This window comes from Microtus oregoni, unplaced genomic scaffold (genome assembly GCF_018167655.1).
Source record: "Microtus oregoni isolate MIOR12 unplaced genomic scaffold, Mior012 000091F_ref0000469, whole genome shotgun sequence".
Taxonomy (NCBI): Eukaryota; Metazoa; Chordata; class Mammalia; order Rodentia; family Cricetidae; genus Microtus; species Microtus oregoni.
This window is the reverse complement of record NW_024544600.1, coordinates 1590121-1661722: the sequence shown is the minus strand read 5'-3', so window position 1 is coordinate 1661722 and position 71602 is coordinate 1590121. Positions and strand designations below refer to the sequence as shown.

The 71602-nt window shown below is 49.5% G+C and overlaps 1 protein-coding gene across 1 annotated transcript; it reads left to right on the top strand.

Annotated features, from left to right (window-relative positions):
• The first annotated feature begins 38728 nt into the window (after positions 1-38728).
• Positions 38729-49332, top strand: Ccr7 (C-C motif chemokine receptor 7). The gene is made up of 3 exons (XM_041644053.1): positions 38729-38775; positions 44662-44711; positions 47356-49332. Exons 1-3 carry the CDS (start codon positions 38766-38768, stop codon positions 48430-48432), a joined length of 1137 nt encoding a protein of 378 aa, XP_041499987.1. The 5' UTR covers positions 38729-38765; the 3' UTR covers positions 48433-49332.
• Positions 49333-71602: the final 22270 nt, after the last annotated feature.

Below are 71602 nucleotides of genomic sequence, written 5' to 3'. Positions count from 1 at the left end.
GCCATAATCATGGCATATTCTTTCTATTGGCAGCTATAGAACCCCTAAGATAGAGTGTTAACAGTCAACAAGCCCAGCTGGGATGATGCTTTTGCAAGGGAGGCCCAGCTGAATCCCTAAGATGGAGGCTGTTTGGCTGGGCGGGCTCTCATGACAGGGAGCGAAAGGCTTTCACAAATGACTTCTCCTTACCGAACAGAAAGAGACACTCTTGTCCCATAGCCACTTCCCAGAGCTTAGCAAAGGAAGAAACAAAAACACAGATGACATTTCCAGTAGTAAACAGCAGCTGTGTGTGTGTTTGAAATTATTTTGTGGGCGTTTCTAGCCTGGTCCTCCTTACAGAGCGACTCTCGCAGCTTACCCTGCTGCTATTGTTACACAGAATGGAGGCTTTAACTGGGAAGGCTGTATGGAAGAGCCACGAAAGACCAGCCATGAGGTCATCTATCACAGCACCCACAATCCACTTGAGGACCTAAGCCACACAAAATATGCAGTAAAGCTGGGTGTGGATGATGTGTTTATCTAATTATTCTTTATTAATAAAAACTCACGAACTGGATATGGGGTGAGAACCTGAATGATCAGAGACGCAGCGGAAAAGCCACCAGTGACCACCTATCTCTGTAGTCCTCCATCCAAAAGGGCTGAGACCCTCTCTACGCCCCGCCCTACTACTTCCTGACTGTCTGTCCTCGGTCCTCCAAAACCTCTATGGTTAATTTTGGTCAGGTAGTAGCTAGCTCCACCATCTGATTCAAAGATAGCTTTATTGTCAGAATGCAATCAAAACATCACACAACAGATGGACACATGGGAAGCCCCAAGAAATCTTCACTTAGCAGAAGTCATACTCACCTGCTGTGAACTTAAACCCAAGTCAGTGCCTACAGAAGGATTTGTGTCTCCTTGCCTGCTGGAATATTTATAAAGTTTTTTTTTTCACTCTTTCTATGCACTGTGAAAATAAATTTTGTCTTTCCCCACTCAGTTTCCCACTCAGCTTCCCGAGTGAGGTAGTTAAACCTAGGAAGAAGCGGTGGAGAGACACATTTGAAAAAAAGTTAATGGGGTTTGGGAAACATCAGCCCAAAACATGGTGTGGGTTCACTGAGATAAGATAGCAGCGGACTGGAGAGATGGCGCAGTGGCTAAGAGCACTGGCAGCTCTTCCAGAGGTCCTGAGTTCAATTCCCAGCAACCACATGGTGGTTCACAACCATCTGTAATGAGATCTGGCACCCTCCTCTGGTGTGCGGGCGTACATGGAGGTAGAATATTGCATTCATAATAATAAATAAATCTTTTTTAAAAAAAGACAGCAGCAAAGGTGCTTATTGTCAAGCCTAATGGTTTGAACCAAATTCCCAGCACCCATACCCAGGATGGAGAGAACGGGCTTCCAAAAGGTTTTAAGGAGAAAGATCACTGACCCAAATTATCATGGCCAAATTAATTAAAGCAAGATTTCTGTATTCGTGTATCCAGCTACCTCCCTCTAAGGTAGGTTCAAGAGCCTTGGATATGAGGAAGACAAGGTTTTTATAGCTCAGGGGTTTCCAAATGGGCAAAATAAGCAGGGTTAAGCAGACGAATGTAGGTATAACAAGTTAATCATAACAACCTCCTGAAACAAAGACATGGTTGCAATGAGGTAGTCATAACAGCCTTTTGAAACAGAGGTAAGGTTGTAAGATAGTTTGGGGTTTTTTTGCTTTGGGTTCTTTTGTTTTGTTTTGGTTTGATTTGGTTTGGTTTGGTTTTGGTTTTGGTTTTTAGAGACAGGGTTTCTCTGTGTAACAGCCCTGGCTGTCCTGGAACTCACTTTATAGACCAGGCTGGTCTTGAACTCACTGCGATCCATCTTCCTCTGCCTCCCAAGTGCTGGGATTAAAGGCACGCACAACCACTGCCTGGCACAAGATAGTTTTGAAGCAAAGATATGATGGCCTTTCCTATAACAGGCAGTACAGAACCATTTGTAGTTAAGGTTACAGGTGAGGCATAGCCCAATTCCTGAGAAACAAAGGTTCAACCACAAACAAGAATGAGCCTAGTTTGCCTTTACTATAAGATGGCCTTTAAGCCTAAGAGGCAGGCTAGTTCCTCATTCCTCCCTTGTCTTCTGTGTCCCAATCAAATCTTTGATAGGGTTCTAGCATTCTTTATCTTTGTTAAGGACAAAGGATGACAAATTCTCCTCCGTAACTACTTCCCGCTGAAATTAGGACACCATTGTCAGGGCCCAGGAAGGCTAGAATATTAGCCAAAGCCTGGGAGGGAATTAGGACATGTCTTATCAGAAGCATCCAGTTAGCTGGCCCAGCTGAAGACACAGGGAGCAATCACATCAACTGGACTGGTTTATATCAGCTTTCGGCCAAGTCCAGGGCTTTCTGGTTTTGTAGGACTACCTCGGGCAGGTGGGATTGGGATCACCTTTGGAATAGTTTGTAGTCCACAGTTGACTTATGGATTGTGTCTACCAGCTGAGTAGAACCCTGCCAAGACAGATACAGAGTAGAACCCCGCCAAGACAGATACAGACTAAAGACAAAAGTTAAAGAACATAAAGGAAGCCTTTATATTTGGAGCTTCCTCCTCAAGAACAGGCAAAAGGAAGGGAAGCTTAGGCTGTTGACTGACAGGAGTACTTATCCGGAGGGTCCACCTTTCACAGGTCAAATGGACGCCTGTCAATCAACATCCTAAGCTTCCCTGCGTTGAAATCCACACTGTAGAAAAAGCAACCAACATGAGTCTGTAAAACAGCTAGACTCACGCCTTTAAGTCATAGCAAAAGCAATGACTTTGGGTTAAAAGGGACATTTTTTCTGTCCAGGGGGCTAGGTATGTAAATTGGAGAGAGGTGTTTCCGGCACGATGAAAAGCATCTCTAAGTCTACCTTTAGAAATAACCAGAGGAAACCCAGAACCTTGAGCTTGTGACCGTAAGAGTAGTCAGAACTTTACCAGCTTATTAGAACTCCATGGGGCGATGTTAAAACTTTGAATTTTTGAAACCTTATTGTAACAGTAACACAGAGGCTGGGTGATGGTGACGCACGCCTTTAATCCCAGCATTCTGAAGGCAGAGACAGTGGATCTTTGTGAGTTCGAGGCCAGTCTGGTTCACAGCGCTAGTTCTAGGACTGGCTCCTTAGCTACTGAGAAACCCTGTCTCGAGAAGAGTAACAAAAAACAAATAGCATAGAGTAACTTGTATTTGTAGATGTTTATCATTTAAATTATTTTTTACTTTCATAATTTATATAAACCTTAAACCTTCCTATCCAATTATTTATCATTAGACATATATATAACTGGTTGATTCCGGAGAGCAATCTTTGCAAAACAAGTTCCTTTAAATAGTAAAAGTTACATCTGAAACTTATTTGTCCTTTAATATGAAGCCTGTTGGTGAGGCAAACCTGTCTGTGAGTTTGCCTTTTTTTACCAGGTGACCTAATATAGCTCTAGAAAAGTAAGGCCTGGTTTTTATATATGAAATGCATTGACCAGGCAGCTCCTGCTAAGTTGATAAAGCCAGAGTTAGCTGTCAACACCATCAGAGACCTGAGAAGGATGAATGATGGAAACGAAATGACTTATGTATCCACTCAAAGGGCAGAGACGTGCCCTCTACTTAGACCGTTGCCCCAGGCTCACATGGTCTCGATGATTTCCCTGGGGATGGTGGTCGGTCTTCGGCTGTCACACAAGACAGAATTTTTTTTAAGATTTATTTATTTTTTTACATATACAACATTCTGCCTCCATGTACGCCCACACGCCAGAAGAGGGCGCCAGATCTCATTACAGATGGTCGTGAGCCACCATGTGGTTGCTGGGAATTGAACTCAGGACGTCTGGAAGAGCAGCCAGCGCTCTTAACCACTGAGCCATCTCTCCAGCCCCACAAGACAGAATTTAATCTTTCGCTCCATACAGAGCAGCATCAGCCTTTGGCTGCCAGACCCACATTAGAGAGATGTTCCTGTAGATGAGGAGCTTGGGATACCTGACCCTACTTTGGCTTATGCAGAGTAGGACACTCAACCCAACAGTGTCCACAGTTTGAGCACAGCCCTGGCGTGGGGCTGCTTTGCCCACTGATTAATGTTATCATAACCCAAGTGGAGTCATTGGTGCTCCATATGAGCTTTTAAAACATGGTGTCCCCAAAGGACCATTGCATTAGGCTGCTTGTTCATCCCGGCCACCCAGAACCAAAATAATCACACAGAAACTATATTATTTAAAACACTCCTTGGCCCATTAGCTCCAGTTGCTTATTAGCTAACTCTTACATCTTAATTTAACCCATTTCTATTAATCTTGCGCATCATCATGAGGCTGTGGTTTACTGGTTAAAGTTCTGTTCGGCTTTGGCGGGGCTCCATGGCTTCTCCCTGACTCCGCCTCCTTTCTCCCAGCATGCCATTTAGTTTTCCCGGCCTACTTCTATTCCCTGCGCAGGCCCAACACAGTTTCTTTGCTAACCAATGGTATCCACAGCATACAGAGGGGAATCCCACATCAAAGTACTGACTGTTTTTTAAGTGGAAGGAATCTGAGAAAAGGCCTTCCTGAATTCCTCTTGAACCAAATCTTGAGACTGTCTTCCCTATGGCTCAGGGAACATCTTTGTCCCAGGAGGGACACGGGGAGAGGAGGTTAAACAGGCCTGCCATCCCCCTGACCACACCAGTTTTCCTACTCTTCCCCTCAGTTCCCTCTGTCCTGTAGGATGGGGAAGACCTGCGTTCTCCATCCACCTGTTCCACGCATGCTCAGATTTAACTGTTTCTTGGGGTCTTTGATAGGTCTCAGACCGTCCAGATGTGTAAAAATAAGCCCAAACTAGACTAAAGAAGAATTCCTTGTGGTTACATAAAAGCCAGCTTTCCTCGTGAACTTGCGAAACAGGTTTTCCATCCCCAAAAAGAGTCATTTCCGTGCCTCTGGCAGAAGGAACACGACTCGCTGCTTGACAGGGTTCCAACATTTTGGCATTGCCTAGCAAACACTGATATATACCTGTGATCGCCTCTCAAAGCCGGTGCGGGCCTCCAGCTCTCTCAGTCCCTTCTCACAAGTACTTGGTGCACATCGCAAAGCCTCCACAATTGCATGCTCTCTCCCCTCTCCTCTCAGGCCCCCCCTTCCCCCCCCCCACAAACACCTCTTGCTTCTCTGGTTACTCTTTATTCTCTGCCCTCTAGCCCTGTCCCTGTCCAATCTGTTTCTCTTTCCCTCTGCTCTGGACTCTTCCTAATGCCTATGAATATTTTCTCTCTCCTATTCACTGTAAAAATCTTTCTCTTGAAGGAGTGGTCATGTCAACTGTTTCTGTCCTGAGCCCCCCCCCCCCCACACACACACACACACACTCAGTCTTCATCCCTTACAAGGTTCTATTGTTCTATAAAACATTTTGAAGTTTGCATGTTTTTTTTTTCTCGTTAATCTGTCTTTTATAACAAAACTCCAGACAGGAACCCAAAAAGGTTAAAGGGGGTGGGGTCGGGGAGATTCCCTTGCTTACAAAATCAGCTTTTTTTCTGCCTTCTCTGATCTATGTTGTTCTTTGTCAATGTAGCTGGATGGGCGCCGCCATTGGGATAGTTGGAGCAAGAACACACTTGGAAGCCTGGTAGCCTGTAACAACTCAGTTTGTTTACAAGCAGTTTGATTCATTAAGATCAAGAAAGGAAAGTAAGCCTGCCCTTTCTGGCTCATATCTGTGCTCCTGGCACTTGGAAGCTGAGGCTGGAAGGTTGCTGTAAGTCCGAAGCCAGCTTGTCTCAAAAAAAAAAAAAAAAAAAAAAAAAAAAAAAGAGGAGGAGGAGGAGGAAAGGAAGGACAAAAGGAGAGAGAGGACGAGAGAGGGTTGCTAACATCAGGTTTTCTGCGTCTTTTCCAGCAAGCATCGTCTCTGCCAGCAGTTCTTGGTGGGAAGGTTACGAGAGAAGCGAAAACAGAAGCCTATAGCTGCTGGTGCCTGTGATGCGCTCCTGCAGCCCACCTGGAAGTATCAGTCTGAGCAGGTTGGCACCACCTCCTGGGCTTGGCCTCCAGCGCCCCCTACAGGAGCTCCGACAAGAACTGGCATCAGGGAGCTAGGAACAAATCGGACTCCATTTAGCCTGAGACTGAGGGAGGGCTTTTACACAACCCTGGGAAAGCCCCAGGGTTAACTGAAACAAATTGGTCACCACACTATGTAAAGATGAGCCTAAAGCTGTATGCGGGGAGTCTGAGAGGGACCCGTATCATCCCCACGCTTCATCAATCTATGGCTGAAATGAGGAGAGCGAGAAAGGGCAAGTTCTGAGTCAGAGTCTCTCGGGGACAGAATGCTGTGTCAGCCTCTGCAGTGGAGCCTGGACCAAGCGAGCCATTAATCGTTTGTCTTCCATTCGCTCAACAAATGGCTACTATTTATCTTTTTATCAGCCAAGAGCCTTAGTTGGGACCAATGATAGGAGATTTATTATGACATGGTCTCTGTACTTTGTCTACTTAAAGAGCTATTTATACATATGACTTCCATCCCATGGGCAAACGCGCCCACAGATGTGCCCTAGAAATGTCCTTAAAAGACAGGGGCAGCTGGGCAGTGACGGTGCAAGCTTTTAATCCCAGTACTCGGGAGGCAGAGGCAGGTAGATCTCCAAGTTCAAGGCCAGCCTGTACTACAAGAGTGAGTTCCAGGACAGCCAGAGCTAGACAATAGCCCTTGGCCACAGCAGGACACATTCAATAAGGGTCAGTCCAGAGTCAAACTGAAGGCAAAAGGGAGTGATTTGAACCCAGCTCTAAAGATGAAGGCCATCTCTGCCCGGCCCCAGGCACAATAACCCATAAAACAGAATAAATCGCTTGCTTTAAAGCATGATCAAATTCCAAACACAGGAAGATAGATAAGTAAAATATGATACTAAACATACTTGGTGGGTTTTTTTGGTTTTTTTGTTTTGTTTTGTTTTGTTTTTGGTGTTTTGTGGTTGTTGTTGTTTTTCAAAACAGGGTTTTTCTGTAGCGTTGAGGCCTGTCCTGGAACTTACTCTTGCAGACCAGGCTGGCCTTGAACTCACAGAGATCCCCCTGCCTCTGCCTCCTGAGTGCTGGGGTTAAAGGCATGTGCCACCATCGCCTGGCCATACTTTGTGTATTAATGTCTTCCTCTGACTGCCACATTCATGCACACAGGAGAGAGAGAGAGAGATAAAGAGAGAAAGAAAGAAAGAAAGAAAGAAAGAAAGAAAGAAAGAGAAAAAACCATTGCATGTGTGTAATTATTGAACACCAATTTTAAACAGTTCTCTCTGCGTATGTGTTTCTTTTTTGGTTTTTCGAGACAGGGTTTCTCTGTATAACAGCCTTGGCTGTCCTGGAACTCACTCTGTAGAGCAGGCTGGCCTCAGACTCACAGAGATCCTCCTGCCTCTGCCTCCCGAGTGCAGGGATTAAAGGTGTGTGCCACCACGCCCATTTAAAATATATGCTTTAACTACTACCATAAATTAGACCTTTTCCAAAAGGAAAGATAGCAGGTCCTTTGAAGAATCCAGGGTGGGGATGGGGAGACAAGTGGTGGGGAATTCATGCAAACTAATCCTGCTTGACTCATGGAGCTCCATTATTTTGTTTCTTTCCTGATCCAGTTGGTGCTAGTGAAGGCATCAGAACACCGAGGCCTGGAGCCAGCTTCCAGACCAGGCTTCGTGTGTCTGGACTGGCTGAGCCCATAAGAAGAGGCCATGTCCGTCCAAGGGGAGATCATCACAGGACCACAAACCCAGGCTGCCCTCTACATAAAGAGGTAGCAACCTCACAGTATGTTAGAGGGAGAGAGGCTGTTTGTTGGTTCCCGGACACTTAGCCCCGAAATAATCACACAGAAACAGTATTAATTTAAATCACTGTTTGGCCCATTAGCTCTGGCTTCTTATTGGCTAACTCTTACATCTTAATTTAACCCATTTCTATTAATCTGTGTATTGCCACGTGGCTGTGATTTACCGGGTAAAATTCTGGCATCTATCTCCGGCAGGGATACACAGCTTATCTCTGACTCTGCCTCCTTTCTCCCAGCATGCCATTTAGTTTTCCCCGCCTACCTAAATTCTGCCCTATCAACAGGCTAAGGCAGTTCTTTATTCATTAATGGTAATCACAGCATACAAAGGGAAATCTCACATCAACAGTATTCAGATGGGACCCAGATAACTGAGGAAGAGGGGCCACCAGGGCAGGGACCCAAGATAGACCCAATGCCAACCAGAGCCAGTCCTACACCACAGCCCCACTAACCTTTTCATGGCACTTCACAGAAGACGAGAGCATTTGTGTAAGGCCAAAACAACCAGATGCCTCCATAATCCTGACCCTTTGAGGCTTTGGCTGTCCAGACCCTTGGGAGGAGTTTGCCATGACAGCCCCCTCCCACCACTTCCTTCCCCGCTCTCCCTCTTCTCCAGCACAGAAAAACAGATCCGCTGTCATCTCAGATCCAGGGATGGCACATTTGCCTCTCCTTGTATCCATTTCGGATCTGTTGACATCTTCACAGAGCCGGGGGAAGGGGCAAACCCTGAGCAGCAGGAGCCATGGGCCCGACCCTCGGGAAGAAGAATCTTGAAGACTGAAGAAATAAGTGGAGACCCTTGGATGGAGATTCCATGTGTGGGTCTGTGAGCCAGGGTGGGGGTTAGGAGGAAGAGCACTCTTAAGCAAGGAGGCTGGGGAGACTTTTGTTGTACTGGGATCTGAGAGGAGAGAAGGAGCTGGGCCTAGCCTAAACTGAAAAGGAAAGGGAGGAGTGATGTGGGGGGAGGGGGAGTTCTGATTCTCAGCCCAGACTGAATCCCCGACCTCTGAGCAGTCAGCCTACCTGGCAGGCCCAGGGGCCCATCTTGAAGTCTGGGTGGGAGAGGGACCCTGAGTGAGTACCGTGCCCCTGTAGCTTCCCTTAGCCTGGATGAGCACCCAATGGCGCTGCACTCCATTTCCATCCAGCAGAGCGTCTGGCACCCTGACCTCCAGCTTCTCCTCTGGTCCCTAGTCTCCAAACTCCAAGCAAGGCCAAGCCCAGCGGGAGCAAGGGAAAGCCATCCCGCTGTCTCCTTCCCAGCCAGTCCCATCTACAATCCATGCCACAGACTCTTATTCTCAATGCGGCTCGGCTACATCACCGCCCTTCCCAAACAGTGACACTGGAATGTATGAAAACCCACTGTTGACTTGCCCCTTCCCTCCCAGGGCATCCTGAGCGGTCTGATCCTGCCTCACTCTTGTAAGGTAAAGTGTTGTTTTTCACTCTTTTACTCTTCCCCACCCCCACCCCGCCATCCAGCGCCTGAATAAACATATGGAGGCTTATTCTTTCTTATGAATGCGGCCTTAGCTTCTTTATTTCCAGTCAGCTTTTCTTAACTTATCCCATCTACGGTTTGCCTCTGGGCTTTCACCTTTCTCCATCCACCCAGAAGAGAACTGACTGAGGTCCCTGCCCTAACGAGCCTTCCTGCCCCAGATACAGACAGAAACTCAGAAATTCCAGAGTCTCCTCAGGATGACTACAACATTTCCTCCTTCCCAAACAGTCTGTCCTGGACCCTTTGCTGCAGCCCTAGGAATGTTCCTGCCTCCAAAAAAAACCAAACACAAACATAAAACAAAACAAAAAAACACCAAGTAAAATCTGGCCAGATCAGAAGTCTGCCTCCCACCTGGGGGAGCTCTAAGGACCAAGAACCAAGAAAGGCCATGAATGGGGAGCAGGCTACAGAAAAGCCCGCAGCCCTGCTCAAACCCAAAGGGGGGTTTTGGTTGTTGTCTGCAAGGCAAGAAGTACTGTGGGAGAATTCTCCCCTCTTGCTCTCACTTCCCCTTCTTTTTCTTGGGCCCAAGAAGGGGAAAATCCTAAGGATCAGGAGCTAATGTAAAATAATCTAAACAAGACTTGTACAGTCGCATTTCTCCCCTCCCCAATATTTTCTTAGCCTTCCCATATCTGGATGCCAATGATTCTAGTTGGAGGTCATTAAAAATCACTGGGTCTCTGGGTGGTGGTGGTGCATGCCTTTAATCCCAGCACCCAGAAGGCAGAGGCAAGTGGATCTCTGAGTTCAAGGCCAGCCTAGAGTCAGTTCAAGGACAGCCAGAGAAATCCTATCTCAGAAAAACAAATATAAAAACAAAAAAACGAACACAATAAAATCACTGGATCAGAAGAAATTGTGTTGGGAGAAAACTAAAGGCCTGCCTCTCTGATGCTCCATCATACAACCCTCGTGCAGCTGCCCCTTGGGAAGAGAGAGAGTGACAGCCTATTCCAGCAGCCCCGATAAAGACATTGGTTCCAACACTATGCTAACCTCCTAGGCTTCCCATCCCCTGGTTCTCAGTGTGGCTGTGCTAGCATTTCAGTCACAGAGAGAGCCCAGGAATGCCTCATCCTGCTCACCCTGCTTCCCTTACAACAGGGTCTGAGTGGTACCACAGAGTTCAGGGAAGAATTCCCCATCTACTGTGAATCATAACAATCATGGTACGTATTTACTTTGGTACCCATTCTCCAGGGTGAGCAGAGCAGGGAGCGAGTGTTCAAGGCAAAACAAACTGAAAGACAGGACGTGTCCCAAGGGGTTGGGGACTGTGAAGGCCATGAGTGTGGAGCTGTAACCGAAAGGTGACCCTAGCTCACCCTTGAGAGACACCGGGCCTCGTTACCTGCGGATATTCTGCCTGGATACGAATCACCACAACCTGATGGACAGTTCCCCTGAAGCTGAGATACAACCAAACACTTTGTCAAACCTCTACTTCCAACTACAGAGAGATGTTTCCTGTTTGTGTCTTCTACCCAAAGATGTGGTCCCAACCTGAGTCAATACACATCCCAGTAACCTGGCTCATGACAGGGATGGGGGAAAGTTTTAGTGATTTCTATCCTTGTGTCCCCAATGATGAATATACATCATTTTTAGAGAACAGAATCTTCAAAGAAGTCTGACGGAAGGATGCGTAGGTGGATATATGTAAATATGGACGGGTGGGTGGATGGATGGGTAGATATAGGTATATATGGATGGGTGGGTGGGTGGGTGGGTAGATATATGTATATATGGATGGGTGGGTGGGTGGGTAGATATATGTATATATATATGGATGGGTGGATGGGTGGATGGGTGGGTGGATGGGTGGTTGGATATATGTATATATGGATTGGCTGATAGATAGATGGTGGGATGGATGGTTAGGTGGATATAGGTGTAGATAACCAAGTGGTTACAGCCTGAGCCACCTGCCTCCGGGATTTAAAGTTCTAGTGACATGGTTTCTTTCAAGCTCCTGTGTTCTCAACAACAGTGAGGAATGGAGGGAGCAGTTCAGTGGCAGGGTGCCTGGGGCAAGACCCCACATTGTGATCCTCATACCACAAAGAGAAGCAGTGAGAGACGGTTGTGCCCCAAAACAGAACCAGAAGGATGGGCCATTTCAGCTATCTTGGCAAATTTGGAGGACACTGTACCTTGTGTCTCGGTCACTGTTCCGCTGCTGAGAAGAGATACCATGACAACTCTTATAAATGAAAGCATTTCATTGAGACTTGCTTACAGTTTCAGAGGTCTGGTCCATTACCATCATGGCGGGGAGTGTGACGGCACACGGGCACAATGCTGGAGAAGTAACTGAGCGGTCTAAGTCCGGATCCATGGGCAGCAGGAAGGAGAGAAAGATACTGGGCTTGGAATAGGCTTTTTGAAACACAAAGCCCACCCCACAGTGACACAATTCCTTCAATAAGGTCACACCTCCTTGTAGCATGAGGCACTGCTTGTTGGGGTTTCTATCCTGCCTGGTTCCCACAGTAGTTAGGTCCCAAAGAAAATCACACAGAAGTCTCCATAAGTTATAAACTGATTGGCCCATTAGCTCAGGCTTCTTATTAACTCTTATAACTTATTTTTTAAATATTTTTATGGTTTATTTAACTTTATTTTATGTGCATTGGTGTAAAGGTGTCAGATCCCCTGCAACTGGATCTTCAGACAGTTGTGAGCTGCCATGTGGGTGCTGGGAATTGAACCCGGGTCCTCTGGAAGAGCAGTTAGTGCTCTTAACCACTGAGCCATCCCTCCAGCCCCCAACTCTTATAACCTATAATAACCCGTTGTTCTTATCTATGTTAGCCACATGGCTCAGTACCTTTTTCAGCAGAGTAAGTCACATCTTGCTTCTTAGATGTCTGGACAGGGCTGCAGGGAGGAACTTCCTCCTCCCCAGAATACTCCTGTTCTCAGTGCCCCACCTCTACTTCCTGTCTGGTTGTCCCATCTATACTTCCTGCCTGGCTATCGGCCAATCAGCGTTTATTTAAAACATAATTGACAGAATACAGAATTGTCCTACATCACCTCCTTCCTGAGCCTTTCAAATAGTGCCACTCCCTGGCGAACAAGGATGTCAATCTATGAGCCTGTGGGGGTCATTCCCATTCATATCACCCCCCACCCAATTCTCACTCTCCATCACTTGACAATATCTTTTGCCGTTGAGTAGAACTGATCTCTCTCCATCTTTTTTCAAGTATTCAGTGGGAGCAACTTTCATAATTAAAAGCTGCAGGAACATCCTGACAGCTAGCTACCCTCACCCTGGGTACCTCGCCAACACTGGGCCTTGGTGTGTCAGCATCCCGTTCTCTCCCCATATGTTTCATTGGTAGCTCTGGCTACCTGGGTTTCCCTTGGAATCATTTAGTCCTCATCAACCGCCTTTTGCGAGGACTGATTAGGGAGCCAGGAGCTGCCAGGCTGAGTGGTTCCTGGAGTATGGGTTCTGTTTTTGGGCAGCATTCCCCGCTTTTGTGGGTGGCGTGACTCTCAGCAGACACTGAGGGTGTGTAGCTGCATGAAAGATTCTAAAGCACTCACTTAGACTAAGGAAGTGGCTCCCTCCAGAGGTGAGCACGCCGCCGTACAATCCCAAGGAAAACAACTGCTTTGAAACGCAGGAGAAAGCTGCCGATTTCAAATCATGGTGCGGTAAATTGTGTACAGCAAGTGATCGTAACTGGATCGTCATGCCTTGGCTTGGCGAAAGGCTTGAACTGCATCTCTCCCAAGTTAACTTTTCCAATATCCTCACCAAAGCTGGGGTGGGGGCAGCTGGTAGCTTCTGAAAATGGCAGTCATTTACATAACCCTTTGCATACCCACGGCTTGAGGGAGGGGAGCCAGTTAAAGCCCTTGCCAGAAGGAAGCATCACAGCTCGGCAATCACCGGAAAGTCAAAGGGTAGCATTGCCAAACAAAACTCACAACACGGCCCTTGTTGCACGGTTAATAAGTCACCTCCTCTTCCTCCTCTTCTGCTTCTGCCAGTAAACTGAACTTGGCAGGCTTGCTATTTTCCTTACAATGGCAGCTGATGAAATTGCCTTCCCAGCACAAACCATCATCAACTGAAGCATCACAGAAGGGGCTACAGAGGGTGACCTCTCTCTCCGCAGCTGGGGGACAAGAGCCACTCCACAGGGGGGAAAAAGTGAAGAAGTAAAGAAGCATATGTATCTTGGTCTTCTGGGCCATATGTAGATTCGTAAATATTCATCGATGTTCCCAGCGAGTCTTGGTTAAAATAAATCTGTCCTCCCTTTGATGCATTTGTTCAAAAAAAGGATAGTGATGGGCCAGCAAGATAGCTCATTGTAGAAAGGCAATCACTGGCAAGCCTGAGGACCTGAATTCCAGCTCTCAGGACAATCCGGGAGAAAGAGAGAACTGACTTCCAAAGCTTGTTGTCCTCTGACCTCCACATAGCACACTATGGCAACTACACACACACACACACACACACACACACACACACACACACACACAATTCCTAACATAAACCAGCCAGGAAATCCAGGACACCATGAAAAGACCAAACCTAAGAATAGACACACAAACACACAGATGCACACATACACGTACACACACACAATAGGTAGATGGTAGAAGATAGATAGATGATAGATAGATAGATAGATAGATAGATAGATAGATAGATGATAGATGGATGGTGGATGGATAGATAGATGATAGATAGATAGATAGATAGATAGATAGATAGATAGACAGACAGATAGATGTAATTAAATGCTTTTATTCTGCTTTTGTTTTTTGAGACAGGGTCTCCCTATATAGCCTTGGCTGCTCTAAACCTAATTAGGTAGACCAGGATGATCTCCAACTCACAGAGATCTCCTGCCTCTGCCTCCTGAATATTACTACTAAAGACATATACTACTAAGCCTGACTTAAAAAAAAAATTAAAGGGTTGTGAGACTCCAATAAGTTTTGAAATGGTGGCCAGGACCCCTAAAAAAAGAACCCATAGACATGCCTGTAATTCTGACTCACGTTCTCCCTTAAGAAGGGGCTGTTTTAGAAATGACATTGTAGCTAACTAACTTCTCTATACTTCCTCTGAGATGTTTTAGTTATTATTGTGTGTGCATGCACACATGCACATGTGTGAGTGTGGGCATGCCCATGCCGTGGGATGAATGTGGAAGTCAGGTCCATTTTCTCCCCACCTTTCCATGAGTCGCAGGGGACCATGCTCAGGTCTCCAGGCTTGCAGGACAAGTGCTTTTCCCCACCGAGCCATCTTGCCCACCCCACACCTCTTTTCCTATCGTATCACGAGTTGTTAGCATCTTCTACTTTGCACGACGGCGCAGGAGAAGCCTGCGGTTCCACTGGTGTTATGAACACAACTCGAAAGGTTCCACTACTGAACAAAGTTGAGCTCACTTTCCCTACCAAACCGTCCGCTGCTTTGCCCTCCGCTGATGATGAGCAATGTTCTCATTGGTCCCCACCTCGCCTCTGTCTCCTCATTCCCCACAAAGCGCTCCCGACTCAGCTCAGCTGGAACGTCTCAGCGGGGCCCTTCCAACAAGAAAATTCATCACTAATAAAGCCCCTGTCCCTCTCCAGTTGCTATGATACAATACCTGATAACTGGCACGTAAAAAAAGTGAGTATTTATTTCAGCTGATAGCCCAGGGTGCCCTACCTGTTCTTGTGGCAGGGGAGGCATAGCAGGAAACAGGAGCCTGGTTGCCTTGCATCTGAACTCAGGAAACAAAGAGAGATGGTTACTCATTCTCAGCCTGCATTCGCCTTTTATTCAGACAGGCTCCCAGGCCATGGGATGGTACCACACATTTCTGGTGGATCTTCCCATCTCTGTTAAGCTAATCCAGATGGGCCCAGAGGCTTATCTCATCCATGACTCTACATCCTGTGATACTGACATTAACTGCTGTGAACGTGCCCTATATGAACCACCGTGGCGTTCCCCATCTCCTTCACTGTGTTTGCCAAAGGCTTCTATCCACCCAGGGTGAGTGGCAGAGGATGAGCAGGCAGCACAGGATGGGAGAGCAGCGAGGACGGATTGCAGAAAGCAGCTAGTATGAGGGCAGCGTGCCGAGGGTGGGGGATGCCTCAGTTGGAAAAGTGCTGGCCGGGCAAGCACAAGTGTCTGAGCTTGATCCCCAGAACACATGTAAAAAAGTCAGGCACTGTGGTGTGCGCGTGCCCAGATCGCTGGAGCTCACTAGCCAGGCAGCCTGGCTTTATGGGCGAGTTCCAGATCCAGTGAGAAAGACCATCTCAAAAACAAGGTGAACCGAAGCACCTGAAGACTGGCACCCAGCGTGACCCCTGTCCTTCACACACATGCACATATATACATGCGCGCGCGCACACACACACACACACACACACACACACACACACACACACACACTGCCAGTGCTGGCGGCGGTGGCAGCAGCAGCAGCAGCATCGCTGTTGAAGCATCAAGGTCAGCTTCACTCTCCAGGGTCATGTTTGGAATGTCAGAGGCTTTACAAGGTCTAGTTGAGATTCTAATTAGTCAGACATAAAGTATGAAGGTGGCTGCTTCTTGGGACACCTCAGGTCTTCTCAGAAACAGAAGCCGCCACAGTCTACTTCCCTTCCCCCTCCCCTAACTCATGTACTTATAAGTGTGGTCTCCCTAGTTCTGAGAACTCAGTTCATTAGTCCCCATTTATTGGCATGTGTGGTAGTTTGAATGGCAATGGCCCCAATAGGGTCCTATACTTGAAATGTTTGGTCCACAGTTGATGGAACTGTTTGGGCAGGACTAGGAGGTGTGGTCTTGGTGGAGGTGTGTCACTGGGGGTGGGCTTTGAAGCTTCAAAAACCCAAACCATTCCCAGTTAGCTTGTGCTCTCTCTCTTTCTCTCTCTCTCTCTCTCTCTCTCTCTCTCTCTCTATCTCTATCTCTCTTTCGGCTTTAATGTTGTTATTTCAACATGTAAACTCTCAACTTCCACCATGCCTGCCTACCTGCTACCATGCTTCCCTCCATGGTGATCATGGTCTCCTCTACCCTCTGGAACTGTGAGTCCCGTATTAAATGCTCTTTTTTTTCCCCTAGAGACAGGGTTCCTCTGTAGCTTTGGAGCCTGTCCTGGAACTCGCTCTGTAGATCAGGCCAGTCTCGAACTCACAGAGATCCACTTGTCTCTGCCATCTGAGTGCTGGGATTAAAGATGTGCACCACAATAATAGAAAAGTAACTAAGATAGCATGTAACCGCGATAGTACCCCTAAAACTGTATCCTTCCCTCTCATACTCTGCTAACCATCTCAGCGATCAAAATCCCAGCATCTTTAAAAAAATAATAAAAATAAAGCAAAAAAAAAGCCCCTTAATCCACTGGTTAAATACAGCCTCATAATGGACTACTGTGGTACAGACATTAAAAATGATGCTATAGAAGAATGTAGAGGGAGGGGAGCTCCAGACACATTAGTTAAATGAAAATGTCAGGCCACAGGCCAACGGTCATCAGGAACTCAAAGTACAAATTCTTCTTAAAGATAGATTGAGACTGGACAGAAATGGTCATCTCTGTGTGGTTTCTGCTCACCTTTTAACATCCTACAATAACTCTTTGCCGTTAAACAAATGTCAGATGAAAACATCCTGCCTTTACGGGCCGGACTGTGAGGCCCTCCTCCCCACATTTATGTGTTGAAGTCCTAACTGTCTAACTGTGGCTGCCTTTGGAGGCCAGACTGTTGAGGAAGTCACAAAGGCAAAATGGTTTCATGTGCAGGGTCCTAACTCAATGGGACTAGCATCCTCATAGATGAGAAGACAGAAGTCATCAGTCAGGCGTGCATCCTGCCCAAGGTCAGTATCAAGCATTCATGTGCGGTGGTTCTCAACCACCTCTGACTCCAGTTCCAAGGGATCCAATGCCCTCTTCTTGACTTTTCAGGCACCCTCAAACACATGACACACATACACACATACATACAAATTTTTACTAAACAAATGAGAATTTTAAAAAGAAAAGGAAATGGGGCCTCAGATAACACGTGCAGAGACATGAACACACACCAAGAACAGAGGCCGTCAAAGCAGACACCACGACCGACACCTTGATCTAGGATTTGATGCCAGCAGAACTGTGAAACCTTTATTGTTGGAGACCGAAAATGAAAGCCTGTGGTATTTTGCTCTAGCGCCTGAGCAAAGACACTGCCTGCCTTTCAAAGACCAGCTCGATGCCAACCCTTCCAGAAACTTCCCCAAACATCCCCTCTTCCCAGTCTCACATTCCTATCACTTCAGTGCCCCCCCCCACCTGTTTAGAATAGCTTCCATTTTACCCCTCTCCCTGCTAGGCTTCTTAAGACCAAGTTCAAGTCTCGTTCCTGTTTTTCTGTCCCACCCCTGCATGCCCAGGTAGCCAGGAGGGCTCGGGAACAGGCTGTTGAGCTAAGGACAGTGGGACTTTCCGAGGGCACTGGTAGGGGTTAAACCACTGAACTGTTTCCTGACTCAGGTGCTCATGTGGGTGGTGTCTGTGTGCATGTGTGCACATATGTTAACAGGGGCATGTGTTTCTGGGGAAGCTCGCCTGTGTGCACACGTATGTGTACACGTGCGTCTGTTCCCATGTGGGTATGGGAGTGGCGTGAAGGCACGTGTGTCTTGGGGGAGGGTGCTGTTCCAGGAAGGTACCGCCTCTTACCCACTGAGCGATCCTGGAGGCAGCCACACTTCACACTTAACGAGTTTACAAAGCGTTTACATACGCACCCTCTATTCTGGTTGTCACAAACAGACCACCAAGGCGTACATATCTTCCTCGCTCCGGTTCACAGGTGAGGAAAGCATCTTCACAGAGGGCAGGGACCGAACATTTCGTGATGGTGAGAGCTAGACTGTATGAGGGCCCAGCATCACACCAAACTGCGTGCATGCCTTGGCCCCATCTCCACAATGACCATCGGAGGGAGTTATGATTGTCGGGTCCGTTTCATAAATAAGGAAACTGAAACCAGGGGAGTCGCTCAGGTTCACGTAGCTAGAAAAGAGTGGAGCTGACAGGGGAACCCAGGCTTACATAGTCACAGCTCACACTTCGAACTGATCCCCACGCTGGCCCCTCCCACATAAAGAAGGACCACTGACTATGCAGAGCAAGCATGCATTGCTCTAGGACCCAGCAGGCTGATCTGTCTTAGAAAAGTAAGGTCGGGTCTAAGTCTTTGGGATGCCCTTGAGTGCGGAGGTGGGGGCACTGGGCCTCAGTCAGGGCTGTTCACAGTGAAGGATCTCAGACTGGACTCCGTCACCAATGTTCTTGCCTTCTCTCCTCAAAAGTCCCCGGTATGTACCATCGTACCATCCAGGGGACTGGGAAACTAACAGAGAAAGGGAAGTTCTCACCTCAGTAAGGCAAGCTGGCACAGAATACTATGATGATGAGCTCAGGTTTTATCGGGGGCTCTGAGGGGAAAGCCCTCAGCCCGACCACTAATTTCTATGAGGGTTTAAGCAAATTACACATATCTTGTGGTCTCAACTTCCATGGCTAGAAACAGAGTTACAGAAGAATGGGGTGCTGGTCATCATCCAGAGCCACGAGTCATTGTTCCTAATTCCCGGGTGTAATAATTACCTATAATTCCCACATTGAGGGGACTGAGGCAGTAGGATCTCCAGTTCAAGACCCAACTAAGTTCAGGGCCAGCCTGGGACACAGCAAAACCCTCCTTTCAAAGAAGAAACAAAACAGGGCTGGTGATGTAGTTGAGTGGTAGAGCATCTTCCCAGCATGCACCAGGCTCTGGGGTCAAGCCCTAAGACCACAACACCCAACCCTGGCAGAGAAAAGCAGCCTTTGTATTAAAGAAGGAAGTAATAATAGCTCCAATGGGCAGCTTACACCCCACTATCCCTGGCCTTCACCCTTGGGGTGGACGGCATTTTCAGATAAGTCAAAATATATGGATTAGCAGAGAAAGCCCTTGGGTTCGCTCAGTAGCAAAAGTAATAATGGTAGTCCCGTCTTACCCCATCCCCTTCCCGAATCTTCTAACTTCTGCCTTCTCCTACTGGTCAGTCCTCTCAGGAGCCGGGGAAACACATTGGCCTATTTCTTTAAGACCCATGAGATACGAGGTAGGCTTCAGAAACGGGCCCAGTTGTGCTTCCTTACGCAAGGACATGAGTTCAATCCTGAGAACCTCTCCATGACTGTGCCCAGCTGCAGGGCACAGTATCTCTTGAGAGTCTGCAGAATTTCAGCATCTTGTCGGAATTTTGTCTTACCTTTGTTTGCTTTTGTCTTTGTTACAATAAGAGAGAATTCACCTTCAGCACAGAGAAGACCCCCCACCATTTTCACTCCAGGCCTAGAGACACAATTGCAGAATCTCTGCTACAATAGATGACCACTCTCCAGAAGGGAAAAAGGAAGAGGGCTCCTCCTTGCTAGGTACCACACTCTGTCTTCCCAGGGCCTCCATGGCACTGTGGGGCCTCGATGGGGAGCTCGGAGTTGACATTCTACGGTTCTATAGCACACCCAATGTAGCAAGGTGCCTGGGCTCTGCAGGAAAACCTCACCTTCCTGAGTGGCTCGGCAACGCTGGGGAGATGGGGTAAAAAGAGAAAGGTTGCCCATGTGCCACACCCATATGTCTCTGCGGCCTTCGCAGGATCTAAAGCCAGTGCAAGGCAGATCTCCTGCCTGAGGGTCAAGTGGGCAAGCTACCCTTGCTGTCATTTATTCATGGGCACAAGAAAAGCGCCCACATCACCATCTCTCACTCAGTTGACAAATGTCAAGAGCCCTTGCTAGCCCCGTCTCTGTCTTCTGTATTGAGGACACTCAAATAAGAAGATAAATTCCTTGTCTCCAGAAACTTATGGCCTAGTAGGGGTCCAGGGACAGTATCGTCCTTTCTCTCTCACCCCCACATTTATCTGGTAGCCCTGGTACCATCAGTAGGCAAGATAGGCTAGGTGGAATTAGCATGAAAAAAATACTGGGCTGGCATTTGGCAGCCATCTTAAGTAAGGATCCCATGGTATCAGAGGGCTTTAGGACTTACTTCCGTCTCAGTAGCCGTGGGCTCTAGGTAAGTGTCTAGGTAGCACTACTCAAAGTCATACTCCTAGTAAGGCTGGATATGCTATACCCATGCCTAGAGAAAAAGAAGTGACGTCAGGAGAGGAAGATGCGGGCAGCCGAGAAAAGTTTCTGATGGGCTGCCAAGTCGGGGAAAGCATGATCTGGGTCCCAAGTTCTGTGCAAAGGCCCTGAGGCTTGTGTATGAAGCTAGAGGAAGAAACTGTCCCTCTTCTGGCCAGGGAGTCATGGAGAGTAGTGGAGGGACTGAAAGATGGCCTAAATGATGCCTACAGGATGCATCCCAGCCCATCCCAACAAAACTTGGTTTATTCCTCCCCCCCCCCCCCCAAGGTTTCTCTGTAATAGCTCTGGCTGTCCTGGAACTCATTCTGTAGACCAGGCTGGCTTTGAACTCAGAGATCCACCTGCCTCTGCCTTCCAAGTGCTGAGATTAAAGGTGTGCACCACTGAATTCTAAAAGATAGGTCTGACTTGGTACGTTCTAAAAGGCAGGGTCTGGTTGGGTCTGGCCCAGTCTGGCCAGGCATGAGGCTCAAATGCTACCCAATCCTACACAGTCAACACAGGAACCCACTGTTCGTGTTTGTGCTGTTTGCCTGTCCTTGCTCTTTGTGTTTTGTTTTTGTTTTATTGGACAGTCTCACGTAGCTCACGTTGGCCTTGAACTTACTTTACAGTTAAGGATTATCTTGAACTCTTGATTCTCCTGCCTCCACCTCCCAAGTGCTGGGATTAGAAGTGTGTACCACCACGCCCAACTGAGACCAGGCCCCCCAGCAATACACGTCATCTTTGGAAAAGTCTCTAATTCTAAACTTTGGTTTCTCCCACATGCAAGCGTGGGGACATTATCAACATTTGCCAAGGGACAGGATGGGATGAGAGGGGTGGAGTAGACAAACAGCACTTGTTAGCTTTTCTTCTATGCTCTGTGATTTTTTTTTTTTTTTTTTTTTTTTGGCTCTCTCGGTTTAGAATGGCTTCTTTGTTACCTGAGGGCACAACACAGCTTGGCTTCATCTGTCATTTTCTGCTCTTGGGATTATCTGTCTGATTCAGGCCCACAGCATCTAATCCCAAGGAGACACCTGTGAGAAAGGAGAAAGGGAAGGCAAAGCTTACACAGTATTACTGGAGGGACCCACAGTTACTCAGGCTGAGTTTGGGGAGCTTAGCGCCCAGCTTCCTGGTTCAGGTCCAGTGAGGAACATAAATATGGACAGCTATGAATCCAGGTGTGGTCCATGGGCATCAGAAGGCTATACCAGACCAGCTGGAGTCTCTAAGATCCCAGGTGACCCCTGCACACACCAAACTTTGAGACATAATGTCCTTGTCTGGACATTAGAATCATTTGAAGAGCTTTAAAAACTACTGTTGACCAGAGTAAGTCCCAGGCCACTGAGAATCACACCGATCGATGGGTTGATTGATTGGTGATCGTAGAACCGCCCAGGTGATTTCAACATGCCACCAGGCTTGCGAGCTCACCTTCTAAACGAAGGCTGCACTGTGCAGGGCAAGAAACAAAGGGCTAAGAAGGCGTGGTAGTTCATGTCCGTCAGCTCGGCCCTTCAGGAGCTGAGACTGGAAGCCCATCTGGGCTCCACCTTTGAAACCCTGTTTCCAAACAAGGAACAAAGAAAAAGACAAACTAGAAAGCAAAGCCCAAACTAATTGAGCTTACCTGTAATCCCAACACTTGGGAGGGACAGATTCAAGGCCATTCTCAACTACACAGTGAGTTGGAGGTTAGCCTGAGCTATATGTCTCAAACAAAACAAAACACAGAGCTTAGCTTCTCCCAGTACTCTCCTTCATTTCATCAGGGATGTAGTTCATTTAGTAGAGTGTTATGTAAGTAACCTAAAGTCTCACAGCAACTTGAGCCAATACCTCCAACTCCAGGTTCCTGCTCATGGACAACTATTGCCCGACAGAGGAGAATGGGGTTGAAGGGAGAGGCATTAGGTCGCGGAGGAAGAATTTTGTGGACATGAGTGACTTATGCCCCTTGAGTCCCCTGACATGCTAATCTGTGGATGCCTCGCCTTCTGGGGCAATCAGTTCCTCAGAAGCAGGAGGCAAGACAGGGCTCCGCTTCTCACTATAGCTGTTGTTCTCTGGACAGGAGGAACCCCCACACCTGTGCCCATCCATCCTGGCCCTGCCTTTCCCACAGTCTCCCCACTCATTTTCCCAGAGACACTGAGAAGCTAGGGACTGTCCCCCACCATTCTCAGAACTCAGGTGAGGTTTCTGAGCCCCCAGCACCTCAAGTCCTGGCTCCTCTCAGAAGTACAGGGACAGGCCCCGTTCTCAAGTCAGCAACCACGCGGAGCTCGAAACCAGCAGGGCCCAGGCTCCCTTGTGACTTGTTTTGACTCTCTTGTCAGAGCTTTGGGAGGAGGGGATGTTTCAAACCTGTGATTGTCTCAGCCTCGAGACTTCTTCTGGTGTGTTTTTGAAGTGGCTTTTTGTTATTTGCCTCGACTCACTTGTCTTTCTCAGCAGCTGTGGAAAAACGTGGTCGGCCCCTGGCGGAGCAGCACTTGGATTCCATGTAAACAGCTTGCCTGTTGGGCCGAACAGATCAGAGGGGTTGGACCCGTTGCATCCTTGAAATGAAACATTCAGAATAAACATCCTCGTGTTGGAGGCAGATGGTAGGCACAAAGAGGCAGAAGGGGCTTTCTAGGCACACAGTCGTTCTAACACTGGGCAACCATGCAGGTCTGTTCTGCGGGCAAGAATAGGCATGAATGAGCCTCGGGGCTGTGAGGAGGAGAGATCCACCTGTAAAGAGCCTTTCTGGTTTCTCTCCCTTCCTGAAAAATTGAGGGACTGATCTCTAATTCCTCCATCTGGTACTGTAGCCATTAAACATGTACAAGTACTAAATGATCAAAAGGTAGCCAATGTGACTAAGGAACTGAATTTTTATGTTTTTAAAAAAGATTTATCTCTATTTTTATTTGTGTGTGTCTGTGGGGAGGGTGGGGTCTGTGTACCATTGCCTTCAGATGTCAGAAGAGGGCGTCAGACCTCACCGGAGCTGGAGTTATGGCAGTTGTGAGTTTAGAACCAAACCCATGTCCTTCTCAAAAGCAGCGATTGCTCTTAACCACTGAGCCATCTCTCCAGCTTGTACACTGTCTATCCCGTGGCTGTTTTTGTCATTCTCATTTGATTAACAAATATTCTTCCACCAGCCGGGTGGTGATGGCGCATGCCTTTAATCCCAGAACTTGGGAGGCAGAGGCAGGAGGATCTCTTGAAATTGAGGCCAGCCTAGGCTACAGAGCGAGTTCCAGGATAGCCAGGGCTACACAGAGAGACCCTGTCTCAAAGAAACAAAACAATATTCTTTCACCATCAATTATAATGACTGCAGGGTATTCTATGATGTATAGAAAACATAATTTATTCATCAGTTTTGGTCTCATTTTTTTAAAGATAATTGCTATGAATATAATAATATCAATATCTTCATGAAAAACCATCCACTAACCCCTTAGGAGAAAGGAAAAGAATTAGACCAAAACAATACAAAATATTAAGACTTCTGAATATTTACTAAGTCACTCCAGAAATTTTGAACCTCTTTATAGTTTTGTTTGTTTGTCTTTGTTTTTCAAGACAGGGTTTCTCTGTGTAGCCTTAGCTGTCCTGGAACTCACTCTGTAGACCAGGCTGGCCTTGAACTCATGGAGATCCTTCTGCCTCTGCCTCCCCAGTGCTGGGAGTAAAGAAGTGCACCATCACCAGCACCTGATGAGAAAACTGAATTCTTCAAAGGTAACAAGATTTGAAGAAGAATGTTCTTAAGGAAGCAATAGCTAACTTAGCATATCCAAGTGGCCAGGTATATCCTTAGGTACTGGCAACTCAGGTGAACGAAACACATCTCAGCCTTGAAGAACTCAGGCCAGGAGAGAATGAAATCCTTGACTTCAGGTCAAGGGTCAACTTGGACGCTAGCTGAAAATACCACAGGTGTTTTTACACAGAATAGCATGGGGGAGAAGCCCATGGATTCTCCCTGGACACACTAGAAAGGCTGCTATGGCGACACTTGAACTGGCTCCAGAAGGTAAGTATAGACACCGAGAAGCGGTCAGAGGGGCGGTGGGATGGAAAGGGCATAACTTCTCACCTCCAGTGGCTTCCACACTCAACTCCATTTGATGGGAGCTCTTCTTTGGGTCTGTCTAACATGCCCTTCCTGTCACACAAATCCCTTCTATGATCTTTTGTAATGGGACATAAATACCTTGGTCACAGCCTACATAAAGCCATCTTTAGAAACTGCCATACCAAGATGCTAAGCATAACATAGTATTGATGAATCGAGTGTCTTTTGTATTAACCACTCCTCCTTAAAAGAAATACTGACTTGTAATGTCATTATGCCCACTTGATAGATAGATAATTAAAACAGTTGTAGAAATCAGAGCTAGGGTAAAAGCCAAGGAGACCTAGATTCCCCCAGACCTCCAATTCTGAGCCCGCTTTGCTGGGTAGTCCCAGCCCTGCACAAAGAAAACAGCCAATGGAAATCCCTGCTACAGAGACCCTTGGGAAAATTCCTTCATCTTGCTGAGCCTGCAAAGCATAGAGTGAAAAATGAGAGTCAGAGAAGGAGCAAAGGACCTTGATAGTGGCAACAATAATCGCCTGTCATCAACCCATGGCCTGTGGGAGACAGCACTTGGCTTCTGTTTCCGCGGGTCTCCGAGTTCCCAAACACACACACCTTGATGGGGAGCCTCTGCAGTCCTGCTCTTCGGGAGCCAGTCCAGTCCTCGAAGCTGACCTTTCTTCGGAAACTCATCAAAAGATGAATTAAGGAACTCGGCCATCTGTGTCCCCGGAGCAGGAGGTGAGAAGGTCATGACAGTCACCGGACCCTTTCCATGACTTGACCTCTAGTCTCTCTCCTCGGTTCTACCATATGACATCAATGACAGTATGACATTCTCCGGCCTGCCCATGCCTGCCTTTACCACCCCCTCTTCCTCGCTCTGTGACGCATGATGTCCCTGGAGAGTCCCCCCTAACATCATCACAGAACAAAAACAAAAACAACAAAAATACCAAATCTTCCTCTTGCCATACCTGCTCCCTCAACCATGGCCGGCCTACAGGATTGGGGATCTTTGCTTCTAATACGAGAAATGAAATTGCTTTGTCTTTCTTCTTTATTTTTTTTCTTTTTTTGTTTCACTTCTGCTATTCACACAGAGGTAGGTGCCTGCCAGGGACCTCAGCACTGAACCTATCTTAATTTTAATTCAGGTTTATTTTTGGACCTCTCAGCTGTTGCTACAGAGTGCCCAAATGAGCTTGCGTGAGTCAGTCAAGGAGAGTAAGAAGCGGGGAGAGGATGGATTTGTACACAACCTGCCGCAAGTCAGGGATCCCCTCGTGGGAACATCATTTCATCCCTCCATGTTTCTAAGATGGCGTCTTCGGATGGGCTCCATTCTCACAGAAACTGAAGTTCTGTGCAGTTTGTGGCTTGGTCAAAGTCGATTCCTAAGTGTGGAGACTCGGATTAAACCAGCCCGGACCCAAAAGCCACAGTCGGGCTGATTGAGATGGCTCTGTGGGTAAAGGCAATGGGCACCAAACCTGATGACCTGAGTTCAATTCCTAGGGACCACATAGTAGGAGAGACCTGACTCCGGAAAGCATCCTCTCATCTCCACATCTGAGCTGTGCCGTGTAAGCATGGATGAGCCAACACGTGCACACACACACACACACACACACACACACACACAAAAAGGGGGGGCAACTAGCTGCACACCCACCCCTACTCACCCTCCACTCCTCTCCGTCTCCTGTACCTAACTCACTGAAGCGCGCCCCTAAATTCATCTGTACCATCTCCCCCGTGTGTTTCCATTATCTCTGCCCCCAGCTAACCATCTCTTAAACTTTGCCTCTTTCCTTCTTTGAAATAAAAATAGGGCCAATCACAGAAGGCTCTGGAATTCTAAGGTTTGGTTTAATTCCCCCCCCTCCCATTGAAGTGACTGGTTCCTTTCCCCTAGGAATCGTGTTAGGAAAGGGGATGAGGTAAGACGGCAAAGGAGAAGCCCACTGGCCTTGCAGCTGAAGGAACTCAACATCACTAAGTCGCTGCTGCCTCACCTACCAGGTGGCAACAAGCTGCCCACCTGGCAGGGTGGCCGAAAGAATAAAATGAGGTATTAGTCTTCGTGCCGCTGTGACAATAGACCTGGTCCAAACACCTTCTTTGGCCCATGGTTTTGGAGGATTCAGTCCAAGGTCATTCAGCTCCACGAACCTAAGCAGATTATCATGGTGGCGGGAGCAGGTGGCAAAGGAGAGGCTATGTGCCTCATGGCTGACAGGGAAGCAGAACAATGCCAGCTCCCTTCAGCTGTGGGGAGAAACCCCAGCTTGTACGTGATGCTCACAGTCAGGGTGGGTCTTCCTCTCTCTGCTCATCCTCTCTAGAACCATCACTGACACACCCAGAGGTGTTTCCCACCAGCCTCTTAGGTGACTGTAGAGCTGACAGTGAAATTTAAGCATCAAAGACAACACAAAAGAAAAGGCCCAGGTCAGATTCAAGAAACCTAAAAGTGTCTTCCCCTCCCCACTGCCTGGGAGTGTGGTCTCAGCCTGCAAAGGAGGGCTGAACCGAAGGGGACTTTGCTACGTCTCTCAGAGAATACTGGCTCATGTTCATCCAGACCTGCCTGGAACATTGTAGGGCCCAAGGTAGAGCAAAAACAGATCTTCATATTGCTTGCCTCCAATAGTCACCTTATCTGTCAATCTAATCGACTCTTGCAATAAAAGGGGTTCTACCGCATTTGAAAACACAAAATACTAAAATTGTAAAAATCTTTTTTTAAGATGAACTGGGGAGCTGCGTATACATTCAAACTTTAAAAAATAGATTTACTTTCATCTTATGTGTATGAGTGTTTAGCTTGCACGTATGTATGTATGAGATCAGAAGACGGCATCAGATCCCCTAGAACTAGAGTTATGGGGAGTCGGGAGCTGCCATGTGGGTGCTGGGAACTGAAGCCAGGTCCTCTGCAAAAGCAACAAGGACACTTACTCACTGAGCCATCTCTCTGGCTCCTAAATTTAGAATATTAACACTCCTTAGAGGTAGGTAGATAGACAACAGATGATAGATAGATAGATAGATAGATAGATAGTCCCTCTTTCTACCAGCAGCCTGCACACCTCAGCTTTGTGAATGGCCTTCATGAACAGCAACCTCAGGCCACAGCTTAGTCTAGAGTGTCCACCACTGCTGTGCTGTCTCCCGTGGAGGCCTGAAAAGGGCTCAGGGCAATTCGAGAGAAGAATTGGGGTTGGGGTGTGGTGGGGCATAGCAGGAAGACACAGACCATGGATCTGGGCTCTATCTGTCAGAAAGGAAGGCAGTCTGGAGAAAACGAGAGCTGGCCTCAAAGGTATGGGTCCCTCTACCAAACCTGAGCCCCGTGGAGCATCCACTGCCCATTCTCTCCGCCTGTCCCTTTAAAAGAGGATTCACACCATGAGCTGGAGCCCAGCAGATGTCCATGTTAAGTCTTAAACCTAATATTTGAAAGGAAATAATACCCATCTTTTCTCAGTACTGGAGGTTGAACTCAAGGCCTAGCTCATGATAGACAAGTGTTCCACCTCTGAACCATAATTCCAGCTTCCTTCATAGCTTTTACTCTGAGAAGGGGTCTCACCAAATTGACCAAGCTGGCTTTAAACTCACTCTGTAGTTCTGACAGTCCTTGTGCCTGAGATCCCCCTGCCTCAGCTTTCCAAAGTGGAGGCCTGTGCCTCCAGACTTGCAGAGATTACACCTCCGATCAATTCAATCCATTTCTCAAACTGTTTTTTCCCCGCCTCCAAGATGGGGTCAAGTAGGAAGAGGCTTCAACCCCCATACACTAGTGTTTACACAGAGAATCCCTTCGGCTGGCTGCTCCTCTTCTCTGCTTTGAAAGTCTTTGTTCCAAAATCCTTAGACAGAAAAACAAAAGGGTGGTTCTCAAGGCTGAGCATGGAGGGAGATGGAGACTACAGAGGGAATTCAAGGGGTCTGGGGAGGGCAAGGAAAAGAAGCTATTACTTAACTGCATCTTGCTTCTGGTAGTGTCGAGACAATTATCAGTATCGGGGGCAGGGGGTAGAGAAAGACAGAAGCCCTAGAACTATATACCTGAAGTTTACTATATGTAAATTATACTTTAAAATTATGTCATGATTGCTTGTTTGTTTGTTTGTTTGTTGTTTTGTTCCAAACCACATTTTAAGAAAGCTGTGGGAATTTCAAAAGGGAATATATTAAGGCTTATAAATTAAGTTCCTCTGACGTGCCATTTAGGGAGGGACCGTGTGGCAGCCATCTCCTGGGTCTGAGGCCTTTCAGCATCTCACCGGTCACCCCCCTTTCTGGAGGGAATTCCCTTGTTATTCTTCTGCCCCACCAAGAAACCAAGAACTCCTAACCTCACAGCCCAGATACAGGCCCGTGACCTACACTCTGCCAATCAGAAGCACATATGCAGATGGTGCTTAAGAAATGGGAACTATAGGAATAAACCCTAGTATTGCACTGAGCTTTCGTTTCTTTACTGGTACTGGCGTTGGGACAGCAGAAGTTTTTGGCTTTGGAGCCGTCGTCAGTAGTTGTGAAACTGAGTTCCTTGTTCAACAATGGTGTCAGGGGAAGACCTGGATGGGGAGTTCCATTCTCAGCCTGGGAGTCTCTTTTAGGAAAGTCCTTAACTTCTCCGACTCTGTTTCCTCATCTCTAGAATGGACATCTCAACACTGACTTCACAGAACTGTTGTAAGATTAAATGACGTGTTCTGGGGTCTGGCCGACCATAGGTACCGAGAGTAAGTACTGCCATAGGTACTGCGTAAATGCTAGCTCCCATCCCTGCTCAGTCTCTCAGATCCCAGAAATGGTGATCGGCCTCTCTGTCTGGAAGCTTCCTGAAGGTCAGGCTGTGCTCCCTCATCCAAGCCTGAATCATTTCTCAGAGTGGAGACTGTGAACTTTGCCCATTAGCAGAAACTGATGCTGACCTTCGGAAGCAGGGGCCGTGGAAGTCTGCTTCCCTGAGTTCACTCCTCTGCCTGCTTCCTTCCTACTCTTGCATGAGCTGTAAGTGGCGCCTATCTGAGGTCAAATCCATGGAAATCTGTTTCAGATAACCCCAGGTGCCTTTTGGTTGAGCACAAAGAATACCTGTTGTGTTAAGAAATCGATGAGGTACCCACTAGAGAGGAGGAAAGATGCTTAGACACCCCAGTGTCACAATGCATCCTGCGGGCGTGAGGCCACCGGAAATTCCTCATGGAATTGGGAGCTCTTTGAGCTGGATCTTTTAAAAATATGTCTATGAATATTTTTGTCTTCATGCATGTGCACCGTGAGCACACCTGGTACCTGTGAGAAACAGAAGAGGGCTTCATCGGATGCCCTGGCACTGGAATTACAGACAGCTGTTGGCTGCCTCATGGATCCTGGGAACCAAACCGAGATCCTCTGCAAGAACGGCAAGTAAGCTGGATCTTGAATGAATGACAAGTTAAAACCTGATGGGGGTGGGGAGGGCTAGAGAGATGGCTCAGTGCTTAAGGGCATTTGCTGCTCTTCCAGAGGACCCAGGAGATCCAGGTTCAACTCCCAGCACCAGCATGCAGCCCACAACTGCCTGTAACTCCAAGATCTGACACCCTCACACAAACAGACATGCAGGCAAAACATCAATGTGCAAAAAAATAAATAAATAAATTAGCGGGGTCCCCAAAGGTGAGACCAAACCAGGATAGACGGCCAGTATTCCCCACTCCAGTCTCCAGATGAGGAAGTGAGAGGAAAGGACCCACAGAGAGCTGGCCGAGCCAGCTAACCCAAAGCCTCTTCACTACTGCAGACAGCTCCAAGCCTACACAAGCATCAGGGCACTCGGGATGTCTAAGTCAGTTGTTAGGTGTGCAAACAGGCATGCGGGACTCGGGGTACACGCTTTGGCTCAACTCGTCCCTTTGCCACCAGACCAATCCCATCATTTCCTCCATTTGTTCTCAGCAGAGTTTCAATTCAAACCTCCCAGCTAAGGGGCTTGCCACCTCTCTTAAATAAAGGTCACCTCAGAAGTCAACACTGACTCTTACCAGAGGGTGAGGCGGCATTAAGACGACCCTCAGGTGAGCCCCAAGGCTGTTGCTTGGAGTTGTCATGACAACAGGGCAGCATAGCCAGACTGGCCCTCTCCTAAATGGTGTGAGGTTTGGATGAGTAACTCCGAAAGAATAGACCCCCCACCCCTGTTTTCCTATTTGTCATCTACAGACCCCATCCACACCTGTCGCCTTCCCTCTCCTCAGGGACCTTAGCAACTTGAAAAACACAGACACACATGCCTCCTCCTCTCAATGTCCAACAATGAGCCCTCGCAGCAAAACAGGAAGCCTCTTCCTGCCAAGGCAAACCCATTGTGTTCTCTCTGCTCACGTGTCCACAAGTACAGGAAACCACTACCCAACCATGGCAACAGGTGTCAGGGTGACGCTAGGCTTCCCGCCAGCCTGTGCCCAGCCCTTCTTCCCTTTCCTCCCTCCAAAAGAGCGCTCTCTTTGTGGAGGTTAATAGTGATTGACGGCTTGATAGGGTCTAGAATCGCCTGGGAGACAAGGTTCTGGGCAAGCCTGGGAGTGGGTGTCCTTAGTACCTTACCCGAGATAGGAAGGCTTACCTCAGAAGTGAGCGGCTTGTGCCTGGGCTTGGGTCTTGGACTGCATCAAAAGGAGAGAGCTTGCGCTCCATCGCAAGTGTCCAGCTCCCTTTGTGTCCTGGTTGCAGATGCAATGTCACCAGCTGCCTCGTGCTCCTGTGGCCCTGACTCCCCAGTCATGGCGGACTGTACCCATGGAGCTGTGAGCCACATAAACCCATTCTCCCTTAAAGTGTTCTTGTCAGGGTATTTTTGATCACAACAGCAGGGGAAAATAAAAACCAACATTTCCTCCTTGCAGCCTGGCAGATCACATCTCTTGGTCCTTTTACCCCTGGAAACCAAAGATCTGTTGAGGCTTTGAACCCCCAACCTCCCCCCCAAAAAATCTTCCAAATAAAGTTCCTAACACTAGCCAGGCAACACAAGACTGCACCTGTGCTGAAATTTAACAAGTTTCTTAGCTCTTTGAGTCACAAAATTCTAGGTAAAGTCTGAGATGACCATCTCTCAAATTCCGAGTGTCCCTAAGTGTATGCCAGATCTGCACGACCAAAGACTACTTGGGGAAAGGAAGTTTTTATAGGTTTACACTTCCGTGTCACAGTCCAGTATCAAAGGAAGCCAGGGCAGGAACGCAGGGCAGGGCAGGGACCCGGGAGCAGAAACTGGTGCAGAGACTTTGGAGGAGTGCTGCTTTCTGGCTTGCAAAGCCTGCTATGTTATATCCCCCATTAATCAAGGTAATGTAAAAACAAAAGAAAGGGGAGATGAAACTGGGCCGTAGTGGTGCACGCCTTTAATCCCAGCACTCAGGAGGCAGAGGCAGGCAGATCTCTTTGAGTTTGAGGCCAGTCTGTTGTATGAAGCGAGTTCCAGGACAGCCAGAGCTGTTACTGAGAAAACCCTATCTAGAAAAACAGAAAGAAAGAAAGAAAGAAAGAAAGAAAGAAAGAGGGAGGGAAGGAAGGAAGGAAGGAAGGAAGGAAGGAAGGGGAGATGTACTTCAACAGAAACACATAGTTCTTGGTAGGACTGTGAAAGGCAGTGCTCCCTCTGGGAGGGGGAGGGGACTGTGCACCAAGGTGCAGGGGGCCTGAGGGCTTTATAGGACAGAAAGGAAACTTTTGAGGTTGGAAAATTGCCTCTGCAGCCGCTTCCCTGAAGTCTCAGAGCTGTAAACACCAAGGGAGGTTCTTATCCAGAAGTTGACTTTCTTTTGAGCAGAGCCCCAGCTCCTAACTGCCAGCAGATCTTATCAATTTCCTATCTGGAGTTTCTCAGCTGCCTGCTGATTTTAGATTGTCAACCCTTCCTTCACCAAAGACCACTGGGCCTGGGGCGACACCACCCACAGTGAACTGGCCCCTCCCACATCACTCATCAAACAAACAAACGCTTCCCAGGCTTTCCCACAGGTCAGTTTGGTGGAGGCATTTTCTCAACTGAGGTTTCTGTCTTCCTAAATGACTCTAGCTTGTGTCAAATTGACATAAAACTAGTCAGCACACTGATCATTCCCGGGTAACATCTAAAGGAGCTTGAAGGTGGGGGCGGAGGACAGGGGTAAGAGGTATAATTTTAGTTAGACTTGACTCATTGAATTGCAAGCCTGAGAGGCCTAGAATACATTGGGGTGATGTCAGTGGACAAGAAAGCTGATGCTTGAGTGTGCATGCCCTGTGCAAGAAAGACAACAGGAAGTTTCTGCAGACCTGGTTCCATCCAGAAGTTTCTGCTCTGGCTCTTTTCCTGGGTCTCTTCAGGTCAAAGACCTTTTCCCCATGTCTCAAGACTTGCTGCGTTCCTTCATGCTAGGCTACTTCTTCTTTTGCCCTGTGGATAATCATCAGTGAAGTGGCTGGGTGACAAGGTTTTGAAGATGACTTCTAGGTCCTGGTTCCCACTCACGCTCTGAAACCTTTGCCCCCGGGCAGAACTTCTCCAAAAGAAGCAGTGACATACATGCTCCAAGACACAGGGGTAAATATAGTGAGCCTTGTGGAGTGGGATCTTTTCCAGCCCGAGAGGTCAGAGTCATAGCTCTGGCCCTTTAAGGCCAGGCCCTGCATCATCAGGAGCTAGCTTGACATCAGGTGAAAACCCCTTCGCTTTAAACGAAAGGTCTTGAAACTAAGTCTCAGTTTCTGGGGTCGCAGAATAGAAACCTACCAAACACAACAGCCTGTGGGTTACACGAGATAGGTCATGGAGTCTCAGTCTATAAACTTGGCAGGTCTGGGACTCTACCTGCAGTCCTGACTGGCCTTGAACTTGTGGCAATGGAACCTGTGCTCGGAAATACAGAAGCCACGTAGAAACCTGGAGATATTATTTGTCCCTGGTTAGAAGCCCCAGACTATGACTGGTAGACCCTAAAATCTGAGGAGGAACTACCCCCAAACCTCCGCAGTAGGTTTTTCATCAATGGTTGCTGGACAAATGGACAGATGGGCAGACTGACTGACACAGACTGATGCCTAAGAAAAATCTAGCATGTCATTACTCCCCACAGCAACACAGAAAGCCTCATTTCAAACATACCAACCAAAACTATCTCACATGCCAAACACAGCCTAGCCGAAGAACAGGCATCAAAGCCAGAAATCAGGCCCAGCGGCCTCGTCGCTCTGAAATGAGGCCAAGTTAAGCAGTGTGGCTCTCTCTGGCCTCCAAACGACCAAGTTCAGCAACCCTTTTGAAGTTGACTGAGTGAGACTTCTGACCACTCAGCACTGTCTTCCTCCCTCACCTGGGCCACTTCACACCCCTCCTGGTACTCCTGGCTCCCACAGGCATCTGAATTGCCTTCCTACCGCTCCTATGCTAGGCTGAGTTTGTCCCCTTCGCTAACTCCCGCAATGTTGTAGTCAACGGTGTTTCTTAAATATCTTGAAATACGTGATATTTAATATATGATATATAAAGCCATAAAAGTAATGCAGTGGAGACTTGAGCACATCACCAACATTGCCAAGTGATATTTGTTAAGCTTCCAGAAGTCTTCTCTACCTCCATGTCCTTCGCTAACATGTTCATGGGCGCTTTTCCTCTTCTCATATTGCTTGTAATTTGCCTCATTTTGTTTTGTTGTTTGGATCTTTTTGGTCATGGAGTCTCCTTCTGTAAAGTTGGCATGTCTGGTATTCTATATGCAGCCCTAGCTGGCCTTGTACTTGTGGCAATCCTCCTGCCTCTGTACCAGAAACCTCGGTTGATAATCACGTTGTCTATCGTCCTCACTCTTATGGACTGGATATTTCCCAGCACCATGACCCAGAAAGAGCACACATGGAAGTCCTAATTCTCAAAAGGCTGGATTGAAGAGTCAAACATCTAAGGAGAAAATTGAAATTAAACGGAGTCAGAGAGTAGGGTCCTGATTCAGTAGTATGTAAGTGCCATCACGGGAAATTGACCCTGCTAGACCTTGACTTGGGACTTCCAGCCTCCAGAACCACGAGGAAATACATTTCTGTTGTTGTGGGACTTTTTTTTTCTTCTTGGTTTTGGTTTTTCAAGACAGGGTTTCTATGCGTAACACCTCTGACTGTCCTGGAACTCCCTTCTGTAGACCAGGCTGGCCTCAAACTCAGAGGGATCCACTTGTCTCTGCCTCTTGAGTGCTGGAATTAAAGGCATGTACCACCACACTAGGCCAATTTCTGTTGTTTAAGCCACATAGCCTGTGATATTTTATTATGGCAATCCAAATAGACTACACACTCCATGTAAACTTAGAAAGGCCAGGGATCATGTGTGCTTGTCTTTAGAGCAGTATAGTCCATCACCATGCTAAACACACAAGCTTACATCGAATATTTACTGAATGAATAAATGAGATCATTCAGAAACAAATCAGATAGGGTTCTGGGGTAGGCAAGATGGCTTAGTGGGTAAAGGTGCTTGCTGCCAAGCCTGACAAGTTGAGTTCGATCCCAGGAGCTGACAGGGTGGAAAGAGAAAAATAACTCCTGCAAGATGTCCTCTGGCCTCAACAAGCGTGCTGTGGCACATGTGCCTGCCCACAAGCTCTTGTTCTCTCTCTCTCTCTCTCTCTCTCTCTCTCTCTCTAATAAACATTTTAAAATGTTTGAAAAGCAGATAGGATCCATACCTAAGATCAAGAGTATCTATTTTGAAATAATACAAATCCTACTCAAGCTACTGCTTCAACTGGGCTCTGAAGTCAGGTTTTTTTTTTTAAGTTTTTATTTATTTATTGGTTGGTTGGTTGATTTTTCAAGACAGGGTTTCTCTGTGTAGCCCTGGCTATCCTGAAACTCACACTGTAGACCAGGCTGGTCTCCAACTCAGAGATCTGCCTGCCTCTGCCTCCGGAGTACTGGGATTAAAGTTGGGTGCCACCACTGCCCGGCTCTATAATCAGCTTCTAATAAAGAAATAATAAAGAAGACAGGGTCACCATCTCAGGGAAAACTTGGAGTCACACCATCCACCAATCAACTGCTCACTAAGCCCCGGCTACTTAAGTGTGCCTTGTTGAACAGTCTCCACTCCCATAAGGCAGCCAGTTTCAGAGGACAAAAGATGAAGTCAGGGTACTTTCTTTTAATTGGTTTCTCCTGTGGACTTGCCTTTATATAATACCTTGGAGTCTGTGAAGCTGCAATTGGAGAATACAAACTCAGAATTCACTGTCATACACAAACACATGCTCATCACAGCATGGGCCACAGTGGTCCTCAGGGTGCCATGGGATTTCATAGGAGCTCTAGCTGTAGAGGTCCTGTTTTGACTTTTCAATTCTCTTGATCTAACCTGGTCTAACAGGGCAGCAGTCCCAAAGTCCCAGCTTCAGTGTCTTGCTGGGGATGTAACACATAAGCTTAAAAAGTGAGATGGGAAAGACTAATCAATGAGATGAGAGAGAAACTTCTGGGATAAAGGACGTGGTAGCTTGAACGAGAAAGGGTCTCATAGGCTCATATGTTTGAATACCTGATCCCCAGTCAGTAGAACTGTTTTGGAAGGATCAGGAGGTGTGGCCTTGATGGAGGAGGTTTCAAAAGCCCACCCCAGTTTCAGTTCTCTCTTTCTCTCTCTCTTTCTCTCTCTCTCGTCTCAACACAAAAGCTCTCAGCTACTATTCCTATACCCTGTTTGCTGCCTGCTGCCATGTCCCCCACCATGATGGTCATGGGCTCACCCTCTGAAACTGACTTCTTTTATAAGTTGCCTTGGTCATGGTGTCTCTTCACAGGCATAGAAAAGTAGAATAATGACTTGTATACAAATATCAATAGCAGCAATACTCATGATAGCTAAACAGTAGAAACAATCCATATAGCCAACTGGTGGTCGATAAAAGAAGTGTGGTATATCCAGACAATGAAATACTATTCACCACAGAAAGTAATAAAGAATTGAAACGTACTGCACAGAGATGAATCTAGTTAAAAGAAGACAGGTTCAAAGGTCACATGTGGCATATGTCTGTGTATATGAAATAACCGTCAGAAGCAAATCCACAGAAGGAAAGTAGATCTGTGGCCGTGAGGGTCTGTGTGAGTGGGAAGAAATGGGAACCACTGGTAACAACGGCAGAAGATTTGACTTAAAAATAACTCAGTATTTACCGTGGTGCAGTAAATTCTGTGAATATATATACACACCGTGGAAAAGTCTACTTTAAAAGGGTAGATGTTGGGGCTGAAGGGATGGTTCAGCGGTTAAGAGAACTTGATACTCTTGCCAAGAACCCCAGTTCGGTTCCCAACACCCATGTGGCAGCTCACAACCACCAATAACCAGTTCCAGAGGCTCTAATGCCTTCTTCTGACCTCCACGGGCCCTAGGCACACATGCGGTACACATAAGTCCATTCCGACGAACACCCATACACATAAAATAAAAATCAATAAATCTTTTTTTAAAGGCAAATACTATAGCATATGAACTATATTTAAACAAAACTGTTTTTTTTTTTAATTTAGAAAAAAGAGACATCCTGGCATAGCCCTGTCTTTTAACCTTCCAAGTGCCTGTCAGTGCATCCTCATTGGTCCGTTCTCCCCAGAAGCCAAAGGGAAAGCTATCTGGGAAATGTAGTCCCTATACACTGAGCAGAACAAAAGGAACAAGTGAGGGCTTGAAGCATTATGTTGCCATGGCAATTGTTTTTTAACTATTTAGTACAGAAGCAAAGCTAAGCCATTCCAAACTCCGTGCCAGGGACTGTCCCTCGCTGAACTGACTGCAGCCAGTGGCCAGAGATGAAAATGTACAGGTATCTTTCCTGGAAATGGAACATTCAGATATTTGCTCTAGAACTCAGTGGCCGCCTAACAAGCCCAGCATGGACTCTATGTTTGCTTTAAAACATAGACTAATTGGACTGAGGAGATGGCTCCGTGGATAAAAGAGTTTGCCTCACAAGGCATGAGGAACTGAGTTCAAATCCCCAGAACCTCCAACAAAAGGGAAGATGGCTGGCACCTGGAGTTGTCCTCCGACCTCCACACACGAGCAATGGCATGAAATTCCCATATTCATGCAGACGACTACACACAAACACACGTGTACACAAGTCATACACACACATACAACAATAAAATTAATAAAAATATTTTTTTTAATTTAAAACACGAATTACCAGTCTCCCTCTGGGGTAAATGGGGCATGGTAGTATGTGCCTACTCATCCCAGCACAAGGCGGGTGGAGGCAGGAGAACCAGATGTTCAAGGTCATCCTCAGCTATGTTGCAAGTGTGAAGCCAGCCTGGGCTAGATGACAAAGGAGACCCTGTCTCAAGAAATATAAATAAATAAAAATAAATAAATAAATAAAATAAGGTAAAGTTCTCTGTAGGGAGCCAGTTTGGATAATGGCTTAGGCCTGGTAAAGGCACAGATGCCGTCTCTGGTGGCAGAGAAAGCCAAGGGGTTACAGGCACTCTCGTATCTAGCATCTTTAAACACTAAAAGCAAACTCTTCAACTTTCACTTTGTGGTTTTGTCATTGAAGGCTCACGGGCCCATCCATGATGGCCAGACCCCTCAAGGGACCTTACACTAACTAGTTGTGCAGGCGGATGCTGGGACAGTCGCTGTTGTTCAAGTCCATGCTGCTCTGAAAAGAGTTACATTCAAAACAAAGAGAAGGACGAAGCCCATCTCTGATTCCTGAGCCTCATGGCACAGCCAGCCAGCCAGCTGGGCACCACAGATGGAAAAAGCCCCTAGCCGAGGCTCTACCAGGTGGTGCCAGGACCCTTCAGAATGTAAAGGACCCGTGATTCAGAGTCCTATGACCACTGAGTGGGGCTGTCACTCTGTCACTTTTTTTACCCTGTGGTCTCAGAAGACTCTAAGGGAGGGTTAAGGGAGGAGCAGGGGTGGGAGGGGCAAGGACGAGGGTGTCTTCTCTTACTACTTAAAAGGGGCTCAATACCACTTCCTCCCAGACAGGGGTAGCTGGAGACAGAGACACAAGTACAGCCTTCCTGTGTGACTTCAGCTGCCCAGAAAGCATCATGGACCTGGGTGAGTAAGCCTCCTCATGCGAGTAGAAAAACCAGATACTGGGCAATGAGTCTAGGGTGGGATTGGGTCCTGAGGGGAGCCGCCAGAGAAATCAGGGCAGTTGGTATGAACTGGCAGCTGCTCTCAGATAATGTCACCCTATTGCCCCCAGCCCCCGAGGATGTGCCTGCTCTTTCAGACCCGTCTGAAAGGGAGGGAACGGCGACAGATGCCAGGAGGAACAAGGGGAATAAAGTGGCATCTTCTAAAGCAGCAGGGAATAAAGAGTGTGGCTGGCTGACCTTGTTTGACCTGGATAGAACTTGTTCTCAGCTGGGAGTGATAGGTGACGTTCTCTGGCACCTCAGGACACCCTGCTCCCTGTCTGTGCCCACCTTTTCTCTCCTGTTAAACCAGGATTTGAATCCCCAACCCTGTGGAGTTTGATAAGAAAGAGTAAATTGGATGGGGCAGTGTTGTGTGTTGTGGGGTCATGCAAATCCAAATGCAAGCTGCAACCTCTGCCTCTCTTTCTCTTTGTCTCTCTGTCTCTCTCTCTCCCCTCCTACCCATCCCATTAGCTCAGTGCCTCTTGCAAGTTAAAGGACCAGTGACCAAGGGGGGAGGAGGAGGGAAGCGTTCAGCATAGAGAAGCCATAGCCAGACCTCTGAGCACAGCACCCACCACAGCCCAGCAGACAGACTGCTCCTCTCAGCATAGCCTCTGCAAAGTACTAGGGAAGTCCCAGGAGGCACAGAGTAGGTAGACCAGCCCCAGACTCCCCAGTTACGAATCATAAATCTCGGCTGCAGAGTCAGACCCCACTGAGGCTAAAAAGGCCAAGTTCCTAGAGGGTTCCGCTCATCAGCCAGTAAAGCACCATTGCGGCCTCAAAGCCACAAGGGGTTGACTTTAAAAAGTGAAGGTTCCCTGGTGCTGCCCTCACACCCCTCCCCACCACACCACAGCCAGCAGCACCTTTATCTCTGCCTCCCCTGCCCAGAATGCATTGCACACTGGGTCTGGACCCAGCTGTGGAAGGTATATATGGTGACCACCTCTGCTGGCTGGGAACTCAGGGGAAGCAGAGTTTTGTTTTTACGCCTCTGCCTCCCAGATGTTTCAGGGTATAGTTAGAAAACATTGATGAGATGAATGAGTGGAAGGATGGGTAGATGGATGAATGGATGATGGATGGATGGGTAGATGATTGATGGATGGAGATAGATAGATAGATAGATAGATAGATAGATAGATGATTGATGGATGGATGGATGATGAATGGGTGGGGATGGATAGATAGATAGATAGATAGATAGATAGATAGATAGATAGATAGATAGATGATGGATGGATGTTGAATGAATGGGGATGGATGGATGGATGGGTAGATGGGTAGATGGATAGATGGGTGGATGATTGACGGATGGATGATGGATGGATGGAATCAATCACTCTAAGTAGGTTTTAGATTTTGATTATCTGTCTACTCCAGCTTGTTCTGCCACCAGCCTGTTTCTATGCCTACTCCCCAGGTATCTACCTCCACCAGTCATTGTCCCAGGGTGCTCACACTGTCCACCTTCTCCACCTTCCCTATATTAACTTCTAAGAAGCAGCTCCCAGGATAGAGGGAAGGCTCTGAATTTATAGCACTTGCTAATTTCCATGGTGTAAATTCTCCCATCCCAGTTGATCCATTCAAGGTTCAAATGTTTAACACAAACGGGGGATGGACACCAGCCTTCCTGGCAATGGGACATGATAGAGTGCCTCTCCCAGACTAGATTTGGGGATGCTAGACGCATGGCTTTGGTACAGGGGGCGGGGAAACCTCTGGTCCTGGAAGAAGGGGTTGGCTTGCTTTTTCACTCATCTCAAAAGCACCCCAACTGCTAACCCTGAACTGCTGGTGTGAGGGGAAACTGCCCAGAACCTTTGCTCAAAACAGGCTCCGGGCCGTTGGAAGGGCGGGTGGGCCACAAAGAATCTGTTTTTCACTCCCCGTCTGCCCAGCAGAGACAAGAAGTGTGTGAGGAGGCCGGGTTTCTGTTATACAAAATGAAAAACTCCAAACCGGGGCTCTTTCGTGATTTGAATGAGCAGCCTTTGAGGTGCCCTCCCCACCTTCAAGAAATGGGGCCACAGATCTCAGCACAACTTCTCAAAAGCAGAGATAAGAAAAACGAACCCATGAGAGACTTGTGTCTCACCACTGATCCACAGATGGTGGCAGAAGGGGATTCAGGGTCAGCCCCTCCCGGCCCTTCAGAAGCCTGGCTGTGGAGAACAACACGGTAGCCCAGGGTAGCTAGGAGAAAACATTCCCCTTTCATGGGTTTTCTCTTCCAGTCACTGTGTCATTCAGCGAGAATTTTATGAATAGCCAGTCTGGTGGGGAGATAACATATATGTCAACATGCTCCAGCACTCCCTAGGGTATGAGGACAAGACTGAAAAACAAAACTGTGAGTGCGGATCAGGGACGCATCTACGCTGTGTTTGGGAAGAGCGTGTAGAAGTTGGGTCAGGATGTGGCAGGGACTTCAGACTCTATGGCCATCGGAAGTCAACAAGGCAAATGAGGGACCAGAGAGTCGGCTCGGTCAGGAAGCTGATTGCCACACAAGCACGAGGTCCTGAGTTCGGCGCCTCAGAACCTATGTTTAAAAGCTGGTCATAGCAATGCCAGCCCTAGGGAGGCAGAGACTGTGGATCCCTAGGGCACTGGCAAACTCCAGGTTCAGTGAGAGACCCTGTCTCCAAAAAAAAAAAAAAAAAAGGTGGTGAGAAAGTAAGGAAGACCCCTGATGACCTCTGACCTCCATATGGTCACACACCCCACACACACCTTGGACTCCTCATTCAGCTCTGGTGAAGGCCATAGAGGGACAAGAAGGAGGAAAAGGCACAGGCCAAAGGGAGTGGGGGAAAGTGGGTGTGTCAAAAAAGGAAGCCAGACTGGGATAATCCTTACAGCTCTGTGTGACAGCATCAGGGGGTCCATACATCATCCTAAAAAGAATGGGAGCCAGCAAAGAGTTCTTTTTCCCCCTCTTTCCAAAGAGATGGGTAAACAGATGAAATGTATGTTTTGGAAAGAGTGAGGAACAGCAAGGCCTTGGATCAGGACAGAGAAGGGACCCGGCTTCAAGAGACGAAGGTGTAGAAGCAACAGAAATGGGCAGCTGGTGGCAGTGACAATACAGAGGGCAAGAATTGCCTTGGCCTGTGGAGGACCATCAGGAATGTCACATGACTCTGTCGTGAGAACCCAGGCTAGGAGTCTCACTCACATCTCTGATCTACATTTTCGTAGCTGTGTGGCTCAGTAATGCAGCTTAACCTCTCTGGGCCTCTGTTCTCTAGAATGTAAAAGGAGTACAGTTAGTAGCTTCCAAGATCTTTTGAGGGGAAGAAACATAGCAAGAGCGGGTAGGAGTGTGGTTTCCACAGCTAGACGGCCTGCTGGGTGACCCTGGGGAAGCCTTGTGCTTCTGGTTCCTCACGTGAGAACCTCCCAGGGTATCCATAAACGGACGAGGCGAGGGCACCCGTATGTGGACAGCGCGATGAGAACCCAGTGAGTGCCAACTGTATCACTGATGAAAGATCTGGTACCCTACTGACAAGCTCCCAGCAGCTTTCACATCCCTACCTCCCATCTGCTCTCTGGATCCCTTAACGCTTCCCTGCTTCTGCCTCCTCCCTCTCCCATGTCCCTACATACCATGGCTGAGAAGGTCCAGAGAGGACAATGTCTGAGGTGTCTCTGGAGCCCGATGGTGGGCAGCCAGGGTTTCCTGGGCAGTCTGGGGGGACTTGGAAAGTAAACAGGTGGGGGTTTTAGGGCCGGAGGGGGAGACGGTTTCCCAGGGTGGGGGGGGGGGGGGTCAGGCTGGAGTGCTAGGGAATTTTTCTTTCATCATACTCATTCTGCAAACCCGAGAACTCAGGAAACACCCAGCCCCTCAGTCCGTGGCTCCTCAAGCCTGACATTCCCAACCACTGCCCAAGAGCCGAGTTGCCTTATGACTGATGACAGGTAGGAGCCTTGTGACTCACTGCCACTGACCAGGTCCTTCTGACATCACACATGCGAATTCCCCCAAGTTCCCCTGGTGAACTGCCTCCAAAAGGGCCTGTCCTAGATCTACAGCACCCTGAGACTCACCAACCCCTCGCCCCTACCCCATATCCAGCATCCCTGGAATGAGAAGGCAATGTTAATCACACGCCCTAGAGCCCCTCCCCACAGTGGCTGCCAACGGACCAGGACAGGACCCAGGAGATGGGGCAGACAGAGTAAAACAGAGAAACAGTTCTTGTCCCCCCTAGGGAGTTCTTGCTCTCACTGACAGTCAGATTGAGCTTTCCCTGCAATAACCGAAAGACGTTGACGTGTTGAAAGAAACCTCGAACGCGCAAACACCGAAATGAGTCAGGGGAGGGAGGGCTGTGCATCAGACCCTGAAGAGAGTGTGGTTAAGCATGAACACGTGGCCTTGAGCACGGGGGCTCAAGGGGTAATTCAGTTAGAAAGGAGGAGGAGGAGAGAGGACCTGAGAGGCCACGTGGTGATGTTCCCACTCCCGGCTGCAAACGATCTGGGACAAGCCGAGAACAAGGGGACACTGGCTGGCTGTCCCCAGAAAAAGGTGGAGCTAGGGAGGCGAGGACTTGGAGGAGATGGTTGGAGGCTTGAGCACTGGGCTAAGCATAAGGATCTCTCCATCTTTAGAGCGAGGAAGAACTCTTGGAGATTTAGCAAGGAGGCACCGTGGGGAGAGACCACAGAGCTATGCTTTAGTAAGACGTGTCTACGTAGCATGAAGGAAGATGTGCGGGTGGGAAGAACACTCATCTGGTGACCTGATGCCCTCCCTGCTGGTACTGAGAGTAGCCAAGTTTAAAATCCCCAGTCCCGGCAGTCTCCGTCTAGAGCACATGGAGGTGTCCTGTAGCTCAAACTCCAGCAGGTGGTGCTATGGCCAAGGACACATAACCTCTGGGTTTCTGCAGCTTCCCCGACCTCCAGAGGGCCCCCAGCCTCCTGAAGATGCCTGGAACAAAGTCTCTGGTTTGGCCTAGGTGACATACACGCGTCCCATCACAGAGACTGACTCTCCTGTGGATCTGAGGAACTGGGATTCGGGGGCTAGAGAAGGGTCTCAAAGGCGAAAATGGGTGGATAAGATAAAACCGCTTTGCCAGTTGTCTTCTTGCTTAGAAGGACACACAACCCAGGCTTGCCCAAGGCTCAGCCTTAAGCAGAATGAGGAGCTGTCCACAGCACAAACAACTTGTTCTAGCCAAGGGTCCCTGTCTACAGGGCATTCGAAGACAAGTTAAAAGAGGGCAAACAAGTCAGCTCCCTTGGGACATTTGTAAGGCTTCACAGGCGGCTGTCCACGCATCTGGACACCAAGAAATGCTCCCAGACCAGTGGATCCTGTCACCAGGGCAGAGCTGGACATGTGTGCATACACCCTGAACACCCCGGAGCCCTGCCTCCTCTTCCTGCTTCCTGTGGAATGGGAAAAGGGGGTGCTCAGGCCCCTGTGTGAAGCCAGCAGTCTTGAGGGGCTGTTGGGGTACAATGGATTCTGCAAACCAGCAACAGTCTGGCTGGGCCAAGGCGGGAGGGGGGAGGGGGGAGCTGTTCTGCTTCTTTCCCAGACCTGGGAGTGGAGGAGGAAGGGAGGGAGGTGAAGACAGGGATGCTGGGCAGCAGGCCAGGTGTTCAAACGCACAATCTGGTTCTGATGTTCTCTTTCAGCAAATGCGATGCCTGGAGCCTGGGATGAAAGTTCCCAACGGTACCCCCCCCCCCAATCCCCCGCTTTCCTTAATAACAGAGCCTTGTCTCTGCCAGGCAATAACATCACCTCCTTTGTCTCCTACAGGCAAGCCCATGAAAAACGTGCTGGTGGTGGCTCTCCTTGTCATATTCCAGGTGAGGTTTCCTGCCAGGGGAAGCGCACTCTCTTCCCTCCTCCACGTCCCCTCTCCAGCCAGGACTTCTGGTTCCCTAGAAGGGAAGGAATGGCCCAGACACAGCCCACCTGTCATTTATTAAGCTGACTGCCACCTCTCTCCTGGGGTTTGGGGGTTGGGGCAGACATTCTCTGGACTTCCTTTGTCCCCACTTAAATTAAACTCAGGGGGAAGTGACCTACCCACACCTCCATCGCTTCACCTCCCACCTTCCCACCCAGGAGACAGAGATGCAGTTTCTGAGTTCTTAGAGAGAATCGCGCTGCGCAACACAGTGCTCGGAAGGGGCCTGTTTTGCACATAGGCATGTGTCCGTCTGTGAGCTGGGAAAATGGTTCCTCTCCAGTCACCCAAAGTTGTCTCCTCTTGCCTTTCAGTCCAAGGTTCTCCTTGTAACCTCATTCTGTGTGTTCTTTCCTAAAAGAGAAGGCCATCTGGCCTGCCCGTGGGGAGGGGGCGGGAGAAAGTGGCGCCTGGACCCTGTAGAGAGGACGGGAACACGTATAGAGGTCTGAATTCTGCATAGCAGAGAGCCTGTTTCACAGTGCTCCATTCTCTTGCCCAACCAGGAGGCAGAAGGTGCCCCAGCAAGCACCAAGTCAGACAAACTGTAACTCCCAGAGTCAAGTTTCCTCCGTTTGGGTGGGAGCTCTCTGGAGGTGGAGGGGGTGACCAAGGCCAGTCTGGAGAAGTAATGCTTCAGAATTTGACTCTCCCCCAGGTCCGGAGGCCAGAAGGGCAGCTTTCCAGGAGCTCAGGCCAGGGGCAGGCCCCACGCTGGGCACTGTTCCCCAAACCCCATCTTAGAGGCCCCCTGGAGCTTGGGCTGTAGCCCTGAGCCTGGCCCCTTCCCCATCACTGCTCCCTCCCCTCCTGTACTGCTGGCTGGAAGGCCAGGGAAGGGTGAAGACATCTGTGGCTGGTTTTTGTCTTTCACTTGGGGGAAGGGGGGTTCAGACAGGGCCGGATGTGGTGGGACTGTGGGCTGCAGAGGCGGCAAGCCTAGGGGGAGGGTGTGGAGGAGGAGCAAGGGGAGGGGGAGAGAACAAGACTGGGGGGCGGAGGAGCACACTTCTTAGAAGCTGGGAGTTCTGTCCTCCGAGGGGTCTAGAAGTCCCTTAATCCACAGGCCTCAGACCCAAGGCCTTGGACCCATTCATGAGGGGCTAAACGCAGCTAACTTCTCCCGCCCCCCCCCCAGGGGGGGTTACAGTCACACCTGGACCAGGGAAAGAACGTTGCTGCAGACTTTTCTTCCCAAGTTAGCAATGCCCAAAGAAAAGGCGCCCGAACGCCACTTTGTCCTCCCTCCGTCGCCAGTAAAGGTACAATCTGTGGGTTCCCACTGAGTGGTTAAAAGTCACTTACCCAGTGAAGGAACCATGAGCTTTCCAAAATAGGTCTTCAACCCACTCCCCTTCATCTACCGCGGTCCATCTTTATCACACATAGGCATGCACACACGCGCACGCACACATACACACACACACAGCAGGCACCCTCCATTGATAAAAATCACAGCAGATGCTGAACCTTCCCCCACACACCCTGCAGCCTTGCAAAAGGGCTAAAAAAAGCCCAGAACAGCTGAGCCCTGCTGATTGGGATCTGTCGGAAGTCAGGCAAAGAGGGGTGGGGAGAGGGTGGAGAGGGTGGAAACACAGAGGGAGAGTGGGAGAAGAGAGAGCTTCCTTCCAGGGGCTTGAGCACCCATAGGAAGGGCATTGCAGGAGCCCTGCCCCGGAGGCTCGACCATCCAGTGGTACACACGTGCATCTACTACCTGAGTGTAGTGGGCACCATGGAGCCATGGAAATCTCCATGTCTCCTACCAATGGTCCACAGTCACCACAGTAGTGGTCCATCAACTGAAATCTAGTCCTACCCAGAAACTTTGATCTTCTCTTCTTGCTCCAGACCTTACTCAACCTTGACCCTAACAGGTTTTGCCCCCACCAAACCCCAGTAGACCCCAAAACTCTAGACTCTCTCCAGTCCTTCAACAGTAATTGTGAGACTGGGTGTCCCAAGAGTTGGCAAAAATCAAATCGTGTCTACTGATGAGTAGAAACCTAGACTTCAGGTCCTGCCTCAGTCTACCCAGGCAAGATGTGCAATTTAACAAGACCCCCTCCTTAGGGAATTCACGTGCACACTAAACTCATTATTTAGATTTATTTTATGTGTGCAAATGTTTTGCCTGCATGCATATTAAGCGCACCACACGTATACGGGCTGTCTGGGGGGGGGGGTCAGAAGCGGGCATCCGATCCTGTGGAACCGGGGTCACAAACAGTTGTGAGGTCTGGGAACGAAACCAGACTTCTCTACAAAAGCATCTACCACACGGTCTTAAGCACTGAGCCACATCTCCAGCCCCACACGCTGGTGCCTAAAAAGCAGTGATTTCAGATCAAAGACTTACTCAGAGTTCGAGGGGCAAATATAGATTCCTGGGCCCTGCCTTCTGAGATGCTGGCTCCATGGGGCTAAGGTCTGAGAATTTCCAAGAAGTAGCAAGTCCGTGATAGAAGCACCATCCTAGGCTGAGTCCCAAAGCAGATCCTAGGCGGCTAGCTAAGCGGGTGTCTCTTCCCCTGCAGGTGTGCTTCTGCCAAGACGAAGTCACAGATGACTACATTGTTGAGAACACCACAGTGGACTATACCCTGTATGAGTCGGTGTGCTTCAAGAAAGACGTGCGGAACTTTAAGGCCTGGTTCCTCCCTATCATGTATTCGGTCATTTGCTTCGTGGGCCTGATGGGCAATGGGCTGGTGGTGTTGACCTACATCTATTTCAAGAGGCTCAAGACCATGACGGACACCTACCTGCTCAACCTGGCAGTAGCCGACATCCTCTTCCTCCTCATCCTCCCCTTCTGGGCCTATAGCGCAGCCAAGTCCTGGATCTTTGGGGTCTACCTGTGCAAGTGTATCTTTGGCATCTATAAAGTGAGCTTCTTCAGCGGCATGCTTTTGCTCCTCTGCATCAGCATCGACCGCTACGTGGCCATCGTCCAGGCCGTGTCAGCCCACCGCCACCGCGCCCGCGTGCTTCTCATCAGCAAACTGTCGTGCGTTTTTATCTGGATGCTGGCCCTATTGCTTTCCACCCCGGAACTGCTCTACAGCGGCCTCCAGAAGAGCTACAGCGAGGACACGTGGAGATGCTCGCTCATCACTGACCACGTGGAGGCCTTGATCACCATCCAAGTGGCCCAGATGGTCATCGGCTTTTTAGTGCCTCTGCTGGCCATGAGCTTCTGCTACCTCGTCATCATCCGCACCCTGCTCCAGGCACGAAACTTCGAGCGGAACAAGGCCATCAAGGTGATCATTGCTGTTGTGGTGGTATTCATTGTCTTCCAGGCGCCCTACAATGGAGTGGTCCTGGCCCAGACGGTGGCCAATTTCAACATCACCAACAGCAGCTGTGAACTCAGCAAGCAGCTCAACATCGCCTATGACGTCACCTACAGCCTGGCCTGTGTCCGCTGCTGCGTCAACCCTTTCTTGTATGCCTTCATCGGGGTCAAGTTCCGCAGCGACCTCTTTAAGCTCTTCAAGGACCTGGGCTGCCTCAGCCAGGAGCAGCTCCGGCAGTGGTCTTCCTGCAGGCACGTGCGACATGCTTCCATGAGCATGGAGGCCGAGACCACCACCACCTTCTCCCCATAAGGGCTCCCCTGCTCGGACCACGAGGAACTCTCCCAGGGGCCCTACAGTGGGGACTGGGAGCATATGCAAGGAATCAGGACCCACCAAAGAGCTGCTGAGGGAAGAGCAGGTCTGGCCAGTCAGGTTGACCTCGGGGCCAAAGAAACCGCTACCCATGCTACCTCAACCAAGGCTGGAAGAGACTCTGCTGAGAAATGATTACCCAAACCAGGACAGCTGTCCCCAAACTGACAGACGAAAGTAAGATTTGAGAGGCCATCGTACCTTCTGGAGTGAAGGGTGTGGGGCTGGTGGACATCCCCGTGGTGGGAATGGACTGGTGAGACCTCTGCAGGAACCCTCTTCTAGCCTAGCAAGAAGTCCTGTGGTTTCAAGGACAAAGGTCACATATTCCAGAAACTCAGGTTTTGTCCCCCAAAGCCAAGCTGAAGGAATCACTTCCTGGCTTGAGGAAGGAAGGGGAGCCCATGGACTGACTGGTCTAATTAACTCTGACTTAGCTCCCTTCTTCCATCCTCCTTCTCCACGGTCACCAAGCCAACAAGAGATGGTGGTCTCCATGCTCCCTCAGAACACTGCTGCCCCTCCCCTCTGCCCCTCCTCAGTTCTCCCCAGGGAGGGAGCGGTGTTTCCTGCCTGCCAGGCTGCATCATCAGCCTGAACGCAGTCCCAGCTGGGGCTCTGGATGACCACGGACAAGTGGTCAGGCCTCTCCTCTCGGGTGGGAGGAAAAAGCTGGGAGAAGGGTCAGGGGCAAGAAGGAAGGTGGCCCTGCTGGCTGACAAAGGCCAGCAAGCTGCTTCTTTATTCTCTGTCAGCAACAGAAACCTCTCCTCATGTTCTGCTTTCGATTTATAAGAGCACACATTTTACTCAGACACAAATAAAAATTTCCCTTGAGGAAACAGCAACTTTAAAAGACGGAGGGGGGGGGAATTCTTTGGTAAAGGGCAAGGGAGTGAGCTCTTTGGTAATCCCCACACTCCACCTGATGGCTCTCGCTCACTTGCTCCCGCTCTGCACACCCCTCCTCCGCAGCCTTCCTTTCTCAGCTCTCAGAAACATGAGGTCGCTGAGTGCCTCCAGAGAGAGGAGCCCAGGAGCCACGAGAGAAGGAAGGAGACTGGAGGGCAGGATGTTCATTTCGCGGGAGCCCAGGGCCGTGCAGGCAGCCATGCACATGGGAGACCACTCTGAGCAGAGAACGGAAAGGCCAGGTTATGCCGGGAGCGTCTGTGCCAGGGGACCTTAGTGGACCCCAGCCGCGTTTGCACCCTGGTGTGTTTGCTGTTCCACCAGCCGGGAGCAGCCCTGGTCCTTGTTGGGCAGCCTTCAGACCTCCACAAACCCCTCTGAGAACTCGCGTTTGGTGGGACGCTAAGAGGTCACGGTGGTGTTCTAGAGTAAGGGGCTAGGATGAGACAGGAGGCACAGGCTGGGTGGGACTCCTCCCTGGGTGCTGGAGAGTCCTCTTTTCTGGCCTCGAGTAACAGTGGTCCTCTGTAGCGCATGTCTTAGTCCGTTCCTGTTGCTATAACAAAATACCACAGTCGGGGAAACTTATAAACAATAGAAATCTCTTCTCACAGTTCTAGAAGTGAGACGGAGAGCATCAAGCCCACGCTAGTTCTCTCAAGCCCTTTTCTAAGGCATTAGCCCCACTCCTGAAGGGCGGAACCCTCCTGACCAGTCCGTTATCCCCCAAGGGCTCCAGTACCATCAGTACTGGCTCAGGTTCCAGCATGGGGCTGTTGGAGGGACATCTCCATTCAAAAGACAGCAGTGTAGGGATCCTTGTGGAAAGCAGAGGGAGAGGACCTGACTCTGTCCACCCTCACCCCACCCCGCCACAGCCCAAGTGTCCCTGACATTGTTCCCCAGAGTCCAACTGTGTCCCTACCTTCCCCAAGCCATAGAGGTTAGTCCAACCTACAATGCCCAGGAAAGTGTTTGAAGGCACCCTAAGCCCTCTGAGCCTGGAGGCAGGGTGCAGATGAGGCATGAAGGAGAGAGAGGCCAGCCAGTCACACAGAGATATGATTCCAATTTCCCCTAAGCCCAAAGAAAATGGGGCCCGCCCCGTAAGGATGCCCATTCTCTAATCTTGGAACCACAAGCACACCCATTCCCCTCCTCCACAGGATGCAGGGGGCTAGGAGGATTTTAACACACTTCGTCAGGTCTGGAACTGAGCAGAACTGGGAGGAACGGGACTAGTACGAGGCACAAGCGAGCGCAGCCAGCGGGCAGCGGCTTTCGGGATGATGGGTACTGAATATTAAAAGGTACAGCTGCGACTGTGTGACCACAGGCATTGTGGCAGGAGGATGGTGCCACTGAATGCGTACGTCCCCAAGGGGCACCTGCCAGAGTGTGTGGGGGGGTGTGTATCCTAATGAGATTACAGATGGGAAAACAGCCCTCAATTCCTACAGGGGAGGAATGTAACCGAGCGGTCATGGAAAAGGAAGCTGGGCCAACCACACAAACACGCCACCCTGGCTTCAAATACATTTTTCTAGTATAACTGGACGTCTCCAAATATTTACAGAAACAACAAAACCCCCAGCAATGTTAATTCCCCAAACTGCTGTGTCTCCGAAGTTCTAACCTCAGCCCTAAGCTGGCTTGACCACGGAGGCCTGGCCTGATGCACTCTTGTGCCTATCTTGAACTGAAGGGTGTCCTCCAGAAGAGAAGAGAAGGACACCCAGGGAGCCCACCTGGGTCTTCTTTCCCATTCTCCCTTCTCATCTGCTTGGTACGACAACACCCTCTCCCTAAGCTTGCACCTCCTTGCCATCATCCTAGAATTGCCCACAGACCCCTTCGCTTCTTCAACACTCCCCTGTTACACACACACACACACACACACACACACACACACACACCAGTCCCCATCCATATCCTCCCTGGCTGTACTCATAGGTCAAATCTCAGACATTCCCAGGCCACGGAGCTGCCCTTCCTGCTGGAAGGTACCACCCCGCTCGTCTCACAGGTTCAGCAGACTGCCAGAGACCTCAGGGCGCAGGGGCTGGCCCCTGTCATTCTCTAGATGGAGGAAAGAGCTGACTCACCCAGAGGGACCCAGCGATGAGGGGAGGTTGCTTAAGCTGGCTGTGGAGCCTGAGGGTCTGGCAGGGTTGCCAAAGGGGATGCAGAACAGAGGTTCTGGAGCCCAGCCGGCCCTGAATCTCAACTCTGCTGCTCCCCAGCTGTGTGACCTTCAGCTGTTGCTCAACCGCTCTGAGTCTCAGATTTCTCCATTGCAAAACACGGACGATTTGGGTAAACACTTAGCAAGGAGCCCGGAATGTTGAGCGGGGTAGTAGGGAGCTCCCGCTCCACAGCCAGATGGCCTGCTTCAGAGCCCCACTCCCTTACAAGGCCTCAGTTTCCAAATCTGCATAATGGAGTCATTAGTAGAGCCTACCTCCCAGGGTTGAGGTAAGGAGGAAACTTCATCTATAAAAAGAAAGTACTTAGAAACACCCAAGCCAGTGATATAATCTTTTGGGTGATATTTGAGAAATTAGAGCTTTAAAACATTCCAGGGCTGGAGAGACGGCTCAGTGGTTAAGCTGCTCTTCCACAAGGCCCCACTGCAGTTCCCAGCATCTGCATGGCAGCTATTATCGGTCTGCAATTCCAGCCCCATGTGATTTGACACCCTCAGCTTGCACTGCGTGCACGTGGCACACAGACATATGTGGCAGCAAGACGCTCACACACATAAAATAAAAATAAATAAGTCTTTTGTTGTTGTTTTGTTTTTGTTTTTCCAGGGTTTCTCTGTGTAACCTTGGCTGTGACCAATCTGGCTTCAAACTCAGAAATCCACCTGCCTCTGCCTCTTGAATGCTGGGATTAAAGGCATGCGCCACCACCACCTAGCATAAATAATTTTTTTTAAAAAAATAAAATGTTTCTTTTTTAAAAAAAAAAGAGAAGGCCAGCGGTGGCCCATACCTTTAATCCCAGCACTCCGGAGGCAGAGGCAGGAGAATCTCTGTGAGTTCAAGGCCAGCCTGGTCTACAGAGCGAGTTCCAGGCTAGCCAGAGGTACATAGAAAAACCCTGTCTTGAAGAAAAAAAAAGGGGGGGGGTGGTACATGAGAGATGGCCCAGGGGTAAAATGTTTGCTGCACCAGTATGAGGCCCTGCATCCAGAATTCACGACACTCATGCAAAAGCCAGGATTGGTGCTGAGGACAGTGGAGAAAGGCAGGTCCTGGAGCCTCAGGCCAGCTGAGTCTCAATGAAAGCAGAAGCTTCAGGTTCAATAACAAGACCCCAGCTCAACAAATACATACGAAATAGACGGATGGATAAGCAAATGGTGGAGAGCAAGAGGGGAAGACATCCCAGGGAAAGAAAACGGTTGCTGATTCAAGGCCACCACATTCAGTTCCCCTGCCAGGTGACCAGGTGAGACAGCTGAGGCCCAAGGAAAAGAAAATAGGTCGTCATTGAGGTCTCTAGGAGCTCTTTGATCTCAGAGTAACGCTTGAATTCCAACCCCACCACCTGACAGAGTCACCCTCAATCTTGTCTCAATCCATACTCAATAAGAACCTCTCAGGCAGGCAGTGGTGGCGTAGGCCTTAGATCCCAGCATTTGGGGGGCCGGGGAGGGGCAGAGGCAGGTGGATCTCTGTGAGTTTGAAGCCAGCCTGGTCTACAGAAGGAGATCTAGCTACACAGAGAAACCCTGCCAAAAAAAAAAAAAAAAAAAAAAAAAAAAAAAAAAAAAAAAAAAAAAAAAAAGAAAAAGAAAAGAAAAGAAAAAAGAAAAAACAACTTATCTTGCCCTTTAGATAGTTCTTGTCATTAATATGACCTATTTGAAAAGAGAAAATAAGTCATCTCGTTTGGGAATTAGATAATCAACTTTCATTTTTTAGCCAAGGACAGAGTTGGTGGGGAAGAAACAAGCCCACGTGTTGGCGGTGAGGGAAGAAAGGATAAGGGTTGGGGAGGGGCTGGACATTGGGGTGTGTCTAAGGGCTATATATTGGAGACCAGACTTGGAGAGCACATTCAGTAGACAGATAAATTCTCGAGTGTGAGTGCGTGTGCACACACACACACCCTCCCTTACACAACCCTCCCTTACACACACACCCTCCCTTACACACACACACACTCCCTTACACACACACCCTCCCTTACACACACACACCCTCCCTTACACACACACCCTCCCTTACACACACCCCCTCCCTTACACAATACCCTCCCTTACACACACACCCTCCCTTACACACACACCCTCCCTTACACACACACCCTCCCTTACACACACACCCTCCCTTACACAATACCCTCCCTTACACACACACCCTCCCTTACACACACACCCTCCCTTACACACACAACCTCCCTTACACACACACCCTCCCTTACACACACACCCTCCCTTACACACACACCCTCCCTTACACACACAACCTCCCTTACACACACACACACACACACACACCCTCAAGCCTCTGAGTTTTAGAGAAGAGTAAGCCCATGACTATTTGTTTGTTTCAAGGTAAAGGTAAAAAATGGACATGTTTCCCTAGAAAAATCTAGGGGTGATGGTCCTGGGGATTCTCTCCCCAAAAGAACAACTTATCTGGCTTCAGAAGAACAAATGCTCCCAACATCCACGGCACAGGAACAGATATCTGAGTCCCAGCTCACTCACCCAGCAGGCACCCCAGCCAGGGACACAGACTGGGACACTGACAGCAGAGGTAGCTCCAGTCAGAGATCTCAGATATGAGAGGATGTCCATGGCCCACAGGTCCCGCCCTCTGGTTTGTGTGTGATCTGGTCACACTTCCCTGCTGATGTCAGGCTCGCTCCCTCCTGTGTGCGCTTTGAAAATGGCTATAATCCTATTTTGTCTATTGCCCACTAAGCCCATGGAGTTCACAGGCCAGGTTTGCTGTGTCACACACAGAGTTCGCTCCCCGACCTCCAGTTCTCAGCTCTCAGTATGAGCTCCAGGTAGGAGATCCTGAGGTCCAGCACCCAAGTCCTCTATCAACAGGGCAGGAGAGAAGACATTTCACTCAAAGTCAGAGCTTGCCCAGCACAAAATGCTTTGTCCTAAGTAAGCATCCGCCATGATGAGGTATAACAGATGTTGCAGATGAATTGCCCCCGAACCCTTTCCCTGAGTCACAAGGCGGCTGGGAACTCGTGCGCGTTCGTCTTGGATCATTTATGCAACTACAGTCCAGTGACTGGGGCAGAGGTATCTTCCTCCGGCCCCGAGGGTGCTCTCTGAAGCCTGGCTAGCGCTAGGCCTGTCGCTACATCTAATGCCAAAGAGACACCCAATCGGGAACCACCTTTGCCTCCTTCACGACAGCTCCCACAGCTGACTGGTGGATGTGCCACCTCGTTGGAGCGGGCACTTCTGTTCACCACCGGCCCTGTTCCTTACACCCGGGCTCCACAGAGCCTCTGCAGCTGGGGCTAGAAAGTCAGGGTGGGGGGGGGTGACAATGAGGATTCGTGCCTGCTCTGCCCATGGCCTCTCTCACTCACTCCATCCTCACCAGTTGTCCTTCAGAGAGCCAGCTGGGAGCAGACAGGGACTGGGAGAGTTTCAGAGCTCTATTGTTAAAAGAGTCACTTGGAGGATAAGGGTGGGAAGAGAGGGAGCATGGAAGGGGTGACAGGAATTAGAGGGGCTGGGGACCAACGGGGGGGCTTTGAAGAAGGGAGGAGATGGGCTGGCAATTGCTGAGTGTCCAATCTAGGTATTATTCACCTCCCACTGAATTCTTTTTTCTTTCTTTCTTTTTTGTTTGTTTGTTTGGTTAGTTGGGTTGGTCGGGTTTTTTTTGAGACAGGGTTTCTATGCGCAACAGTCTTGGCTATCCTGGAACTCACTTTGTAGACTAGGTAGCTAGCCTCGAACTCATAGAGATCCACCTGTCTCTGCCTCCCGAGTGTTGGGACTAAAGGCGAACACCGCCACTGCCCAGCTCTCCCGCTGAATTCTTATGGCAAAGGGTTAGAGAGGGCTGGTGTAACTGACTCATGGTAATCCAGCCAGCAGCTGTGTTACGACCATGTCACCTGCTTTGCTTACAGTATGTTTTCAAACCTTACCTTATCGAATTCTCTTAGCCATCCTACAGGAGGCCCATTTTACAGACAGGAAAGTAAAGCTCACCAAGTGGAAGTCCCGTAGAGCAATAAAACCACTAAAGGATTTCAGCCAGTTCCAGCTGGCCTCCAAAGGCCATGCCTCTGCCTGCTCGCTGCAGCTTTCAACCACATCACTGCTTATTCTCATCAAACACTTTGGGAGCTGGGCGCTAGGCCTTGTGCTAGGTGCACACACATCTCTCAGCGCTTGCTGGATGCAGAGTTCTGACCTGGGAGGAGACACAGGTAGATAAGGAAGACCACCAGATTCTTGGAGCAAAGCAATGCTCCTGGACCAGGTTGGTGACTCCTCCTCCCCTCCCAATCCCCCTCAGGCATCCTGGTTCTACCATGCTGTCACTGGGCAGCATGGGCAAGTCACCTCGGCTCCAGCTCTTCCGGAGCAAGAGAAGGCTGCTAGGTCGTATATTTTCCACCCGCCCCCTCCAGTTCTGAGGTGCGGTGGGTGGTACATTGACTGGGTGGGGTCTGGGAGCCTGGGCACATCTCTGGGCATGTTGATGCCTGGAAGGGGTGCAAGGTGAATGGGTGAGGGGCTGAGGAAGCCACTCCACCCCCAGCTGTGGTTTCTGGTGGGGCCACCACCGTGGCAGCAGGTGGAGGGAAGTTCTTGTCACCGTTCCAACAAAGGCGATCAAACAAAAGCCTCCTGGGGCATTATGGGAACAGTGGTAAAGGCGCCAAAAATAAAACACACCTTTCCTTTGATAGGCACTGGTAGCTGCCTGGGGGTTGTGAGAAAAGCGCTCTGATTTCATGCCCCAGTTCATGCACACGCACCACGCACACGCACCACGCACACGCACCACGCACACGCACCACGCACACGCATGGCCTTGCACACAATGCACATAAGTAGGTGCTCAACAATCACACAAGAAACGCCACTGTACAGATCACACACCTCCGTCATACGTATGTCACACAGCCACACACAGAAACATATGAGGTGGACTTGCCCTGAATAAGGGCCCAGCTCCGTAGGCAGTGACACACATCACAAGAGTCATGTGTGTCACATGATATGGTTTGTCCGCTCCATTTTGAAATGTTCATGTTTTGGGCCTTGTTTGGTTTGGTTTGGTTTGGTTGGTTGGTTGGCTGCTTTTTTGTTTTGTTTTGTTGGTTTTTCGAGACAAGGTTTCTCTTTGCAGCCTTGGATGTCCTAGAGCTCTACATGTAGACCAGGCTGACCTTGAACTCACGACGATCTGTCTGCCTCTGCCTCCCAAATGTTAGGATTAAGGGACTGCACCACCAGCTAATATGTTCAGTACTTTAAAATAATGTTTTAGATTTTTATTTTATTATATGCATATTGGTGTTTTGTCTGCATGTGTGTCTGTGTACCCTAATGTTCAAGAAGAGATTTTATCCCCTAGGATTGGAATCACAGACAATTGTGAGCTGCCATGTGGGTGCTGGGAATTGAACTCAGGTTCTCTGAAAGAGCAACCCAAGCTGGACAGTGGTGGTGCACGCCTTTAATCCCAGCACTCGGGAGGCAGAGGCAGGCGGATCTCTGTGAGTTCGAGACCAGCCTGGTCTACAAGAGCTAGTTCCAGGACAGGCTCCAAAGCTACAGAGAAACCCTGTCTCAAAAAACCAAAAAGAAAAAGAAAAAAAAGAGCAACCCATGCTCGCTCTTAACCATTGAGCCATCTCTCCAGCCCCAAAGTTTTCAATAGTTTTTAAACAAAGAGCTGAACATGAATATTTTATACTTTGTCCTTTAAGTTATAGAGCCAAACTTGCTGGTATCTATTCATAAGTATTTCACATATGTAGTATGCTTAAAAATCATACAAACACCAGCCAAGCAGTGGGGGCACATACCTTTAATCCCATTAGTTGGGAGGCAGAGACAGGCAGATCTCTGTGAATTCAAGGCCAGCCTAGTCTACAGAGTGGGTTCTAGGGCAGCTAGGACTGCTTCACAGAGAAACCCTGTCTTGAAAAAAAAAAAAAATTCCCACAAACACTAATAGGCAAAAAATGCGTCCAATGCACACACAGAGAAAAAGACAAATGCACACATGCACACCACACACACAGTACTGCAGGGCCTGGCCTGTGCGTATGCGCTGCAGTACACAGGCCGTTCCCCAGAAGGGACATGGACAGCCACTTGCAGGGTTCAGACGCAGAGCTCAGTTGCAGCCCGTTGACATGATTGGACTGATTTAGCCCTAGGAATGACAGATCAGGGCTTCTGGGAATGGCATGGAAAGGGAGGGGTTAATCTCCTTTCCTGGGTCCTCAACAGTTACAGCTGGCCTGTCTTGTGGGCCATGGGCTCATCAACTAACCTTGCAGAGACTAAGAAAAAGGAGCGCTTGGGGAGTGGAGGAACCCTGGGGATGCAAGGTTGGGTGGAGAGGAAGAGAGCCAAAAACAGCAGGCACGGTGCGGTGTGAACAGACTCCTAGGGAACCGGCTTGTAGTTGTGGTTCTGGAAGAGCCTAGGGGGCCTTGAACCCACACAAGTCAGAGCTCCCATCATCTAGCACATCCAATCCCTTTCCAAGAGGTAGGGGGAAAACACCCCCTCCCCCTCTTCTTACTCGCTAGGTGGCCTTGGACACACCACTGAACTTGCCTGGCCTCAGCCTCCGTCTCCATGGAATGAGAAAACATTGTCTACACTGCGGGGTTGTATGGTGTGCACCGACGTGTCTCCTGGGCTCTCCCAGCATTCAACAGCTTGTCTTCTTGCCGGGTCTTGCAATCTGATTCTTGCTTCAGAAACTCCAGACCCCCTCATTAACGGCAGACCTTCGAAATGTGTTTATTTCTCGTCTTCTCCCATCACTTCCCAGCCAGATGCAAACATGGCAAGTGGATATATTTCAAGGCCCACCCTCCCTTCAGGGACTTTCAACAGTCCTGAGTTCCTTTTGATCCGGCTCCTCTAGCCACAAGCCAAACAGGCCTGGAGACCTCCAGCATTTTCTTCCCCTGCCCTCTACCCCCAACCCTAATTTTGCCTGTAAGAAACAGTTGAAGGTTCCGCCCCTTTCCCGAAGCCCCTCCATTCTGTTAGGCGATACCAGATGCTCCAAGAATGACCCAGAAAAACAACTCAGTCCAGCCCGTTGTGACGGTGCATGTCTGTAGCCCCACCACACTCAGGAGGCTGAGAGAGAAGGAAAGAATTCTAGGCCAGCTTGGGCTACAGATCAAGACGCTGTCTCAAAAAAATTCAAACAAAAGGTGGGGACATGCTGCTCAATTAGAGCAATGCTTGCATAGCACGCGTGAGTGCCGTATAAACTTAGTGTGGTGGTTAAAGGCCTGTAATCCCAACACTGGAGAAATGGAGGCCAGAAGATCAGGAGTTCAAGATCATTCTTGGCTTCGTCGTGAGTTCAAGGCTGGCCTGGGCTACACAAGACTCTCGTCTCAATCAATGCAAGCAAGCACACAGACTTAAAGTATCACAGAAAGGACAAAAGACCACCTGAATGGCTACCGAGAGTAAACCTGAGGCAAATGCCTTTACCCATACTGGGCCATCTCTTAGACCCAGAAAACCAGACCATCAAAATTCTTATACGGGAAAGGCATAGGTCCCGCGGACTTCTGCACAGCATCCCTGCTGATTGGCTGAGAAGGAAACTGAATCACTGAAGAACGAAATGACTGTCAAGCAGCAAGGCTGGCGCCTGCAATCAGCTACACAACCTCCAGGATACACGGGGCCAGATACAGCACCACCGCTGCATCCACCCCCACCACCGCATCCACCCCCACCTGTCTTCTCACCAATGCAGCTGCTTCCCATTTGAGGGGAGGAAGGGGAACGGCAGCAGGCTGGCTGGAGGCCGGCCAGGGTGGGAGGTCTGGTCACCAGGTGCCCCCTTGACAGGGAGGAAGAAGCAGAGCAAGAGACAGAGAGAAGAGAGCCCTTCAGCCTCCACTCTACATCCTGGTTTCCATCATTTCCATCCGTGCAGCCCTGACAAGTGCTTCCTCAACTTTAGTGTCCCCGTTTGAGAATAGGCATGCTTCTTTAGAGACTATTAGATGAGCCATGAGTGACGGGCTCTTAGCAACACATGATACGGTGGGACAAGCCGGGATGGGCAGGCTGCAAACAATAACCAGGATGATTGATCCCCTGCCCACTGGGTAGCTCATTCGGCAGTTTAGGGCCCGTTCTTTGCGTTCTAAGATGAAGACACTGGCCCCCTTGACACATGAGGACAGAAGTCAGCACTTTGATTTCAGAGTGAAGCGGGGGAGGTGGCGTTGCTGAGTTCCTGGGTTTTGATGATCTCCCCAAAGAAGCCACCCTGGCCAGCCCCATTGAAGCCCAGGGCCTTCCAAGAAGGAAGGCCTGTCGCTTGGCGTTGCCCACGCTTAGCAAGTACAGAACTCCTGACGGCTTCAGAGCCCAGGGACTGATACATGGGAGGGTTCAAACTCAATAAATTAAACCATCACTTTGTCTATGAACTGGAAGAATGGTGAATTTGGAGTCTTCCTGCATCTTCTACATATTAAGTTATAAATTTAAAATCTATAAAAAGAACCTGTGCCTGTGCAAAGAAGAGCCACCTAGGCCAAAAGGCCCTTGTATAAGACCTCTTTATCATGAATGAGGAACAGGGGACATTTTTATTGCTGTTTTTAGGTTGGGCTGGAACAGTCCCAGACAGTAAACTGATGGCCTTGACCTCCAATGTCCCCCACTCTTCCTCGCGCACGCGCGCACACACACACATAACACAGAGTCCAAGGCTCTGACGCAGGGACCTATGCAAATAGATGCTGTTTCCATGGGAACAGAAACCCCAGTTTGTTTTCCCTCCCCAGTGCTCTGTAATTTCCAACAGGGTCTGTGCAACAGCCTCATCACCTCCCAGCTAGCTACTTTGCCCTACTCTCTGGGCCGTGTCCAGCACAGGCCACTGAGCCGGCCTGTAGAAGTCATGCCTAGACTGACCTCCCCATAGGAGGTCCTTGGCACCAAGCCCCTGCCTCCTCTCTGCAGGGGGCTGCCCGAGAAGTACCCAGAGAGACCATACACTACTCTTGAACTTCCCTGAGGGAGGATGGGGAGGGGTGACGGGGAGTGGAGAGACAGGGGGCTCACTTCCAGGAAGAGGTAGGAGGGTCTCATCTGGCAATCCTGTACCCTGGATGGCTAACAGATGATTTCTGGCTTGGCTGGGGGCTGAGTAGGCAGTGCTGCGAGGAGGCTCTCAGCGGTTGGATGGGGTGAAGTTTCCATCAGATCAGCAGCCTCCGTTGTCCGAGCTCTGAGAAGCAGCTCGGGAAGCAGAAGCAGAGCCCAAAGATTTAGAGGGGGGGGGGGGGGGGGAGACAGTAGACAAGGTCATGTACTTTTTTTTTTCTTTTGGTTTTTCATGACAGGGTTTCTCTGTGTAATAGTCCTGACTATCCTAGAACTCACTCTGTAGACCAGGATGACTTCGAACTCACAGAGATCTGACTGCCTCTGCCTCCCAAGGGCTGGCATTAAAGGCGAGCACCACCACCAACAGGGTAGGAAGAGAATGGAGGACTGCCAGAGCCAGAGTGTCCAACCCTGTCCCCACGGCACTCAGCTCGGGCCCAGGAAGCAGGTCCAGGCCTCATCCAGTTTTGAGATGACGAGGGACACAATGACACCTGTGACAGACCCAGACCCAAGAGAGCCAGCTTAGGCCACTCAGGTTCCAGGTCCAACATAGGGCTACTACTAGAGATGCCTTTGCTCCCACCAAGAGTTTCCCTTCCATCCCCGAGGGGGTGTCCCAGTGTTCCTTAGGGGTCCAGAAGGAGAGTCCGAGGCCCCGGTGAGACCTGGGACACCTTTGAAGTAGCTTTCCCTTGTCAGCAGCACCAGCCACATACATAACACCCGCCTTTCCCGGCTTTGTGTTGTGGGCAAGGCAAAGACGCATGTGTGAAAGTGTTTCGCTAGCTGTGGAGGCCTCTCTACCGCTGTCATGGCTTTAGGGAGAGTCCCACCCCCATCTCACTAGCGCTCTCCACACTTCCCACCCAGGCCCCTGCTACCACAGGGCAGGACAGCCCCAGTCCCCGTGACTCCACAGCCAGTGACCAAAGGGAAGGTTCACACCCAGGGAGGCAGAGAGAGGAAAAGGAGAGAGAGCCCCTCCAGAGAAAGGCTGGAAGGGACAAGGGGCAGGGCAGCATCCTCTCCTGAGGTGGGCAGCCACTTTCACTAGTTTCTGGGGACCTTTTAGCCTAGTGGCTTCAGGCCACAGCAGCTGGAGCCACCTCCCTCCTGCACCTCGAGGTCAATGACAACTGTGAAACCACTGACCTGATTTTCTGCAAAGAAGAAAAGATAAGCATTCCACCAGCAGCAGTGTGTGGGTGCTACACACACACACACACACACACACACACACACAGTGGAAACTTTCTCTCCTTGACAGGAACCCAGCCCTGAGAGGGAAGCTTCTTAGGTACAAAGTTTAATGTTTACCTGCGGTTTGCCGGAAGCATTTCAGGGGCATCACAGTTACAGCGCACCCGCAATGGTGTGTCTGTCAATGAAGTGGGCTCCGGGACCAGGAAAAGGATTAATATAAGTTCCTCACCACTGTCTAAGGTCTGAGAGATAGAAAGCGATGTCCAATGTCTCTCATCCCCAAACTCTCCAGATTCGGGGTCCCTCCAACCTCAAAAACATACTGGGGCCAGATTCTGTCGTACAGAAAGTTCCCAGTGATTGGTGACTGATCTTATTATTGACCCCATTAAAGATAACTGTCTGCATATGGTGGAGCGGCAGTGAGCGAATGAAATCATCACTGATCTGATCTAGTATGTCAGATCCAGAGCGCTCTCTCTCTCTCTCTCTCTCTCTCTCTCTCTCTGTCTCTGTCTCTCTCTCTTTCCCATAGGGAGAGTCCCACCCCCATCTCACTAGTGCTCTCCATACTTCCTGCCCAGCCCCCTGCTACCACAGAGCAGGGCAGCCCCAGTCCCCATGACTCCACAGCCAGTGACCAAGGGAAGGTTCACACCCAGGGATGCAGAGAAAGAGAGAAGCCCTCCAGAGAAAGGTCCAAAGGGTTACAGGTCAGGGAAGCATCCTTTCCTTAGGGTAGCAGCCATTTCTACCAGTTTCTGGGGATGCCATCCATCATCCAGAACTTATACACAATGCAGGCCCCAGCTTCCAAACACACAGGATCAGAATTTGCATCTTAACCTGACCCCCAGGTCCTTCCCTGCCCAGTAAGATTGAAACTCACTGCTGGGCTCCACTACTGAGCTCAACTCAGGCCTGAGTTCCTAAGAGCTGTGTCCTGCCCAAAGAACTGGCCAGTTCACCTACTTGACACAGCCTGCAGCCAAAATCATGTGAAGTGACCAGAGGGTCTAATGGGAGACATGAAGGATGTCACCCATGTTGAAGAGCAACATGCAACAGGCCATCCCACAGCCAGGGTGGCTCCATGCAGCATCCTATCTCCCACTACTTCCTCTGTGGCACCAGGGTTACCAGCTTCTGCCCCAGCCCTGCCCCTGGGCTTGTGTTCCCTGGTTTTTAGTGTTCTAGATCACCTGTCTGAGCCCTCCACTGCTCGAGAGGTAGCCTTCTTGAGATCTTTCTGCACGTGAAGCTAGTGCCGAGAGTGCTGAATGGCTGAGCCCTGGACAGATGCAGCTCAAGGGAACTGAGCTGTTCTCAAAGCAGCTGGCAGAACCTGGGCCATTAACAGCCATCAACACCCCTGGGGGTGACAGAGCATTGATTCATTTATTGCTACTAACATCTTAGTGTGAATTAACTTCTGGCTGGCAGAGTGAACCCGGCTCTCCAGACTATTGCGTTTTGACAGAAGACAGTAGTCCCAGGAAAGGAAAAGCCCAGGCCAGCTAGTTTCCATCCCTCCTCCCATTCCAGATGGCCGACCTGCTTGCCCCAGTCTCAGTGAGGCCCAAAGGCAAGGGTTATAGAAGAGTCTGTCCCCAGCCTGGCGGTAGTGGCACATGCCTTTAACCCCACCACTCAGGAAGTAGAGGCAGGCGAATCTCTGTGAGTTGGAGCCCAGCCTGAGTTCCAGGACAGGTTCCAAAACTATACATAAAAACCCTGCTTGTTTGTTTGTTTGCTTGTTTGTTTTTTTTTTTTAAAAAAAAGCAGGGCTAGAGAGCTAGAGAGATGGCTCAGTGGTTAAGAGCACTGGCTGCCCTTCCAGAGGTCCTGAGTTCAATTCCCAGCAACCACATGGTGGCTCACAACCATCTGCAATGAGATCTGGTGCCCTCCTCTGGTGTGTGGGCATACATGGAGGCAGAATGTTGTATACATAAAAAATAAATAAATCTTTAAACAAATGAAAAACAAAATAAAATAAGCCAAGGGTCTGTCCCCGGAGGTGGTCTGTACTACAGTGGACATTACCTCCAGATGAAAGGCTACATCCAGGAGTCAGGTCACCAATTCCCTGTTACCCATCAGTCTCCTGGCTGGGGGTCTGAGGGGATCTATGAAAATGAGGGCTGCTTCTACCTGCCAACAGGTCTCCCATCTCAGAGCTCTGACTGGATGGAAAGAGAGAAGGGAAAGAGGAAGGGAGGAAGGAAGGGACGGAGGGAGGGAGACACAGAGGGATGGGGGAACAGAGGAAGGAGGGGAACTGATGCTTCCGAGGCTCTTGATTCATGCTGGTCACGATGTTAACTCTTAACTGTGCAACTCTTAGCAATTCATTTCTCACAATCCTCATGACATTACTCCCACTTTCACTCCAAGGAAACCATGAGCTGGAAGAAACTGAGGCTGAAAGAAACTAGTACCACACACAACATCACCCAACCCGTGAGACGCAGGGCCAGATTTAGAACCAAGATGGGTCTGGTGCCATTGCTACCTGCCAAGTCTGGAGACAGGAAGCCAAGAATCTGTTCAGTCCCCTTCCAAGAACAGCAGAGGAGCCGGGGGCCCCCCGACACCCGCTTCTCATGTACTTTGGCAAGCGAGCTTTGTCCTGCAAGCTCTTGTCGACTCCAGTACCAGGAAAGCCAACCAAAGAAAGCGAGGTGGCAAATTGGCTAGGGAGCACCTGCTGATGGCCTGGATTTCTGCCCCTGTGCTGGGCTAGCCTAGGCTTAAGGCCCTCTTCCCAGCCTCCCTTGCTTTCCTGTGCCAAGCCCATCTCTCCAGGGGCCCACAGCCTCAGAGCCAGATAATTCCTGCCAGGTTTATTGGGTAGGACATGACGTGACACAGAGGGATGGTACAGACTCTGAGGCTTTAAGGGTCCCTCCTGGTGTGAGAGCAAAGGACAGGAAGGTAGCCAAGGTGGCCTGAAAGGAACAGGGCTCCTCCCAGGCAGTACTGGACCAGGTTCGAAGGCTCCAAGCCGCCTCCCCAGCATTGCTCCAGCTGAGCTATCAGCAGCATGGATCACTGATCCTCCCAGCTTTCCCACCCATGCCATCCCCAATTGGGGGGGAACTGACATTTATTAAACACAACTGTGAGTAGGCCAGGGCAGTGATCTCATCCTACCGTAAGCAGGCAGGGCTGTTAGCCTCTGTCCCATGGAGGAAAGCAAGGCCCGGAAGTGCTGCCTAGCGTGCCCAGGTCCCAGTCAGTAAAGCAAAGCAAGCCCCAGTCTCCCTGGCTCTCCTTCCAACTTAGCATGCCGCTTTCCAGGACCACAAGCCTTTAGGAGAAGCTGAGCTGATTCTTGAGACCAGAACAGAGCCTTGGGGGGGGGGGGGGGGGGCGCAAGTCCTCTGACCTCTAGTGGCCTGCACAGATTCAGGAAGTGACTACTCCTAGACCAGCTTTGGAATGGCCCTGAAGTCTAAAGAAAGGATCTCATGTCAGAGCCTAGACAGCTGGGAGAAGCGTGCTAAACAGAGGACACCCTGGTGTAGCAGACTCTCAGGCTAAGCCTTGAGAAGCGCCACTACCTTCCCAGTGAAACTCAAGGCTCCCATACAAGCTCTCCTCCTTCGTTTGACCCGCTGCCCCCAACATCTCAGGGTCCCCTTGACTTTTCTTTCTTTTTCTCTTTTTTTTTTTCTTTCTTTTTGTTTGTTTTGGTTTTTGGTTCTTCAAGATAGACGTTCTCTGCATAACAGCCTAGCTGTGGAGAACTCACTTTGTAGACTAGGCTAGCCTCAAACTCACAAAGATCTACCTGCCTCTGCCTCTCGGGTGCTGGGATTAAAGGCATGTGCCAGCACCACCTGCCCCCACCCTTGACTTCTTATCTAACAGCTAAAATCTGCACCAATTCATGTTCCACTAAGAAGCCCTACGTCATCCTTACTTTCCAATTTCTTCTCCCAATTTCTTCCTACCACCCCAGCCATCAGAGACCTATGTCACCTGTTAGAATTCTGTGTGCACAGCCATGACAAATGTCACTTCCTGAAGCAGTATTTTAAGGTAAATGTTCCTTTGTTTCATTCCCTGCAGATATGCGCCTTGTAGGTCATACTTCATGGAGCTTGTGGTTCTCCATCGCCACATCCCAGTCCCCCTCTACTGTCCCCTCTGGGTGTCTTCCAGCCCAGTCTTCCCCTAACTGGAGGTGGCTTTTGTACCCAGAGAGCTGGGGTAGCTAAAAAGAAGGCTCTGACTTCCTGGGGTTCAGAGTGTTCCTGAGAAAGATTCTGCCCCTCTCCAAGGCTGGTTAGAGATGCCAGCTCTGCCACCAGGAATCACGAGAAACCTGGGAACAGTGAGCCAAGCCAAGGAATGTCCCACCCACGGGCCACTGGAGCCACTTCCTTCCTGGAAGCTGAACAAAGCGAAGAGTGGAGATAAGGCCTCTCCTGGCATGCAAGGCTGCAGAGAGCTGGGCCTCAAGCAACCTAGGCAACCCGAGTGGAGGGGGCTGCTAGGTAACTGTTTAGGGAGCCCAGGAGAGAAGGACAGGCACCAGGTTGAGTCAAAGCCCCATCCTGTCCCTCCTCCTTCTCCTCTGCTTGACTCTCCCACCCCTCCCCTCCATGTCCTCACAGCCTCCTCCCCCATCTCTTGTTTCTTCCTCCCATAACCACCCACTTTCCTGGACTGCAGTGCATAAAGACCAAGCGTGACTCCCAATTTCCATGCTCTTATCTTGACATTCCAGGCCTTCCTGGTGGGCCCCCCAACACACCCCTCCGCCCCACAAACTCTCCAGGCCTGCATTTTCCTGCCTCCTGGCTAGTCATAGGAGTCTTGTGACTCCCCGTGACCTGTGTCCTCCCTGCTAGCTGCTATCTCACCTGGTGGAAATCTTGACTCGAAGGATCCTCTCCCGGCCCCTGTACACCACCCACCCTGAGCAACACCGCCTGATCCCCAACCGGAATACATCTCCCCAACCCCTATGCTAGAATTGACCCCCACTACGCCCATACTCACACATACCACCCACCCAGGGCTATGACGGTTTGCTCTGGAAGGAAATAGCCACAGTAATAGAGGCAGACATCCTTGTCTACTGATGTCTACCAAAGACTTCCCCACAGTGTCTAGGATTGACCCTGGAAATGCAGTGCCCAGCCAGGGACCACATCTCCCAAGCCTCCCTGACATTAAGGTGGAGCCGCATGATCAGCTTCCACGCATGGAATGTGAGCAGAGATGTCCCTTCTGGGCCAGAGCTGGCATGCCTTCATTTTCTCTTCCTGGTCCACTAGCCAGACACCATGGCTAGCATGGTCTTGGAAGCTACCCGCTGAAGGTGGCAGACTGTCAGCGAGCTGGTCTCTGGGCAGCTCCAGGGCCTACCCTGGTATTTCTTTTCTTTTTTTTTTTTTTATTTATTTTTCGAGACAGGGTTTCTCCGTAGCTTTTGGTTCCTGTCCTGGAACTAGCTCTTGTAGACCAGGCTGGCCTCGAACTCACAGAGATCCGCCTGTCTCTGCCTCCCAAGTGCTGGGATTAAAGGCGTGCGCCACCACCGCCCGGCCCCTGGTATTTCTTTAAAGCAAAATAGGACAAGAAGCGCTCTATTGTCCCTAAGCAATTAACTATTCTTGGGCCTGTTTGTTATACCAGTTAGCTACCCGTTTTGGGAGTGCTAGTAACTCTGTGTGTGTGTCTGCCTGTGCCTCTGTGTGTGTGTGTCTGTCTGTCTGTGTCTTTGTGTGCTTCTGTGTCTGTCTGTGTGTGCTTCTGTGTGTGTGTGTGTGTGTGTGTGTGTGTGTGTGTGTGTCTGTCTGTCTGTCTGTCTGTGTGCCTCTGTGCGTATCTGTCTGTCTTTTTCTATGTGTGTGTGTGTGTATGTACCATGGTGCACGTATGTGACTGCACATAAGTGTGCATGTGTGTAAGGCCAGAGACTAACACTGAGTCCCTTTCCTCAACCACCCTCTACCTTAGTTTTTGCAACAGGGTCTCTCCCTGATCTGATTCAACTAGACTAGCCAAGGCAGCCAGCCCCAGAGAGTCTCCTTTCTGCTTCCCGAAAGCTGAGATTACACCATGGCTTTTGCTTTGTAGGTTCTCAGGCTTGTGCGACAAGGGCTTCACCAACAGAGCAATGGCCCAGCCCACAGCTAAACACTTCCACATTTCCTGTGTCAGTCCATCCTCAGAGTACCTTCCCAGGAACCTGAAGACAATCACAAGTTCAAGGACAACCTGGGCTGCAGAGTGAATTCAAGGCCAGCCTAGGAAACAGCAAAATTCTATTTTAAAATCTGAAAAAAAGACAGGCAGGCAGGCAGAAAGACACTTCTGAGATTTAGTGGTAGACTTTTCATCCATACCAAGAAAAAAAATACATAATAAAAAGTTAGGTCGTTTGGCCAAAGTCACCCAGTGAATAAACCATTTTCTGATTATAACCAAGTGCAGAGTCACCTTGGGTCCTTGGCCCCTATCTGACACCCCACTCCCACCCGCCCCCATCTCCCATCCCCTCACCAAACTGTTATGAACAGAAAGGCCAAGTCAAGCAGGACCCACGGTGGTGCACACCTTTAATCCCAGCAGTCGGGAGGTAGAGACAGGCAGATCTCTGTGAGTTCAAGTCCAGCCTAGTCTACAGAGCGAGTTCCAGGACAGTCTCCACAGATAAAGGGAAACTCTGTCTCGAAAAACCAAAAAGAAAAGAAAAAAAAAGAAAAGAAAGGGGGGGGCAAATAGTCAGTGTTCTGGTCACACCTTCACCCCTGCAGTACAAGTGTTGGACCCACATTAAACAGCTTCATTGTAATTGCCTTTCAGTTTCTTTTCTCTGGCAGCTTCCTGGGTCCTCTTCAGGGCAGTGAACACTTCTCATGTGCCCACCGTGTCACCACTGAGGTCAGGTGAGTGTGCACTTTGCTGAACTAGAAACACGGTCTGACAAGCACAGTGACCTCCCCACTGTGGCCCCTGAATGGCCGCTGTTCAGTCCTCTCCCCTCACCCGTCACTTCTGGCCTGGGCAGCGGGAGGTTCCCAGCAGGGCAAGGGTGAGAGAACAGAGACATACATCCGTGGTCTGCGAGAGTGTGCCAGTGTTTTTCTGCCTAAACCGCGCAATCTGGTTTCCATTTCTTCAGGGAAGCGGGTGGAGCGTGACGGAAGGATGGAAGCAAAAGAATTCCTCAGGATGAGCGAATAAAGATCCGAAAACATCAAAGTCGAGAGAAGATGTGGGTATCGTGGCCAAAGCCTGGCTTACACTGGAAGAAGCTCAGAAACGGCCTTATTTCCTTCTAAAACAGTACGAGGGTTTTCCATCTGGTGCCTCTGCCCCACAGCTGGGGAGGACCCAGGGTACCCACATCATCATGGATCAGCTGCAGGGTCTCCTCCGCCAGGCAGCTTCCCTGCAGACCACAAGGCGCTGGGTTGCAGTGATGTACTTAGCTGTCTAATGGAGAGGGGCAGAAATAGCCCTGTCTCGGTCACCATTGCCTCTGCAGAGGCACACAGCAGGTACCTGCTGGATAGTCTGGGAGTGAACGTCCATCTGAAGGAGCAGAAGTGAAGCTGCCAGTCTGTATAACAATGGCCTTGTTCACCGGACGGTGGTGGCGCATGCCTTTATTCCCAGCATTCGGGAGGCAGAGGCAGGCGGATCTCTGTGAGTTCGAGGCCAGCCTGATCTACAAGAGCTAGTTCCAGGACAGGCTCCAAAGCTACAGAGAAACTCGGTCTGGAAAAAACCAAAAACCAAAACAAAACCTAACAATGGCCTTGTTTGATCAATCACGTGAGTTTCCAAGATGGGAAGCATGATATCAGGTGTGTGTGCACACATGCACACATGTGAATGCACCCATGCACACACAGTTCCCATCCATATACACTGGTTAGAGAGTCTGCTTAGCCATCCTTTCTTAGCCAGCAAGGAAAATGGGGGGTTCACACACACATCTTTTTTTCCCACCCCAATTATCTCTCTCTCTCTCTCTCTCTCTCTCTCTCTCTCTCTGTTTCTCACACGCGCGCCCGCGCGCACGCGCACACACACACACACACACACACACACCCCTTTTAGAAGACAGGGCATGAATGAAAACCACTGTCCACAAGGGGGCAGCCAAAGACTACCAGACTCAAGCTCTTGGCGCTAGGATTACTACTATTTGGCCTCAGAGAGACAAGGAGACTCGTGATATTTTGGAGAGTATGAAATGGGGGAGTCCCTTGTGGAAATTCACCGGAAGAGAACCACGGGGCTGAGAAGGAAACTGAGGCTGAGTCACAATGTGGTGTAAGTGAATCACTGCTCGCTGGCAGAGTGTTTGCCACCTGTTCCTGTCCCCTGTTCCATGATACTTCATTTAGCTCCCAGTCACTTCTTAAACCTTTGTGTAGAACTTTTATTTCATGTGTAGGGGTGTTTTTTGTTTTGTTGTTGTTTGTTTAGTTTTGTTGGTGTTTGGTTGGTTTAGTTTGGTTTTTCGAGTCAGGGTTTCTGTATAGTTCTGGCTGTCCTGGAACTCACTCTGTAGACCAGGCTGGCCCTGAACTCAGAGATCCGCCTGCCTCTGCCTCCCGAGTGCTGGGATTAAAGGTGAGCACCACCGCCGCCTGGTGCATAGGGGTGTTTTTGCCTGGGTGTGCATCACATTCGTGCCTGATACCCTCAGACGTCAGAAGAATGTGTCGCCGGGCGGTGGTGGCATACGCCTTTAATCCCAGCACTCGGGAGGCAGAGGCAGGCGGATCTCTGTGAGTTCGAGGCCAGCCTGGTCTACAAGAGCTAGTGCCAGGACAGGCTCCAAAGCCACAGAGAAACCCTGTCTCGAAAAACCAAAAAAAAAAAAAAAGAAAAGAATGTGTCAGATCCCTTGAACTGGAGTTATAGAGAGTTATGAGCCGTGTGGATGCTGGGAATAAACCCTGGGTCCTGTACAAAAACAAGTGCTCTTAACTGCTGATCCAACTCTCTAGCCCCTTCTCTCATTTTTTTTAAAAAAAAAATTTAATTTATTTAACTTTATTTTATGGGCATTGGGTATGAAGTATCATATCCCCTGGAACTGGAGTTACAGACAGTTGTGAGCTGCCATGTGGGTGCTGGGAATTGAACCCAGGTCCTCTGGAAGAACTGTCAGTGCCCTTGACCCACTGAGCCATCTCTCCAGCCCCCCTTTCTCTCATTTTTCTGGAGGTCAGAATCACTATAGTCTCTGCCTTACAGATACAAACTAAAAAATAATGTCTCCAACAGTTAAAGTAACTTGTCTAGGAACACTCAGTGGCAAAGTCCGAATTCTAACTCAGAACCAACCAGGGGAGGTGACCTATGGCTGCGATTCCAGCATTCACACTCGGGAGATGGAGGCAGAAGGGTCTGAGTTAAAGGTCAGTATCAGTTACTAGTTAGTTGAGGCCATACTGGGCTTCATAAGATCCTGCCTCAGAAGAAAGAAGCATTCAAACTCAAGACCTGTCACTAGCAGTTCAAGTTTGACACAATTCATCCTGCTCCCTGGGGCTTAGACTTTCTGACGTCCTATGGCCCGGTCCAGAATGCTGCGCAGTGAACCCCACTTCCATGGTCTTCCTCTTGGGTTGTTGTGGAGGATCTGGGAGTTAATTTTCT

What these genes read in the sequence shown, in the direction of transcription:
- Ccr7 (XM_041644053.1), top strand. An exon ending in CTCTCCTTGTCATATTCCAG is followed by an intron (nt 44,712 to 47,355) that starts GTGAGGTTTCCT and finishes CTTCCCCTGCAG; the next exon opens with GTGTGCTTCTGCCAAGACGA.